Here is a 65164-nt window from a genome sequence, read left to right on the forward strand (position 1 = left end):
TGACTCATGGCTGCTTCTCCGTGTGCCCCAAATCTCTGCTTTTTTCTAAAGGACACTTTTCAGTAGATTAGAGCCCACTCAGATACACCAGGGCGACCTCATTTCCAGATCCTTAACTCAGGACACATCTGCAAAGACCCTTTTTCCAAATAAGGCCACACTCACAGATTTTCCGTGGACCTATCTTTTTTTGGGGGTGGGGGGAACCTTTTCCTTGGGGGGCGGTAACCACTACAGGAGTTAAATGGGGCAAAACTAGGAGCTTAGCAAAGCCCCTGAACACAGCCAGACTTTGATCAATGTTTTTTGTTTCTGAGATGGAGTTTTGCTCTTGTTGCCCAGGCTGGTGTGCAATGGCACAATCTCGGCTCACTGCAACCTCCACCTCCCAGGTTCAAGCGGTTCTCCTGCCTCAGCCTCCCAAGTAGCTGGGATTACAAGCGCCCGCCACCATGCCCGGCTAATTTTTCTATTTTTAGTAGAGACGGGGTTTCACCATGTTGGCCAGGCTTGTCTGGAACTCCTAAACTCAGGTGATCCACCCACCTCGGCCTCCCAAAGTGCTGGGATTACAGGCATGAGCCACCGTGCCCAGCCCATTCTCCCGTTCTCAATCCTGGCTGTATGTTAGGATCACCTGGGTTATTTTTATATTAAACACCTGTGACCAGGCCCCAAGCCACACAAAAGGGAGTTCCCCTTTGCTTAGCGAACCAAGCCTCAGTGTGGCCTTCAAGGCCTTCATTTCTCCCAAGATCTGCGGTTCATTCATTCTTTCCCTCACCCCTCTCCCTCCCCAGTGGCAGCCATGCTAATATGCAAATCAGCCTCCTAACCTTGCAAAATGAGGACCATTGTTTTATATCCATAATTTGCTATTTATACATCCAGCCTTGTATTATTAATATTATTATTGTTTTTCTTACCTGCTGGCTGCACAGGAATTTTGGGGGTGCACCCCTTCTGTTTAGCCACCCACTCCCCTGGGGTGGACATGCCCCCGCCTCCAGCTCCACCCCACAAATAATGCTACAGTGAACGTCCTCATCGACTCTTCCTCAGGTCCAGAGAGTTTCTTTGGGAAGTCACCCAGGTGTGACTATTGGAATCATTGGGAGATACATATGTGCAACACTTGACTAAGCCGGATCTGTTTTTATCAGACTCATGGTGTAAAACGCCACCGCACGGTTTGAATGTGCATGTCTCTGATGACTAACGAGTTTAAGCAGCTGCGAACACCCTTACTGGGCTTTGAGTTCTTCTCTAAATTGCCTGTTCATATCCTTTGCCCATTGTCCTGTTACGGCTGGTCTCTTCTTCTTGTTAAGAAGATATCTTATCAGTGTTAGACTTTGCAAATATTTTCCCCCATTCTGATACCTATTACAAATGACAATTATTATTATTTTTTTGAAATGGAGTTTTGCTCTTGTTGACCAGGCTGGAGTGCAGTGGCATGATCTCAGCTCACTACAACCTCCAACTCCCGGGTTCAAGCAATTCTCCTGCCTCAGCCTCCCAAATAGCTGGGATTACAGGCACCCGCCACCATGTCTGGCTAATTTTTTTGTATTTTTGGCAGAGACAGGGTTTTACCATGGTGGCCAGGCTGGTCCTGAACTCCTGACCTCAGGTGATCTGCCCACCTCGGCCTCACAAAGTGCTGGGATTACAGGTGTAAGCCACCGCACCTGGGTTGTTGTTTTTTTTTTTTTTTTTTGACAGAATCTCACTCTGTCATGCAGGCTGGAGTGCAGTGATGTGATCTCAGCTCACTGAAACCTCCACCTCCTGGGTTCAAGTGATTCTCATGCCTCAGCCTCCATAGTAGCCAGGATTACAGGCGCCCACCACCACGCCCGGCTAATTTTTGTATTTTTAGTAGAGACAGGGTCTCACTTTGTTGCCCACACTGGTCTCGAACTCCTAACCTCAAGTGATCTGCCTGCCTCAGCCCTCCAAAGTGTTTGGGATTACAGGCTTGAGCCACCGCACCCAGCCCCCAGCATGATTATTAAATCTCCTGATCGTATATGAAGCCCCTGTACACATCTGGGTCTGCCTCTGGGTTCTCTGTTCTGTCACTAAATCAGAATGTCCAGGGTGAAGCCCAGCAACTCTAATGAAACAGCAAGGGTGGAGAATCCTGACTGCATGGTAATAGAATTCGTGTTAGACACACACAGACACTACATTTCCCAACCTCCCTTGCCTCTGGGTGAGGCTGCGTGACTAAGCTCTGGCCAATGAAGCAATGGCAAAACCTCTGGGTCAGTCCTTAAAGAGGAGTGCCTTCCTCTCCCTGTGCCCACTTCAGAGCATAAGGAATTCTCTAATACCGCATGGGAGAGGCACGTGTCCCAGGAGGAAGGAAAAAGACGGAAGGACCCCAGGGTGCTGATGACTCGGAGTCCCACAGAGGTGGGCCTTTTACACAGGAGGGCAGTCGTGGATCGCAGGGGTTCCCAAACGTGAGTGGGCACCGGCATCCCCCGGAGGGCGTGTTAAATACAGATCACTGGGCCCCACCAGTGTCTGATGCAGCTGGGGTGGTACACAGGGATTTGCGTGTCTAGTAAGTTCCCAGTGACGCTGCTGGTCTGGGAACCACACTGTGAGAACCGCTGGTCTGACCTGGTTGCATTGTTTATTTTGGGTCTCTGTAAACACACCTCCAGCCCCCAGGCAGATGAATCCATCCCTGGGCCTCCGGGTCTGGCCCTCACCTACGGCACCTGTCCAGTCGCGTGTCATTCATTCCTGTGGAGTGCCTCAGCTGGTCAATTAAACGTGGGCAGAGTGAATCCTCTGGCGCCACCCTTGTCCTAAGCACTCCCCTGTTCCACTCCAGGCGGACACCTGAAACATGGATCTGTAGACCCCCTGGGCCGGTGGGGTCAGGAAGGGGCTGCCAGTAGGAGGCTCCTGGGTGAGAGTCCAGGGTGGGAAGCTGGAAGAAGCCATTCTGCTCTGGCCAGGCAGAGGCAAGAGTGGGGTTTGGGGAATGCCACTGGCCCCTTCTGTTCCTCCAGCCACACAGGTGGCAGCAGCCTCCTGCCTTTAATGATCACTGGGCACTTGGCCCTCTGTGGCTCCTCCAGCCTTCTCAAAGCTTTGTCATGATCCAACCACCGGTACCAAATCCCCACCATTTGAAACAACTCTAGTTGGGGTCTGTTTTCCTGACTGGCTCTGGCAGGAGGCAGCCGCGTGGGGAGGAACGGGGCCTTGGGCAGCTTTCACCCCACGCCACCCAAAGCCATGCCTTCAAACTGCAGTGAGTGGACTGGGCACGGTGGCTCACGCCTGTAATCCCAGCACTTTGGGGGGCCAAGGAGGGAGGATCCCTTGAGGCCAGGAGTTCGAAACCAGCCTAGGCAACATAGCAGCATAGCAACCTCTTGTCTAAAAAAAAAAAAACCACCCAAAACAAAACAAACCTGCAGTGAGTGACTGAAGGCACCAAAACCAGCAGAGCCACCGTGGGGTCACAGATGTGACTGGGCAAGGGAGCTCCCGTCTCTAAGCCCATGGTTTCTTCAGCAGGAGAGTGGGCAGCTCCTAGAGCTAGCTGTTCTCAGTGCCCGTGGTGTCCACCCTGGCTGTGAGCCTTGTTTCTGAGATGCTCTGTTCTTTACCGTCCTTGTCTGGGTCTGGAACCATGGTCACAGAGGCCTCCTGAACTGCTATCCTCTTTTCTGGAACAACTTGTTCACAAGGTAGAAGGAATTACCTGCTCCTTCAAAGTCTGGTAAATCTCATTTGAGGCCAGGCACGGTGGCTCATGCCTGTAATCCCAGCACTTTGGGAGGCTGAGGTGGGTGGATCACGAGGTCAGGAGTTCAAGACCAGCCTGGCCAAGATGGCGAAATCTGGTCTCTACTAAAAATACAAAAAATTAGCTGGGTGTGGTGGCAGGCGCCTGTAATCCCAGCTACTCGGGAGGCTGAGGCAGGAGAATCGCTTGAACCCAGGAGGCAGAGGTTGCAGTGAGCCAAGATCGTGCCACTGCACTCCAGCCTGGGCAACAGAGCGAGACTCCATCTCAAAAAAAAAAAAAAAAAAAATCTCATTTGAAAGTGCATTCAAGCCTGAAACCTTTTATTTACTCTGGAGTACGTGTGCAGTGAGGAGACAGTTATTTTGGTCTTGTTTTCTATTTCTTCTTTTGCCAATGTTAGCATTTTTTTTTTTCCAGAAAGGCATCCACCTCACCTAAGCCTCCAACACATCGCAGAGAGCACAGCTGCTTGCACCGCTGGGTTTCACTCTGTGATGATCCATCTAGGCTGTGTTTGCACTTGGCCTAGGCCCTGCCACACACACAGTGCCCTGATTCTTGGGGTCAGGACCTGTGAAGGGTGGGAGGTGTGGACTAACCTGGAATCTCTGCCCTGGCCACTCACTTCCCAAGAGGACCAGGCTGAGGTCTCTGGTGCTGATGACGCCTGGCTGGCTTTGGGGACGGAGGCTCACTCCTGGCTCTCTCCCCACCCCACTGCCTCCCTGGGTGCTGTGGAGGATGCAGAAAGTGGAGCCCAACGGGGCCTCGGGCGCGAAGTGCCAGGATGCAGCAGCAGCAGTGATGGCGGCATGGCCACCTCCATGCCAGTCAGATTCCCCCCAGCGTGGGCTTGGCTCTGGGCTCCTGCGTGGAGGGACACACTTCACAGGGGGTCTCTCCGAAGCCAGCAGCTCCAGGCCAGTCAACCTCAGTCAATCCCCCAAAAGCCTATCTGCCCACTGACCAATTTGCCAAATGGCCTTAAATTTACTAACTTGGGTAGCTCCTACTCACCAAACGTGCTCAAGACAGCCTTTAAAAGGTTCCAGGAAATTGCAGATTTGGCAAACTGGGATCAGTCTGCACATGGACAGTGGCAAACTGGCTGCTTCCGGGCGTGGTGGGGGGGGGGGGACAATCCTGCCCCATTCCAGGGAGTGGCGGGTTGGGGGAGCTTACTGGCTGCTACGATCTGAACTCCCCACTCCCCACCCCACCCTCGCGCTGCCTTGGCTGGAATCGTGGTTTGCTCCCAGATCCAGACCCTCTCCCTGCAAATTCCCACCCAAGACAGTGGGGCAGGGCCCCCCCACCACCACATCACACACACACACAAAACAAGACAATGTTTTAATTGTAAAACTAACTCGAGGCAGGGGTGGGCGGGCCGGGGCTGTGCTGACCGGGCAGGAACCTGGTTCTTCAGGCAGTGGTTCTGCCAGGGCCACCCCGCAGGACAGGGACCATCTGTCCCCCAATAGAGGCAGGGGCTAGAGTGTTATAAAATGACAATATAAATAGACTTCTAGAAAAGAGGAGGCTGTCCAGGTGCAGTAGTCATTTGCTGCAGGGGCTGGAGAGGGTGAGGGGCCCTGACCTGTCTCCCTAACCAGCCACAGAAAGGGGGCGCAGGGCTATGGGAAAAGGCCACTCTTCGGACATTCATGATCGACCCCCACAATGGCTCAGGGGGAGAGGGGGCTGGGTATCAGGCAAGGCGCCAGACACCCCTTGCAGGCTGGAGGACGGGGTGGCTGGACCTTTGCACACACACACATGCACACTCACACGCGTGCACTCACACACGTTCACCTCTTAGTGTTCTCTCCACCCCCAGCAACCCCCACTGCAGACTTCCAGTGATGGGAGGGCCGCTGTCCTTCCTGGAGACAGAAGAACATGGGGGAGGGCCTGTCCCAGAAGGTGGGGGTCCTGGGAGCCTCGCTTGCTCCCACGAGTCCCTGTGTTTTTCTAAAAGTCACGAGATCAAAACCGGAGTTCAGTAGTAGGGTCCCATCTACCCCCAGCAAGGAGGGCGGTGCCACGCGGAGCATCTCCCGGGCTGGGAGGAGGGGGAGGCCTGGCCCCCTACTGGCCTCGGTGGGGCGGGGGTGACCCGGGGGGGCTCTTTGGTCGAGGGGAAGGGCGCTGGGCCTCATCTGGTGCGGTTCTGGCGCATGAGGGGCACGATGCTGGCGGGTGGCCCTGCCTTGGCCAGGAATGGGTGCTTCAGCAGCTCAGCTGCCGTGGCCCGCTGGGCAGGGTCCCGCACCAGCAGGCGGTCCAGGAAGCCCTTCAGGGATGGCGACACCTGTCGAGAAGGAGGGGAGGGTCAGGGGGCGAGGGTCCCCACTATTCATTTGCTGTGGGGCCGCAGTGTCCGCCTCTGCCAAGTCGGCTGGCAGCATGTACTGTGCAGGAAGGCAGGGGGGGTGTCTAGAGCTTGGGGTGTAGACGGGACAGGGACAGTGATGGCACCTGTGATGGTGCTTACTGTGTGGCCCCAGAGGAAGCGACAAACCCTGGGGGCTCATGTACTCCCTATTTCCATGGTTTAGCCAGGAGCTGGAAGCAACTGGGGCCCAGAGGTGCCCCTTTCCCTCCTGGCGAGTGCTCCACTAGGAAGGTCCGGGCCCTGTCCTTCACTTCCAAATGTGCAAATCTCTCTAGGGCCGGGCGGGGCCCAGGGCAACGGTGAGGGTGCAGGGGGCCGGTGGCTCTGCTGCCTCAGTCGCCCAGGCCCCACAGAGGGGGGTCTGCACAGACACACGAGGCCCGGGGGTGGGGGGCCCAGCGCACAGTAAGCGCCATCCCAGGCGCCATCACTGTCCCCATCCCATCCATACCCCATGCTCCACCTGGCGCCCTGCCACACGCCAGCTGGCGCACAGTTTCCCAGCCAGGGAGGGGCCTACCTTGTGCAGGTTCTTCAGTCGGGGTGGCAGGTTGTCCCGAATCATCTTCATGGCTTTGAGGGGTGGCTCGTTGAAGTAGGGGGGCTCTCCATCTACCATCTCAATCACCATTATCCCCAGTGACCAGATGTCCACCTGGGGCGGGAGAAGGGACAGCAGGGCTGAGCTGTGGGGGGATGGTGGGTCCTGGGGAGGCCGCAGGGAGGGACTGCTCCAGCGTTGTCTCTGCCTCTGGCTCCTGGAGTCCTTGGCCCAGAACTCCCTCTTGGGTGCCCAGCCAGCAGTCCACGGAGCACTAGTCCTCCAGGGAGCCCCTGAAGAGAGCTGCACCCCCAGCACCCACCCCTCTTCTGTCAACTGCCCCCAGATGTCCTCCCTCCCTCAGCCCAGGTAGCATCCACTGGTGGGTTCAGGACCCACACGGCCTCATCACCACAGTGGAGACACAGTGATTGGTTCAGAAACAGGCACAGGACCCAGGCTGAGCCAATCAGAGCCAACCTGGGGACTTTACCCAAAACACCCAGGAAAAGAGGAGAGCCCATAGGTGGGAGACACTTCCCAGAGCTGCCGGGGCCAGCTCTGCTCCCACAAGGGGAAAGCCGGCCTGTGAAGACAATGCTCAGAAATCAGAGCCAAGGCTGGGCGTGGTGGCTCACACCTGTAATCCCAGTACTTTGGGAGGCCAAGGCAGGTAGATCACTTGTGGTCAGGAGTTCAAGACCAACCTGGCCAACATGGTGAAACCCCATCTCTACTAATATAAAAATTAGCCGGGCATGGTGGCGGGCGCCTGTAAAACCAGCTTCTCGGGAGGCTGAGGCAGGAGAATGGCTTGAACCCGGGAGGCGGAGGTTGCAGTGAGCTGAGATTGCACCACTGCACTCCAGCCTGGGCAACAGAGCGAGACTCCATCTCAAAAAAAAAAAAGAATGAATGAATACATGCACGCCTGCAGTACCTCCTTGTCCAGAGCACCATTCCTGGCAACCATTCCCCAGACTGGGCCCCACCTCCCACCAGCGCTGCAGCTGGAAAATGGCAGTGTACGCTGTCCACGGTGGGACAACCAAGCCACCCCAGGGCTCACCTCTGGCCCGTAGGGAAGGCGGGAGATGAGCTCTGGGGCCATCCAGTAGGGCGTGCCGACCAGCGACTTCCTTCGGGGCACTTCCTTGCTCACCTGGGCGCAGAACCCGAAGTCTGACAGCTTCACCTGGGGCAGGGCAGAGGCAGTGGGGTCAGAGGAGCTGGCACAGCTGGAGGGCGAGCAGGGGTGTCTGCCTGCGTCATTCCTTGGCTTCAGACACGATGTGCAGCCCAGAGGTCAGAGCTGGGGTCCAGAGCCAGACCACTGGGGAGCTCCACCACCTCCCGGTGGGGGCCCTCGGGCGAGTCACCTCCCCCAGGATCCCCCCATTTCCCTCCCTGACAGCCTCTGGGGCTTTTGGGGGCAGTGGCCTGAGTACTGCAGATAAACAAAGGCCGGGCTGGAGCTGGGAACAGGGGTGGCCCGGAAAGCCTGTGCCCTGGGGCCCTGCTGCCCTGGAGCAAGTCTTTAGTTCGGGTGGAGCGGAAGGTAGCCCTGCACTAGGGCCGTGAGGGGACACAGCCTGCCTTTACGACAACCAGGCCCCTCACACCTTCTTAGGAACTGTGGGCCCCTTTCCGATTTTTGAGGATTTCTATGGGTCTTCTTCCCTCCAGAAAACATCCCCACAACCGTGTGTGGACAATCTCAGGTGGCCCACAGATATCGCCCCCAAAACACATCTGTAGACATCTGGAGATTTTCACAGACTGTCAGTGACACAGAGCTCTCTCTGCCTCTGCCTGGACTGACTTGTGTGGCTTAATCTTCCTTGGGGGAAGGGATGGAGTCATCCACTTCTGCAAGCATTTCATTCACGTCAAGGGCCCTCTCTCACAGAAAATCATGTCCACCCGACGTTATAATTGCCACAGCCTCAGATTCGGAACTTCAGTCCGAAGTATGGAAGACAGGGCTGGGGTCCACGGCCCCCCCTGGGTGCTGGGCAGGAAGCAGCTTTTCAATGGAGGGAGAAGCCTGTGGCGGGGGCTGCACTGTCTGCCCAGATCCCTGCCCCAGTGTCCTGTGCTGATGGCAGAGCCCCTGCCAGCCTGTGCCCTCCCACTGCACAGAGCCCCCACTGAGCTGGAGCCTGACTCTGGGCTGCTCCAGGAGGGAGGGATGAACTTCCTGGCTCCTCAAGACACAGACCTGGAGGTCAGAGCTCACCTACAGGGGATGGGAAGAGGCAGGGAATCCCTGCAGCCGGAACCCCGCCGCCCCCATACCCTGCCGCCCACCCCCTCACCCTGCCATCATGGGTCAGCAGGATCGAGTCGCTCTTGATGTCCCGGTGGATGACACCCTGGGCGTGGAGCACTGACAGGGCCTGCAGCACTGCCAGGCACACGGCCGCGATCTGCTCCTCGTTCATCCTGTGGGGTGGGGTGGTGGGTGAGCAGCCAGGTGGACAGCACCCCAGGGGGCAGAGGGGGACGCAGCCCTGCCTTGCAGTGGGAGGAATCTGAGACCACTCGACCTCACTCTGGAGTGGGAGGAATGGAAGACATGACCCCATCCCGGGGGCCCGAAGCACAGCTGGTTTGGAGATATGGCTCCACCCCTAGTGGTCTGGAGGGGGCTTGGTCGTGTCACAGGAGGGGTCTGAGGCCCCGGAAATACCTGGTGTGGGTGACGATGTCAGTGAGGGCGCCTCCTTCCAGGAACTCCATGACCACCCAGAGCTCGTCCCCCACCAGGTAGCTGTTGTACATCTCCACCACATTCTCGTGCTGGTAGTCCCTCATGATCACCACCTGTGCAGGGGCTGGGTCAGCGGTGGAGGGAGGCGGGAGGGCTGCCAGGCCCGCCTCAGACCCAGCCACCGCCACCCCCCTGGCTCCCCTGCAGTTCTACATCGAGCTTGTGCTCACCGGGGCCACCTGGACTGCCCTCCCCTACTGCCACAGCCACGTGGGCCTCAGAGCCAGCTTGAAGCCCACGCCTCCCTTCTGGGGGTGCACCCCCCTGGGCACACGCCCATCTCAGGTCAGTCCTGGGCTGGTGCAGAGGAGCAGGTGGGAAGAGGGCATTCAAGCACAGGGCTGAGACCCGGACAAGGGCAAGGATAAGAGAAGAGGCATGTGTGTGGGGAGGATGAGGAACCCAGGCGAGGAGCTCCTGGTGCAGCCGGGTGCTGTGATGGGCAATGGGGTCGAGAGGGGCCTCACACGCCTGGCAAAGGGACCTGGGCTTCCTATCGTCAGGGCGCTGCGGGGCACTGCCAGGGTCTCTAAGGAGGGACGGGGACGGGGTGGGCCTGAACATCAGAAACATCCTCTTGGTTGTTGTGTGGGCTGTGCCGAGGGACGCCCGGAAGCGGAGGCCGGGGCGGGGCACAGGGAACCCAGGAGGGGCAGGTCTGGAGGACACTGTACCCTGGAGCCCAGGTGGGCCTCAGTGGGTGTGAGGGGCCTGGAAGACACTGGGTGGGGGGTCAGTGGGCTGAGGAACCCTGGGTCTGGGGCTCAGGGACAGAGATGTGGGTGAGGGTGCTGAGGACAGAGGCAAGGACCCAGCTGGGGCGGAGGAGACGGCCTGGGGAGGGAGAGGAGTGAGGGGAGGAGGGGAGCCTGGCCCAGCACAGAAGAGTGCAGGGAGAGGAGGGAGGGCAGGGAGAGGAGGGAGGGCAGAGCAGGAGCGGGGGGAGGGAGGGCAGGGCGGGGGGGGGGGGAGGACCGGCAGGGCAGCAGGGCAGCAGCGCCCGCACCTCGTTGAAGAGCAGCTCGCGCCTCTGCTGCTTACGCAGGTCCATCTTCTTGACGGCCACCAGCTTGCCCGAGCTGCGCACGGTGGCGATGCACACGATGCCCGTGGAGCCCTCACCGATCTTGATGAAGTTGTCCAGGTAGGAGCGGGGGTCGCCTGGGTCCACCACCAGCTGCAGGGCAGCCCGGAACTGCTCATGGGATACTCGCTGTGGCTCCCGCTGTGGTGAGCGGGGGCCAGGGGGCCCAGGAACAGCAGGGGCAGCAGGGGCGGCGGGGGTGCGGGCTGGAGGGGCCAGCTGGGGCTCCGAGGCGTGGGGGCCCAGCACTCCAGGGCTGGGGGCACCTCGGGCTCTGGTGGGAGGCCGGGAGGAGGAGGAGGAGGAGGACTGGGGGACAACCAGGCTCCCCGCTGATGGCCCGTTAGGGGCCACGTCATGAGGCTCCCCCTGAAACAGAAGAGAGAGGTAGCTGTCAGTGATGGGTGCCAGGGAGCAGCTCTGCTCCCTAAGCAGGAGAGAGACCCAGCGATCGGACAGACACATGGGTGGTCAGGATGAGATGCACGGTGGTGGGGCGGGGCTGGAAGGTGGAGACAGAGGAGAAACGGGCAGGGGACAGTGGGGGCCCTGGGGCGGGGGATGGGTTACCTGGGCACCCCGGGATGGGTGGTCCGTGTCAGCCCTCGGGTAGGTGTTAAAGGGCCGGCCAGCTGCCAGTTTTGCCCCACTGGCCAGACCAGCAGGCTGGGGGGTGCCGACGTCAGGCCCGGAGAGGGGGCGTTTGTCCCGGGAGGACTCCTGGGGACCCCCTGAGCCCTCCCTGGAAGACTTGGGCCTCTTCTCTGGCCCCGCCCGTCGCCTGTCACCACTGCCGCCACCCGCCTCGCTGTGACCGGCGATCCGGCCTCGGCTGCCTGTCTTCCCCGGGCCCCCTCTGGCCGTGGTGGCCGGCTCCTCCGGCATCCCATTTTCCTGGCGGACACGGGCGGGCGGCGGCGGGCTGTCTCTCCGCAGGGAGTTGGAGCGTGTCACCGACATGTTCTCAAACTCGTCCAGCAGCAGCGTGAGGGCCCCATCCTTGGCACCTTTGCTGCCCCGCACGATGGTCTGGGGTCCCAGTCAATGGTGGGTGGGGGCCCAGCAAGGAGTGGGGCACACAGGATGTGCATCCGACACGCAGGGACAGGACAGCACGACACACACAGAGACAAGACAGAGACGCAATGAAGAGATGCCATGGAGTGACAATGGCATGGGCGGTGCGGCCCCTCCCCTCCCTGGGGACGCAGCTGCAGGGGCTGGAGGAGTGATCGCCATGGCCAGGCTGCTGCCCCCTGGCTCGGTGGGACCCTGGAGAGGCCCCCTTGTTTTTCTCCTGTTCCCCACACTGGTGGAATAGTCCTGCCCTGCGGGGTTGGGGGAGGGAGGGCAGAAGCTGACCCACCCCATAATCAGCCCCGAGGGCTGCAAATGACAGGGCGCTGGGGCCAGGGCCTGGCCTGGCACTTCCTCCCATGTGGGCGCCAGTGTTCTTTAGCCCCAAAACCACACTCTCTGCTCCCATGAACAACAAGGGTGGGGGACAGGGACAGTCAGAAAGGCCTGGTCCCAAAGTAGAGGGCAAGGGGGTCCCAGGAGCCGAGTGGCAAATACAAATGCAGGTGGGGACCAGGCAGAACATCCAGTGCCTCCCGAGTCACCCTGTCCCCACCCTCTGTGGTCTGAGTCGTGTCCTGCAGGCCACCTCTGCCCCCGCTCCATTTCCAGGAACACGGGTGTCTCCGCCACCCCCGCCCCCCTGCGCCCAGGGCCTCTCCGCTGGCTGCTCCCTCTGCCTGGAACATCAGCTCTCACGGTCCCCGTGGCTCCCTCCCTCTACTCCTTCAGGTCTTTGCTCAAAACTCAGCTTCTCAGTGAGGCTTCCGCTGGCCTCCCGTCATCTAAAATGCCAGCCCCTGCCCTCCCCGGCCCCTGCCCTGCCTGCATTCTACCTAGAGCAACTAACAGCAGCTGATACAGAGCACGCAGGCATCTGTCCGCTCCCGGCTCTGCCTAGTGCACGCTCTGGGCAGGGATTGCTTTTTCCTGTCTGCTTCGGGTCCTGCTCCATCTCAGCACCTAGACCCAGCATCTGGCGCACGGCAGGGGCTCAGTGAACTTTTGCTAAACCACGTAGTGAGTGAGTTGTCTGTGCAAAGGCCACAGTGAGCCGAGAACGTGGGCCCTGCTGACAGGGACCCTGCCCGGGGCTGCCAGATGTCCTCCAGCCGGAGGCCTGCCTCTAACGTGCGGAAAACACTGATCCCACAAAACTCGGACCCTGCCTGGGGCTGCCAGGCATCCTCCAGCTGGAGCCCTGCCTGTAACGTGTAGAAAACACTGATCCCACAAAATCCGTGGCCTGACGCTTCCCTGTCTCTCCTGGCCGTGGCTGTCGGCCTGAAGCTGGGCCTTGCCCAGGGGCCCCAGGAAATTAAGGTGGACACAAGGCCAGACTTTGCTATTAGAGCAGAACGTTGAGGCCAAGAGCAGTGGCTCACGCCTATAATCCCAGCACCTTGGGAGGCCAAGGATCACCTGAGGTCAGGAGTTTGAGACCAGCCTGGCCAAAATGGCGAAAACCTATCTCTACTAAAAATACAAAAATTAGCTGGGCATGGTGGTGGGCGCCCGTAATCCCAGCTACTCGGGAGGTTGAGGCAGGAAAATCGCTTGAACCCAGGAGGCAGAGGTTGCAGTGAGATGAGATGGCGCCACTGCACTCCAGCCGGGGAGACAGAGCAGGAATGTGTCTCAAAAAAACAAAAAAAAACAAAAAAAAAACAGGGGGTTGAGATCATCCTGGGAGGCCTGAGGCCTGGCCAAGGGCAGCAAACACAAGTGCCCCCGGGGCCCTAGGACAGTGCTGGCCACAAGGCCCCGTGTGTGAATTCAGGTGCCCTGCCTCCCAGTGGGACAGTCACAGGCAGGCCTCACATCTGGTGAGCCAGGCAGGGTCTGGGTTTTTGGAGACACCTTGGTGGGGGCAAAGCCTACATCCAAGCGGCCACAGAGCCAGGCAGGGCGTGGAGCTGAGGCAGGTCGGGTGCAGCCTGTGGCCCAGAAGAACCAGTGCCCCACCTGTGGAGGCAGCTGCCACTGGGCTCCAGCTGGTCTGTCACCAGATGCCAGAAACGGTTTTGGAAGTGAAGTCTGTCACTTTTTCAGTGGAGGCAAAGAAGTCAAAGCATTCAAAAGCACCCTGCATGGGCCACACGGACCCCTTAGTGGGCCACCACATTGAGGCTGCACTTGTGTCTATGGCCAACTTGTGGGCCTTGGGGCTTCTCCCCGCCAGGCTGGGCTGGGCACCAGGAGGGTGAGTCCCCAGGCACACCCATCTCTACCCGCTGGAAGCAAACCTGGCCGAGCTCCCCTTGGCCTGTGGCCCCTCCCAGTCCCCACTGACCATGGGAGAGAGTCCAGGCTCTGAGGCTGGCTTCCGAGGCCCAGCATGGGCTCAGGCCAGGCCAGCCTCAGGCCAGGCCACACCCAGACACCGGCTCCACAACTCTTATAATTTCACATGGAGGCAGGAGAGGGGTTAAGAGCATGGGCCTTGGAAACAGACATTGGTTCAAATCCCAACCTTGCCATTTTGCTGTAGATGGCAGGAAAAAAAACCCCCAAAACCAAAAAGCCCCCAGTGTTTCACAGGAGTGATTTTCTCCACTAAAGCCCGGCTTCCCCAGCGTCTACTGGAATTCTTCCTCCTCCTCCTCAGCCCTGGGCTCTGCCTCAGTGTCCCCTCCTCCCAGAAGCTTGCCTGGACCCCTGGTCTGTGTCAGGTGCCTCCTCCGGGCTCCCCCACCCAAGCCCTGACCACTTGGGGCTGTCACCCTCTGGGAATGGGTCTGTCCCCCACTGCCAGGAACTCTGGAAAGGCTCAAGGGTGGGTGGGACGGGAGTGTGGTCCGGGGTACAGCAGCATGGCCCTTGGGACATGAGTGTGCGGGAGACAGCAGAGCTTGGAAGCTGGTGTGGGGGCTGTCAGATGGGCCATGGGGGGCTCAGGTTGGGGTGGCATGGGTTCTTAGCACTTGGAGCCAGTGGGTAGAGGGTGAAAGGCCAGCATTGGACCCAGGATCAGGGTGGAAGGCTGGGGTGTGTCTGTTTCCATGTCAGTGAGGAGGTGTCGGTCACAGGGTCGAGTGTGGGGTTGAGCGCTGGGGCCACTCGGGGGTTGGGGTGGGCTGGGGGAGGTGGTGGTGGGTGCCGCATACCTTGGGGGCCCCGGGCTGGATGGAGGTGATGCAGGCGGGGTCGATGAGGGGCTTCGGCCGGCGAGCCGACTCCTCGATCAGGCTCTGCCACTGGCGGGGCAGCCCAGTGAACTTCTGCTCATGCTGGTCGAAGCCCGTGTGCACGCGGTGCTCGAAGTTGGATGGCGCAGAGATCTCCACCCGCTTCTTCCTCTTCCCAAACATGGTGCCGGGGGCTCAGTGCGGTCTTCGGGAGGGAATCACGGTGGGTGGGTGAGAGCCTGCCCATGTCTCTTCCTTCTCTGCCCCTGCTCTGTCCCTTCCATCCTCATCTTACACCAGGACCAACAGGAGGCAGCAGCCTCCTTCCGGGTCTCCCTGCTCACCCCCTGCCCCCATCTGTGCGGCACACACAGCCAGAGGGTACCCGTGAGCACCCGAGCGGTCTCATCCCTCTGCTCAGAACTTTCCTGCCGCTCTGTCTCCTGCGGGCCCACAAGGCCCCATCACCTCTCTGTTCTCATCCCCTGGAGACCTCAGGGCCTTTGCATGGGCTGGCCCCTCTGCCAGGAGCTCACTTCCCAGTGTCTGCACAGGACTCCCCGTCCCCTCCTTCAGTTCTCAGAGCAGCAGTGACTCCTTTCCTGACCACCCCAAGGCAAACAGCCCCGTGTCCCACCGTCCCCACTCTACATCACCGTCACAGCCCGGAACTCATGGAAATCCTGTTTGTTGTTCCTTCTTAGGTTCATGAGTGCAGCATCCACACCGCACCGCTAGAATGTCAGTACTACATTCTGGCCGGGTCCCATCTGCCCTGCTTCCCCACATCCCCTGCTATGCCTGTTACATGGTGTGTACTCAATGGACGGTCACTGATGGCCTGGCCACTGCCACTGGTCCAGCCATGAGTCTGGGCTGGGGACGCACACACCTTTGGATATTGACTCAGCACAGGGTTACTGAGCCCCTGGGGTAAGAGGGAACCCAGGCAGCCTTGCTGCGACACTCCCCTATCTTTAGGATCTGTGGTCTTCAGTCAGGCCCTTGCCACAGTACCAAGCACAGAGCAAATGCTCGACCAAAGCCACTTTAAAAAACAAAGGGGCTGAGGGGGAGACACGCTGATGGCAGCATCCCACGGAGAAAGATGGGAAAGGGAACCAGGTGGCCGTAGTTCGACTCTCCACCACATGCTGCCGCAACTTTGGGCAGGTGACAACCTCTCTGTGCTGTGGATGAACCCCCACAGGGCTGCTGTGAAGGGTAATGGGTGACTGGGAGCAAAGAGCTTGGTGCAGGGCTGGGCAAATACAGGGGGCCTATCGGTGGGGACCACTGTGATGGCCAGGGTGACTCCCACAGCGCCTGTAGGAGGAGCCCAGGTCCTGCTCCCCCGGAAGGCCCCACCCCAGCTGTCCCGGCCCGGGCCCTGGAGTCGCACACACCTGGTCTGATGCTGGTGGGACAGAAGTGCCCTCAGGCAGGTGACCACTCCTCTAGGGGCTTCGGGTTACTCATCTGTAAAATGAGAGGAATACATCCGTTCACTCACTCATTCATTCATTCATTCATTCATTCATTTAGGAGTAACTCAGCAATGGGCCTCCTCTGTGGCCACCGCAGTGACCCAGACAGCCTTTGACCTCATGGGAAGTTCGTGTGGGGCAGACAGACCTGTCCCCATGCAGCAGCAGCCCAGGGTGGTCAGGGCTGGGGGACGGGAGCATGGGACCCAGTCTGGAGGGATGCAGGGTGGGCAGCAGGAAGGCTTCCAGGAAGAGGGGAAAAGTTCAGGCCAGAGGATGAGGGGACGCACATGTGGAGTTTCTGTTCTGTCTTGTTCCCAGCGGGCTCCCCAGAGCCTGGCACAGTACGCAGCCCAGAGAGTCCTGTGGCCCTAGTGAGAGGACAGGGGACTCGCAGATGCACGTGGCCCCTCCACATCTACTTCTCCTCCTGGCTCAGGCTGCCTTCCTCGGAGCAGCTGGGAAAGGTGAGGCCCTGGCCCAGAGCTAGGACCATCGATGGGAGCCAGCCAGGGGAACCGGTTTGGCAGCGGGAGCCCTGTGGGAGGTGGGTGGGGGCCCGGCAGCCAACCTGTCTCAACTGGTCCCAAGAGGCCAGCGGGTGGTCAGAGCCGGGCCTGGCCAAGGCTCCCAGGGTTGGCCCAGTTTCCCTGCTTGCCCTGGGGCCTAGGATGGAGGGCAGACGGGGAGCCTCCTCTGTCTCTGCCCAGCCCCTTCTCTGAGCCCAATGCCAGCGCCCTGAGTGTTGCCCATCCCTCCCTCGTGGCCTTCCAGCCTGGCCCACCCCCGTGGCCCTGACCTACTCTCTCGTGGCTTTCTAGGCCCAGCTCCTAGGGTCATCCACATACCCCAACAGTCCCCATCTGCCCACTCTGCCTGCTGTCACTCCAGATCTGCGTCCCATGTCCTCTGGCCTCTCTGTCCTCCCAGATGTCTCTCCACCCCCTTTGGCCCCATGCCCAGCCCAGGCCTCTTCATCGTGAACCTGTTGCCCCGCCCATCCCGCTCCCTCCCCACTGCGGGGCACTAGGCAGTTCCCACAGCCACAGGAAGAGGATCAGCCATGTGACCCCTCACTAAGCCCAGAGGGCGGAGAGCGGGGCAGATCCTGAGGTGGGGAACACCTGGGGATGGGGCAGGAGCAGCCTGCAGGGTGGGCAGCTGGCCCAGCTGGCAGCACGGGGTCTGGGGGATGTCCTCCGAAGCCTGGCCTCCTGCCCTCCCACCCATAAACCCCCAAGGGAAGGGGGCAAGAGGCACACCTCCGGATATTTGCCTGGGGCCACCCCTTCCCTCTGGGCACTGCACAGAGGGCAGGACAAACAGAGGAACTGAACATGTTTATAATGACCAGGCAGGGACCCCACCCTGGACCGTCCTGTGCAGCTCCAAGCCCTGCCGGTTTCCCCAGCAGGCGCTCCCTTCCCAACAGAAGCTCCTGACATGGGGGCCACAGAGGCCGTGCCAGGCCTGGGAAGAGGGAGAAGAGCTAGGCGGAAAGGCTGGGCTTGCCCAGGTGCAGGGAGGGAAGGGTGGGGGCTGGGCTCCCAGGCCAGCTCCAAGCTTGGCAGTCAGGCTGCCCAGGGCTCCAAACCCCAGCAGCGCTGCTACGACCGGCCCTGTGTGACCTCACTTTCTGTGTCTGTGAACTGGGGCTCTAACCCAACCTGGGGACCTCAATATGTGGCCCTGGGTGAGCAACTCAGCCACGCTGTGCCTCAGTTTCCTCCTCTGTTCAAAGACGGCGATGATAGTAGCTGCTTCCTGGAGTATTTATTTATTTATTTATTTATTTTAATTTTTTTTTTTTAAACGGAGTCTGGCTCTGTCAAACAGGCTGGAGTGCAGTGGTGCAATCTCGGCTCACTGCAACCTCCGCCTCCCGGCTTCAAGCAATTCTCCTGCCTCAGCCTCCCGAGTAGCTGGGATTACAGGCGCCCGCCACCATGCCCAGCTAATTTTTGTATTTTCAGTAGAGACGGGGTTTCACCATGTTGGCCAGGCTGGTCTCAATCTCCTGACCTCTAGTGATCTGCCCGCCTCGGCCTCCCAAAGTGCTGGGATTACAGGTGTGAGCCACCGTGCCTGGCCTTCCTGGAGTTTTTATACGGAATTACGCAGAACACAGGGCATGGAGGGCCTGGCCCAGAGACAGCGGTTGGGATCAGAGCCAAGGCAGATCACACACAGTAAGTGCTCGGTAAGTGCCGGTCACCATTCCAATAGCAGCCAGCACTTACTGGGTACCTACTGTGTACCAGCCCTCTTCCAGGCACTTTACCCAGAGTCCCACATCTGACCCTGGAGGGAGGGGCCATTATGAGCTCCAGATTACACACAGGGAAAACAAGGCACAGAGGGGGACCTCATTAACCCAGGTGACCCAGCTAGGGTGGCAGAGTGGACACCAGACTCCAGGCCTGTCTGCAGAGATTCGCGGGTTCCGGCCCTGCTGTGCGTCTAATCCCGTTCCATCCTCACAAGCATCCTCATCCCAGTTCACAAATGGGGAAACTGAGGCCCAGAGAAGGGAAGGCCCTTGTCCAGGGCACGGACAGGAGAAGCAGCCAGTGAGAAGCAGCCAGGATTTGAACCTGGGCAGTTGTGTGTGGAAGGCACTGAAGGCTGGGCTCTTACCTGTCTGTCCTGCTGCCCTGGAGGGCTGAGGTGACGCTGTTGGTTTTGTCTATTATTATTATTACTACTACGACTATCATCCTCCTCCTCTGAAGGTTGGTCCTGGCCTCCCCTCTCCCTCCCCCCCCCCCCATTATTTCTGTCTACACCCAGACCTTGCCTTTTCTCTCCTGGCCTAGCCTCTGCTGAGTGAGGGTCCCTCCCTCCTATGTGACCTCTCCTGGACGCCACGGGTAGTGGGAGGAAGCACAAAGTGGGCCCCCAGGCCCCCACCTCCCCAATGGCTGTTCACCAGCCTTTCCCATGGGCCTGGCAGCAGGAAAGATGCTTAAAACCAACCCCTCCCACCAAATGTGGCCTGAGGCTCAGCTCGGTACTCCCACCACCATCGCCACCACAAGGGACCCATGGCCCAGAGCAGACGCTGACGCTGAGCTCACAGGCGCCCTCAACCGCGGTAGGGTGGCCATTCTGAGCCCCATTTTGCAGCTATGGAAACAGAGACTCACAAAGGTCAAATCTCTCACTAAGCTCACCAAGCAGAGCTGGGCCTGGAAGCCAGAGTCCCACCCACTCCAGAGTCCACAGCCTTAAATCCTTTGCTGGCCCCCAAAATGCCTCCCCGTGGCCTGAGAGTCCCCACAGGATGCGCCCATCACCACGCTGCCCTCCTCTCCTCCCATGCACCCCTGTACTCACTGTGCCCTGGCCACACAGGTCCCCCTGCTGTTTCTCAAATCCTAGACATGGTTCCACCTCAGGGCCTTTGCATGGGCGAGTGCCCTACCTGGAACTCTCCTCTCACTGATCTCCCTCCTCCCCTGACTTCCCAGGCCCGCCTGTGCTCACAAGCCCTGCTCCTGTCCTGTCACCCTCTATGCCCGTCTCTGCTTTATCTTTCCTCAGGGCTCTTACCACATATATGACGTGCGTGCCTGCGTGTGCGTGCGTGCGTGTGTGTGTGTGTGTGTGTGTGTGTGTGTAATTCGTTTTTTTTTTTTTTTTGAGACAGTTTCTTTCACTCTTGTTGCCTAGGCTCGAGTGCAATGGCATGATCTCGGCCCACTGCAACCTCCGCCTAGTGGGTTCATGTGTCTCTCCTGCCTCAGCCTCCCGAGAAGCTGGGATTACAGGCGTCCGCCACCAGGCTCAGCTCATTTTTGCATTCTTAGTAGAGACGGGGTTTCACCATGTTGGCCAGGCTGGTCTTGAACTCCTTATCTCAGGTGATCCACCTGCCTCAGCCTCCCAAAGTGCTGGGATTGCAGGCGTGAGCCACCGGGCCCAGCCACGTGTGTAATTCTTTAGCATCTGCCTCTCCCCTAGAATGTGTCAGCTTCACAAGGCAGGGACTGTCCTCTGTCTTGCCCCCTTGTAGCCCAGGGCAGCACACGGTAGGGACTCCGTGGAATGATCGTCCCTGTCCGCTGCACTATTCCCCTGCTCAGAGGCCTTGGACAAGGCCCGGCAGCACCCAGGAAATCTTTCAGATGAGCAGCTGGGACCTGGGGGCAGTAGTCCCAGAGCAGCAGGAAGGTGCAGCCTTCTGCCCCAGCCGGGGCACAGATGCCTCTGAAGTCCAGTATTTGATCCCAAAAATGCAGGCACATTTTGTATCCCACTCTAAAATGTTTATTTCAAATTTTAAAAAATCTTTTGAATTCTTTAACATGTGGGACAGGCAGCGTTGACCTGGCCTAGCAGACACTTCAGATTTTCCAGTCACCCCCTGCATCCTCTGACCTTTTATGGGAGGAAAAGGGTCCCACCACCCCAATTGTCCCCCACAAGGTTAACTGGCCCAAATGGAAAAGCAAGATCCACCGTGCGACAAAGCTGTGGGTGTGAGCAGACACGCACGCGCAAAAACCCTTACCTCCTGCCCCGCCCCCTCCAGGCTCTGATCAAAGCTGCTGCCCCTGGAAGGGAGGGGGCTGGCCCAGCCGGAACGCAGGGACCTGGGGGCAGGGCAGGGGAGGTGGCCAGGACCACAGGCATCCTTTCATCATCACCAAAATGAAACTCGAATCAGGAAGGGGACCCAGACCGCTCACTGCCTCCAGCCTGCACTCAGCCTTCCACCATTGGGTCCCACTCACCACCCTGCCACAATCTTCACCTACCAGCTCTGGGAGGGACCCTCCCTGCCTCAGTTTACCCCCTACCTTCTGGGCATGTGCTCTGATAGTGGAGGCACTGGGAGTTTGGCTTCCCGTCCCGGCACAGCAGGCTCCTCACTGTCCCAAGTCCCCCACGCCATTCCTGCCTCCAAACCTTGGCTCAGCTCTTGCCCCCATCCTGCACGGCCCCCAACCCTCCTCTATCCACATCTCTCTTCAGGCCTCCCACACTGAGCCTTGTGCCTCCAAGGAGTCCTCAAGTTTGGGACTGACACATCCCCAGGGTCCTCCTTAGCAAACACCTACTCCACCCACAAGTGACCCGATCACACCCACCCATGCATCGACCCATGCACCCATCCATATCTACCGAGGGCTGACTCTGCTGGGCCTGGGGCCCATAGCAGTGCACCCAACAGTCAGAAACATCCCTGTCCTTGCAGCACTCACATTCTAGAAGGAAAGAGGCAGTCGATGTATGAGATAAATCAGAACAATATCTACTAAGTCGGGTGAAAAATGCTGACATAGAAAATAACGCAGCAATCAGAAAGGAGCGGAGGGGAGGCTGGAATTCTCAATAAAGTGGTCAAGGCTGGGCACGGTGGTTCATGCCCATAATCCCAGCACTTCAGGAGGCCAAGGACGGAGGATCGCTTGAGGCCAGGAGTTCAAGATCAGCTTGGGCAACCTAGTGAGACCCTGTCTCTACCCCCAAAAGTAAAAAATAAATAAAAAATTAGCCGGGCGTGGTGGTGTGCGCCTGTGGTCCCAGCTACTGAGGAGGCTGAGGCTAGAGAATCACCTGAGCCTGAGAGGTCGAGGCTGCAGTGAGTGATTGTGCCACTGCACTCCAGCCTAGGTGACAGGGCGAGACCTTGTCTCAAAAATAAGAATAACAAGCTGGGCGCAGTGGCTTATGCCTGTAATCCCAGCACTTTTGGAGGCCAAGGCAGGCAAATCACTTGAGGTCAGAAGTCGGAGACCAGCCTGGCCAACATGGTGAAATCCCATCTCCACTAAAAATACAAAAAATTAGCCTGGCGTGGTGGCAGGCACCTGTAGTTCCAGCTACTTGGGAAGGTGAGGCAGGAGAATCGCTTGAACCTGGGAGGTGGAAGTTGCAGCGAGCCAAGATTGTGCCACTGCACTCCAGCCTGGGCGACAGAGTGTGAGACTCCATCTCAAAATAGTAATAATAATAATTATAAAATAAAGGGGTCAGGTAGGCCTTGCTGAGAAGGGGACACGTGAGCAGGGACCTGCGTGAGGAGGGGAGAGGGAGCCATGTAGGGCCCGGGAGGAAGGAACAGCCAGGGCGGTGGGAATTTGCTTGATATGGTCAAGGGGCAGCGAGGAGGCCGCGGGGCTGCAGCAGGGTGGGTGAGGGGGCGAGTGGAAGGACAGGCCAGGGAGGTAATGGGGAAGATCGTGGGGGGCTCTGGGGGCCGCAGGGAGGGCCTGGTCCTCTCCCGAGTGAGATGGGAGTTGCAGGGGTCTCTGAGCCCAGGAGGGCCACCGCCTGACTCAGGAGTTCACAGGCTCCCACTGGCTGGGAACAGTCTGTGGGAGCAGAACGGAAAGGGGAACCAGGGAGGAGGAGGCTGTGATGGTCCAGGGGAAATTAAGGGGACAGGACCCTGTGGGGGCTGCAGAGGGGGTGGCATGAGCAGGTTCTGGGCATGCTGTAAAGGTGGAGGTGGCAGGACTGGCCGAGGGCTGCAGCGCGAGCTCACAGGCAGGGGCTCGGCCTGGTCTTGCTCCATGTGGCACCCCCAGCACCTGGCGCAGAGCCTGGCGCAGTCAGCCTAGGTCCATTCCCTCCAGGGCCCTCAGCGTTGCCTTGCATATTACAGTTGTTCGCCTGTCTTGGCCATCTTCCTCACTAAGTCAGTGGCTCATATGGACAGGGACCGCGTATTGGTTCATGATGGCTGCATTTCAGTGCCTAGAGCAGGGCGTGGACTCACAAGGGCCCCCCTTCGTGGCTGTGGACTCGCCCAGGCTGTGCCAGGCACACAGACCAGGCCACGAGGAGCCCTCTAAACAGTTCCGGGTGCTGGGTGGGGAGTCCTCTTCCTTCCTGTTCCCCAAACCAGGAAACTGAGGCCCAGAGAGGGGAAGTCACTGCCCAGGGCTATCCAGTGCCAGGTTACAAAAGCAGCCACTCTGTCCCACAGAGAAGGCAAGTCAACATCCCCCATTCCCCAGTGGTCCTGGCTCCAGCCAAGGCCTCCACTCTACAGAAAGGACCTTGGAGGTTTATGGGACAAAAACAGGGAGGGACAATGTCCCTGACAATGACCAGACCAAGACCAGAAAAGCCACCGTGGTTAGAAGGGAATCTGAAGACATGACACAAATGCACACACACCGTTCTACAGGGCTTCCCACTTTGGCTCAAACACTGATTCAACACGGCCCTGACTGGGAGGGCCCTGCCACCCTCGCAAACCTCGTCTCCTCCCCTCACTCCTCTCCAGCCGAGCTGGCTGCCTCCGGGTATGTCTTGGACTCATCACAGCTGTTCCAGCCTCCGGGCCTCTGCACCTATCTTCCCTCTGCCAGAACTGCACTGCTCAGCCTTTCTTGATATTCAGGTCTTAGCGCAAATAAAACCTCCTCCGAGAGGCTGCCTGACCCCTGAACAAAATGTGCACCCCGCTTTTTATGTCCCTGTGGCACTTACCACCCCCTGGCATCCTACACCTACTGACTGGCGGTGCCCCCAGCGGAATGTCAGCGCCCTGAGGGCAGGGACCCGTCTGTCTGGTTCTTGCTGGCATCTAGAGCAGTGGCTGGAACCCAGTAGGTGCTCGAGACATATCTGTGGAACAAATGGGTGATGCCATTACCAAAGTAATGAGCCTGGTCCCTGAGGCGGCGCAGGGCACGGGGATGGGGCCGAGACAGACACAAGTCCCTGGGCCTCGTATACTCACTCCCTGGAAGTCTGACCTTGACGCCTGGGGAGAAAATGGGTCTTCAGAGACTGAATCTGGCTGTTCCACAAGTAAGCTGGTGTGTGTCCCAACACCACAAAAGGTACCCCACTGTGAACGCCCAGACCCTCCCCACTGCAGGGGGGCCCACCCAGCCACGTGGCCTACGCTGGGAATCTCAGGAAGTGGCAGTGTATCCTGGCAAGAGCCAAATCACATGGGGGGTGCCTCTGGAAATCCATGAGTCCCCACAATGGGTAAAAGCCCATAAAGACATAGATCCGGCCGGGGGGCGCCTTTGGAAGCGGGGCCTGGATTCAGCAGCGTCTGTGGAGGGTGGAGGGGGCAGCCCTGCTCTCCTTCATTCCTCCAGGTATAGCGCCGTCCCCACCACCAGGCCTCTGCATGGACTGTGCCCTTAGCCTGGGTCCCGAAGAGCCCCCTGCCCCCTCAACCTTCACCCTGTTATCCCTTCCTCTTCCTTCAAACTGCAGGTCCATGGCCGGGCGCGGTGGCTCATGCCTGTAATCCTAGCACTTTGGGAGGCTGAGGCGGGTGGATCACCTGATGTCAGGAGTTCGACACCAGCCTGGCCAACATGGCAAAACCCCATCCCTACTAAAAAAATACAAAAATTAGCTGGGTGTGGTGGCATGTGCTTCTAGTCCCAGCTACTTGGGAGGCTGAGGCACAAGAATCACTTGAACCCAGGAGGCGGAGGTTGCAGTGAGTCAGGATCACACCATTGCACTCCAGCCTGGGCGACAGAGTGAGACTGTCTAAAACCCTGCATGTCCCGTGCCTTCCCCTTGACAGCATCTGTCACAGCTGTAATTTTACCTTTGTCCGTATGGTCCTTAATTAGCATGTCTCCTGCAACGAACAGGCAGTCCCACGAGGACAGAGCCTGTCCCTCCTGGCCACTGCTTTGTCCTCAGCAAAGGCCTGGTGCAGTACAGGGGATCAGCAGGCCTGTACTGGTGGTTAAGAGCCGACTGCCCAGTCCCAGATACTGGCTCTACTACTCCAAGCTGTATGCCTCTGGACGAGTGACTCAACCCCTCTGGGCCTCAGTCTGCAAACTGGGGGTAGCGATAGTCCCTACCTCCTGGGCATGTTGGACGAGCGAATAAGATGACACATGTAAAACATTTACAACAGTGACTGGTGCCGAGTGGGGCCTCACTGCAGGCTTGCTGCTGTTATCATTACTGCCATTCTTGCTGCTGAATGATGAATGAATGAATGAATGAACAAATACACTACAGAGGATGCCGGGCATGGTCCCTTCAGCAGAGCAAATGTATGCTACTCTTACTTTCTCCAGGGTTGGGAGGGAGGAGCCTGACGGGCTGTTACTGTCTGATAAGAGGTCTGCCTCTCCCACTGGACTGGGAGACCCAGGAGGGCAGGGCCTGGGGCCATCTCTGTGTCCCCAGGCTTGCCCAGCACAAGGTAAGGTATGGCGCAGAGAGTGTGGCTCAACGAAGAGATGGTGCTTCCTTTACCCAGCCAGGCCCAGGCTGGTGCTCAGAGCCCCCAGTGATGCCAGGGCCAAGCCCTCCTGCCCCGAATCTGGCCCAGCACAAAAGGGCACAGACACAAAGGGCTCTGCTGGTGCCCTTCACCCCCCAGAGGTACTCAGGGTGGGGACGCACACCACAATAGAGAGTGTGTGGGAGCCCACACGGCCTGGGAAATCAGAGCAGACGTCATTTATTCCTCGCCTGAGGCTGGGCAGGGGGAAGGGGGTGATGTGGCAGGAAAGAGGCCCTGCCCCTCTCAGGCTCCAGCACCCAGGCCCTCTCACTGTCTACCTCCCCTGCCATGCAACACACAAGGCCACGCACAGACGCCAGGACACATACTAGGCAGCAACTATGGCCTCTCATCACAGACCCAACACACGGCAGCGAGCAAAGCCATCCTGCAACACATGCATGCTCACACATGCACACACACATGCACACTCACACATGCATGCTCACATACGCATGTTCACACAGACATGCACACACATGCACACTCACAAACATGCACACACGCATGGGCACACACGCTCACACATGCACACACATACACACACGCTCACACACATGCTCACACAGGCATGCACACACATGTACACTCAAACATGCACACACATGCACACACATGCATGCACACATACATATACACGCATGCTCACACGCTCACAAATACATGCTCACATACATGCACACACATGCACACTCACACACATGCATGATCCCTAGACATAGATGCATGTGAGGACATGCCAGAGCACGTAGGACGTCCACAGCTGACACCCCACAGAGCCGAGTCCTAAGACCATCACACAGACATGCAGATACACACCCAGCCACACAAACCACAGGCCTCCAGCCACATGCACTGGTCACATGGAAAGCTCCCTGGCCATTCTTCTCCAATATTTATCTTAGGCGAAAAAAAGAAAACTTCCCGGCTAGCCGGCAACAGCAGCAATTCACCCTCAACCCTACAACATCCTGAGCACCCGGCGGCGGCCCGCACAGGAGCATGGGCTCAGGAGGCTGGTGGCCAGGGGTCAGTGCCTTGCTTGCCGCGGGGCAGGGGAAAAGGACATTTACCAAGAGCCTCCGTTCCTGTCTCTAGAATATGCGGCACCAGCAGAGCGTGCCCCAGAGGGAGCTTCTGAGGCTTCAGTGGGAGAACGTGGGGGAGCGGCTCTTAAAGCCAGCCTGGCTCAGAGTACACACGCAGCGAATGGGAAGGCCGCGGCTCAGCCAGCCTGCACGTAGGCCCCAGAAGAGCCAGGGATGGACCGTGGACTGGGACCCTTTCATACACACTGCAAAGACTTGTGCACCCAGAGATGCAGAGACTCCCAAAGAGATCCACACATAGAAACACAGGGACACGTGTGTACACACACAATGCCGCAGACACTCCATGACTTCGAGGGAAAGCCGTGCCGCACCCCAGGACACACACACACCTAGGAATAACCCCCAAGATACAAAGCTACACTGGGAGGCCCCCCCGACCCCAAAACCACACACAGTAGGCAAGGAGACCTCCATGGACCTAAGCACACCCAGTCAACTCCAGGGTCACCCAGAGTGACTGAGTGAGGCACAGTCTCACAGAAACGTCTGCCCCCATGCAAGCCAGACCCCAGGAGTGTGCTCCCACAGAGAGGCTCAGGGACCTATGCTCAGATGCCTGCAAGTCCCCAGCAGACAGGCACATGCCATCTCGCACACATGGAAACACGGTGACCCCGCCCCATCCCCAAGAAAGGTGCGGCCTTCGCACATGCTCATGCTGGCTCCAGTGGCCAGGGGCAGACCCTCCTTCCCCGGCAGCCAGTCTAGCCCTCCCCTCTCCCCTCCCTCCTGAGGCCTGGCCAGCTCACCTCCACCACGCTCCTTCCCACTTCCTGGGCCACCCTCAATGGGGCGGGCCTGTGGACAGACAGGCTTCCAGCTGGGAAAGCAGAGTAGATCCAGGACTCCCCAGGCCCTCGACGTGGGCACCCACTGACGAGGGCTGCCTGGGCTCTATGCTCCAGCCTCCAGGGCAGCGGTGGTGACGCGGCCAGGAGTTGAGCCTCGGCTGTGGCTTCCACCCACGGAGGGCGGGAGGGAGGCGGGGCTGGGCCTGGAGCTGGGGTGGGTGGGCCTGGGCCATGTGGCCCATAGCTGCCTGGACACAGGGCACGGCTGGGCGGGGACCCCAACCACAGCCTTTGCTTCAGCAGGGTCAGCCTCCCACACCCCGCCTCACCCCCCTATGCCAGGCTAGGTGCCAGGGGCTGGAGGGGGTGACTACACAGCAAGGCTGAGTGCCTGCAAGCGGCTGGCCGGGCGGCTAAGGGGCAGCCAGGTTTGAAACAAGTGACCGGGGTATGTACGTGGGGGCGGCTGGGGAGTGACAGGGGCCACTAGGTGCAGGATAGAGCCCCGGGGAGAGGGGTGGGTGGGCTCTCTGATATGGAGGCAAAACTGGAGAGCTGGAACTTGCTTCTCCTCCACCCCGACCAAGGCTGGGATTCTAGCAAGTGCCCAGCGTGGGCCAGAGGAAAGGGGCCACTCTGCCCCCCTCACCCATGAGGAGGAATCTGAGACTTAGCCTGACCAGGGGAGGGGCGAGGTCAGGGGAGACCACAGTGAAGCCCCCATATCAAGAGGTGTGAGAACAGGGCTGGGAGGTGTGGATGGCAGGAAAGGGAGGAGGGAGAGGAGGTCAGGAGGTGGAACACCATGCTGGCGCCGCCTCACCAGGATGAAACTAACCCTGCTGAAAATAGGCAGCTCAACATGACAAGGCCTTATTCTGGGCCAGGCCCTGCTCCTGGCACAGGCGTGGGCTCCGGGGCTTTGCCTCACTGCTGCCCTAAATGGGACAGGTCCTTCAGCAGACCCCTTTCATCATGGAGGAAACTGAGGCCCGGAGAGGCGGACTGACTTGATGCCCGAGGGGAGGTCAGGCACTGGGACTCCCAGGCTGGGTGTCTGTCCCGGTGTCTGTGCCCTTAACCAGCTGCTCCAAGCATGAGGCTGACGTGATCAGAACCCCCATTCAGGAACAGAAGAAAAAGATGCTCCGCTGCATCCCTCCCTCCCCTTCAAATCCCACCTCCAGCGCAAAGGCTGGCCCGAGGCAGAGCTCGCAGGTGTAACTATTTCTCCTGTGAACATTGTCTGTTCCCCTCGAGGCCTCCGGAGGGCTGCTTGGTTCATCCCTTCTCACCCTCTGGCCCCACCTGAGGCACCTGCTCCTCCACGAAGCCCTCCCTGCCACCCCAGGCTGGGTCAGGTATCCTCCGGGCTCCAGCCCTGCACACTCCACCCTGAACCTCCCCATGCCAGCCCTGACCACCCAGGCTGTCGCTGTCTGCAGCCTGCCCACCTCTCATTCATTCACTGAGCTCCAGGCACATACCAGGCACGCCTGTGGGAGGCCCTGAGAATTCAGCACTGCAAACTCCACAAAACTTCCTGCCCAGGGGAGCTGACATCCTAGAGGGGCTCCACCAGGGACTCCAGTCTGGTAGGCGGTAGGGACCAAGGCTGCTGGGTGCCCGGGCCCAGGATGGGCGCCCAGGCCATGGTGAATCCACGGACAACAGTGAGCAAGTGCCCCGGCACATGGCAGACAGAGGCGCCTGGGTCCTCCCCACTGCCCTGCTCTGGCACACCCCTGCCCCCGCAGCCAACTCCTCGAGGGCAGATGTTATCTCCACACACAGAACGTGGGCAGGGAGGCCAGCGCTTGCTCTCAGGGCCTGGAACTCCCATCTCCACCTCTGTCTACCCCCTGCCCACAGTGAGGAGGAAGTCCAAGGAGGGGCTGGGCCAGGCTCTGGACCACAGCAGGGCAGGTCCAGGGGACTAGATCCAGAAGTCCCAGATCTCAGGCCACCGCCTCCCCATGGGGTGGGGGGTGGGGCATCTGTCGAGTAACCACCCGGGGAGGAGCCAGGTGGGGCAGCTCTGCAAACCAGACGGGCAGGTTTGGGCTCTGGCGGGGAATGGGTGGGGATTGGACAGCTCTGGACAGCCGCAGGAAACAGGTCCCCAAGCGATGGAGAGGGAGCTGCACTGGGCGATTCTCAGATTCCCACTTTACCACATTTACGCTCATCTACCCCTTTTCCTTCTTTTCCTTCTCTCTGTCTTTGTAATACAGGCACACGGTTCAAAAGCCAAAAGGCACCAAAGGGTAAACTGACAGGATGTCCTCCTCCCTCCCGGCCCAGATCAGCCCTGGAGGCAACCCCTACTAGACTTTCGGGTTTTTTTTTTTCCTTTCTGAGAGATCCTACATGTGCGTATGGGTACACACATGATTACCTGCTTTTTAAAAAAACAACAGAAATGGCAGCCACACGACACACAATATTGTGTACTTTGCTCTTCTTGAAAACATTCCGTGGCTTTCCCACGCTGCTGGCGTTTGGCTGGAGCTTGGCAGCATCCAGCGGAAGTGGGGACATACGCTTGACCTAGCAGGAGCTGTCCTGGGTACACACTCCAGCATAACACAGGCCCATGGGGCAGGCAGCATGCGCGAGGAGACCAGAAAGAAGACAAATGCTCGCCCCCAGGAGGTGTCAAATGAAGTCTCCATGGCACCGCAAGTGATAGGGAAAATGAATGAATGACTACAGCTACATGCGGATGAGCATCAAAGAAGACGCCACACAGAAGAGGCAAAAACATCAAACAATACTCCATCCTCGGACTTTAAGGTTCAAAACCAGGCAAAAGGAAACTGCTTCAGGCTGCATACAGAGGTGGCAAACAGAGAGAAAAGCAAGCACATGATGGCCTCAAAAGTCGGGAGAGTTGGACTGGGCGCGGTGGCTCATGCCTGTAATCCCAGCACTTTGGGAGGCCGAGGCGGATTATTTGAGGCCAGGAGTTCGAGACCAGCCTGGCCAACATTGTGAAACCCCATCTCTACGTTTTTAGAGAATTAAGGCCAGGTGGGGTGGTTCACACTTGTAATCCCTGCACTTTGAGAGGCCAAGGCGAGTGGATCGCCTGAGGTCAGGAGATCAAGACCAGCCTGACCAACATGGTGAAGCCCCGTCTCCACTAAAAATACAAAAATTGGCATGGCGTGGCGGTGGGTGCCTGTAATCCCAGCTACTCGGGAGGCTAAGTCAGGAGAATCATTTGAACCTGGGAGGCGAAGGTTGCAGTGAGCCGAGATGGTGCCACTGCACTCCAGCCTGGGTGACAGAGTGAGACTCTGTTTCAAAAAAATAAAACAACAACAACAAAATACAAAAATTAGCCAGGTGTGGTGGCATATGCCTGTAATTCCAGCTACTCGGGAGGCTGAGGTACGAGAACTGCTTGAACCCAGAAGGTGGAGGTTGCAGTGAGCCGAGATTGCACCACTGTACTTCAGCCTGGGTGATGGAGTGAGAGTCTGTCTCAAAAAAAATTAAAATTAAAAAGAGTGGATGCTTGTGGGGGAAGGGAGGGACTGGGAGCTTTTGGGGGTTGGGGGAGGCTGGCACCATCTGTTTCTTCACCTGGAGGGGTGGCTACATAGATTTTTCCCTTTATAGTAACTGGTTTTGCTATACATTTATGTTTTATGCAATTTCCACTGTGTATCCTAACAATTTATAATTATGATTTGAAAAAAAAAAATTTATATATTTATACAATTCTTCCTCGGTAGCTGAGGGAGATTGGCTTCAGAACAACCGCAGGGGGCACCACATCCAGGGATGCTCACGTCCCTCAGTCAGCCCTCCATAACCGCGGGTGGAAAAGCTGGCCCTCCATCGTAAATTTTCAGTCCTTGGTTGGTTGAATGGGTGGGTGCAGAACCCGTGATCCTGAGGGCCCATGATACTGAGGGCCGACTATATATACAGTAGTTCCCCTCATCTGCAGGGCGTATGTTCCAAGACCCCCATTGGATGCCTGAAACTGTGGATAACATTGAACCCGACTGCCATCAGTTGGAACACATTTCTGGTCCTGTCTTCCACCCCCCAAACGTAATGCCTTTTCCATCTTAACCAAGCACTTATGCTCTGTGGCTGTAACTTTCGCAGTCTGAGGTGTGACAGTAAACCTAGCACAAATTCTTTCTCTTCTTCACAATTTCATGGACAGAAGGTTTGCTCTTACTGTAAAGCTTAGTAACCTTAGCATCCAATTTTTTTTCTTTTCCTTATGAGGTTCAATACATTCCCCTTTTTCACTTAAAGGAAGCACTTTATGGCTTCTCTTTGGCGTATCCAAATTGCCAGCATCGCTACTCTTGCACTTTGGGGACAATGTTAAGTGAAATAAGGGCTACCTGAACATAAGCACTGTGATACCGCAACAGTAGATGTGAGAACCGAGAAAGCTATTGAGTAGCCACAGATGGGTAGCACATATACCATGGATATGTGGGGTAAGAAAGGTGATTCATGTCCCGGGCGGGACAGAGTGGGATGGCTCAAGATTTCATCACAAGGCTGTGCGGTGGCTCCTGCCTGTAATCTCAGCACTTTGGGAGGCTGAAGCAGGAGGATCGTTTGAAAGCCCAGGAGTTCGAGACCAGCTGAGCAATATAGGGAGACCTCGTCTCTACAAAAAAAAAAAATAATAAAATCATAATAACTCAGCATGGTGTGCAATTTAAAATATATGAGCTGTTGGGCCGGTGCAGTGGCTCACGCCTGTAATCCCAGCACTTTGGGCGGATTCCTTGAGGTCAGGAGTTTGAGACCAACCTGGCCAACATGGTGAAACCCCGTCTCTACTAAAAATACAAAAATTAGCTGGGCGTGGTGGTGCACGCCTGTAATCCCAGCTACTCGGGAGGCTGAGGTGGGAGAATTGCTTGAAACCAGGAGGCGGAGGTTGCAGTGAACTGAGATAGTGCCACTGCACTCCAGCCTGGGTGACAGAGTGAGAGTCCATCTCAAAAAAGTAAATAAATCAAACAAATGAATTGGTTATTTCTGGAATTTTCCATGTACTTTTGGGCCATGGTTGGTCACGGGTAACTGAAACCACAGACACGCTGCATATATATGTGTGTCTTGGTGATCTTTCCCTGCCTTGATCTTGGCAGAGCACTGCCTTGCTGCTTTGGCAGCTACGTGGAAGGACTGTGATGTCTGGAGCTAGCCCCCATGGGGCCAGAGTAGTGGTTTCCTGTCTTTTGCTCTTATAAATGATGCAGCAACACTCACTGTGTGCAGCTCTCACTTCACAGGTGTGCAAGTTTGTCTGTGGGTAAATGTCCAGTAAAGTTCACCACTGCCAAGCGACCCTGCGTGAGGCCTGTCCCCACTCACAGCCCCTCGGCGGTGCCAGGGCCTATCTTCCCTCGGCCTCGCAGCACGGGGCATGGCCAGTATCTCTGATCTTTGCTGATATGTGAGGTCTGGCCCCCCTCAGCCTAGTTTTCATTTGTATTTTTCTATTTAGTAGGGTTGAGCATTTATCATATTTATAAAAGCCATCAGAATGTCCTCTTCCGCTAAGTGTCTATTCAAAGCCTTTGCCTTTTTCTGCTAGGTCAGGGAGACCTTTGTAAATCTAATCTGATTGTATCCTCTCCTGCTAAAAACCTACTCAGGCCCACAGAGCTAAAGCCGTCTCCTCACCAAGGTCACGCCCACCTCTCTGTCCTCATTTTTGCACACTCTCCGCCCCCAATCACCTGCTCTGGCCACACGCAACCTCCTTCCCACGTTCACGGAGTCCACCGACAGAAATCTAATGCATGTCTATCACGTGCCGCCTGTGCGGGGGCAGAAGTGCAGTGTGGGCCCTACCCCATCAGGCTTATAGTCAAGCACCACACACAAAAAATGTGAAAGTCCAGCTGACACACACTGGCTGGAGGGATGGGGGGGCAGCAGGCCTGAACGGGGATGGTGTGGTGGAGGCAGATCATGAGAGAGCAAGGGGAGACAACGTGGGTGCCAAGGACAGGCCTGGGTTTTTGTATTTTTTAAATTTTTGTTTATTTATTTTTTTAGAGACAAGGTCTCACTACGTTGTCCATGCTGGTCTCGAACTCCTGAGCTCAAGCCATCTGCCCACCTCGGCCTCCCCAAGTGCTGGGATTACAGGTGGGAGCCACTCCACCTGGTCCAGGCCTGGGTTTTACAGATGTAACTTTGGTTGCCCTGTGAAGGACGGGATCAAGGGGCCTCAGTAGGCGTGAGGATGAGTGACAAGGAGGTAGCGCTGTTGGGGCAACTGTGAGGCAGCCAGGACAGCGGCAGTGGAGAGAGGGGTACAGACCTGGGCTATGTCTACCAAGAAAAGGCAATACTCGCTGATGAGTCAGACACAGGCTGAGGATGAGGTGGTGTCAAGGATGACTCTGAACCTAGGCCCAACACAGTGCCATCTTCTACACGCGGAACCCTAGAGAAGCTCCAAAATGCCAGGTCCCAGAGCTCTTTTTTCAAGAGCTCAATCTTGAAAAAGAGAAAAGAGAGAGAGAGAAAGCCAGAGGAATCCCTCTCCCAACGCTGCAGCAAGTAACCCAGATGGGGTGGGACAGTCACAGTGACACAGCAGCAGAACAGGACAGTGAACCCAGAAACAGATCTACACCAACATACCTACCGGGTTTCAAAATTTTATTTTTATTATGGTAAAATATACAGCATATTTATCATTATTAACCATATGTAAGTATACAATTCAGTGGCATTAAATACATCCACAATGTTTTATAACCATCACCACTATCTATATCCAAACGTTTATCATTCCAACAAAAACTATGTACCCATTAAACAACAGCTCCCTGTTCCCCTCAACCCCTGATAACCTCTGTTCTACTTTCTTTCTCTCTATATATACATAAACATATATTTTATTATTTATTTATTTAGAGACAGAGTCTCTCTCTGTTGCCTGGGCTGGAGTGCAATGGCACGATCTCAGCTCACTGCAACCTCCACCTCCCAGGTTCTAGCCATTCTTATGCCTCAGCCTCCCATGTAGCTGGGACTACAGGCACCCGCCACCACGCCCAGCTAATTTTTTATATTTTTAATAGAGATGGGGTTTCACCGTGTTAGCCAGGATGGTCTTGATCTCCTGACCTCATGATCTGCCTGCCTGGGCCTCCCAAAGTGCTGGGATTACAGGCGTAAGCCACTGTGCCTGGCCTATATACATATATTTTAAGAGACCGGGTCTCACTATGTTGTCCAGGCTGGACTCAACCTCTTGGGCTCAGGTGATCCTCCTGCCCCCCAGAATAGCTGGGACTCTATGCATGCTTTCTGTCTCTTTGTATTTGCCTACTCTAGGTCCCTCGTACAAGTGGAATCATAGAGGATTTCTCCTTCTGTGTCTGGTTGATTTCACTAAGCATAATGTTTTCAAGACCATCCACATGATAGCTTTCTACCCAAAATTTCATTCCTTTTTATGGCTGAATAATATTCCATCGTGTATACCATCTTTTGTTCCTCCATTCATCCACTGATGGACATGGGGCTGTTTCCACCTTTTAGCTCTTGTGAATAATGCTGTGATGAGCCTGGGTGTACAAATATCTGTTCAAGTCCCTGCTTTCAATTCTTTTGGACGAACAGCTGGGAGCGGAATTGCTGGGTCATGAGGTAATTCTATGCCGAACAGCGGCAGCACCATTTTACATTCTCACAAGTAATGCACGGGGCTCCAATTTCCCCACATCCTCCCAACACTTGTTATTTTTGTTTTTTTGACAGCAGCCATCCTAGTAGGTGTGATGTAGTATCTCATCGTGGTAACTGATTCTTGTGAAAGAAGCCTAAGCAATACAACAGAGGAAAGACAGGATTTTCAACAAATGCTGCTGGAACAACTGGATATCCATATGCTAAAGGGGGAAAAAAAAAGAACTTTAATCCAAAACTTATACTTTGTACAAAAATTAACTTATAATGGATCACAGACTTAATATAAAACTGTGAAACTTTTATGGAGGAAAAAAAAAAGGCAGGCCAGCTGTGGTGGCTCATGCCTGTAATCCTAGCACTTTGGGAGGCCAAGGCAGGTGGATCACGAGGTCAGGAGTTCAAGACCAGCTTGGCCAATATGGTGAAATCCTGTGCCTACTAAAAATACAAAAATTAGCCAGGCGTGGTGGTGGGCACCTGTAGTCCCAGCTACTTGGGAGGCCGAGGCAGACGAATCGCTTGAACCCAGGAGGCAGAGGCTGCAGTGAGCCCACTCCAGCCTGGGCAACAGAGCGAGACTCTCTCTCAAAAAAATAAAATAACAATAAAAATAAAAATAATAAAAAATAAAAAAGAAGAAGAAAATTATTTGGTACCTAAGACAGGGCACAGGGTTCTGAGACTTGACAGCAAATGCATAGTCCATAAAAGAAAAAAATTAACACAAAATCAAAAACTTTTGCTCTGCAAAAGTTCATATGAAAAGTATTAAAAGACATGCTACAAACTGGGAGAGAATATTTGCTAACCACATGTCTGACAAAAGACTAGTATGTAGAATAAAGATCTCGCCAGGCATGGTGGCTCACGCCTCTGGCCAACATGGTGAGGCGGAAAAACACACAATGCTGAGTGGTGGACATGCCTGTAATCCAGTATCGGAGGTGAGAAAAAAAAAAAAAAAAAAGAGAGAATAGATAAAGATCTCATATGAGAACCTGGTGGGGCTAAGAAAAAGAACAACAGCGAAAACTCAAAACTCAACAGCCAAAAAAAAAAAAAAAAACCCCGAAAACAATCCAATAAGAAAATGAGTAGAAGACATGAAGAGACCTTTGACTGAAGAGGATACACAGATGGCAGATAAGCACAGGAAAAGCTAATCAACATCATTACCATTAGAGAAATGCAAATTAAAGCCACAATGAGTTATCACTGCACACTTATTAGAAGAGCTAAAATAAAAAATAGTGACAACACCAAATGCTGGTGAGGACGCGGGGAACCTGCTGCTGGTGATAATATAACATGGTACAGCAACTCTAGAAAACGGTTTGATGGTTTCCTTAAAACATGCAACCAGCACGCTGCCCAGCAGTTGTACCTCTGGGTATTGGCCCCAGAGAAACAAAAGTTGACATTCACACAAAACCCTGTTAGTCAAGGTTTATAGCGGCTTTGTTTGTAATAGCCAAAAAATTAGAAAAACCCAGATGTCCTCCAATGGGAAATGGTTAAACGGTGGCGCATCCAGACCACAGAATACTACTCAGTAGTCACTATCAGCACAACAATGTGGACGCACCTCCAGAGAATCATGCTGAGGGGATAAGTCAATGCAAAAAGGGTGCATACTGGGTGGCTCCACTTACGTAACATTCTTGAATTGACAAAATCCTAACAATGGGGGAACAGACAGATGAGTGGTTGCCAGAGGTTAGGGATGGGCAGGGGAAGGGTGTAGCTATGAGAAGGTATTACGAGGGATCCTTGTGATTGAATGGATGCTCTATACCTTCACTGTATCAATGTCAGTCGACACTCTGGTATCTGGTACTACAGTTTTGCAAGGTGTGTTACCATTGGGGAAAACTGGGTAAAGGCGCGCCAGACCTCCTCTCTGTATTATTTCTTTTCTTTCCTTTTCTCCTTCTCTCCTTCTTCTCTCCTTCTCTCCTTCCTTCCTTCCCCTCTCTCTGTCTCTCCCTCCCTCCCTCTCTCCCTTTCTCCCTCTCTCTCTTTCTCTCTTTCTTTTCCAACAGAGCCTTATTCTGTCACCCAGGCTGGAGTGCAGTGGTGCCATTAACAGCTCACAGCAGCTTCAACCTCCCAGGCTCAAGTGATCCACCTCAGCCTCCCAAGTAGCTGGGACTCCAGGTGCACAGCATCACAGCCAAATAAGTTTTTCTATTTTGTGAAGAGATGGTGTCTCCCCAGGTTGCCCAGTCTGATCTCGAACTCCTAGGCGCAAACGATCCTCCTGCCTTGGCCTCCCCAAATGGGGTGGAATTACAGGCATGAGCCACCGCGCCTGGCCATTCTGAGTTACTTCTTACAACTGTAGGAGAATCTACAATGATCTCAAAATTTCAAGTTTTCTGAAAAATAGTAATGGTTTATTTAAAATGCCAGACCCTTTCCCATCTTTTAGCCTTTGAACATGCTATTTGCTCTCCTTGGGACAATGTTCTGCAAACTAACCCTGCTCCTCTTTCAGGCCTCAGCTCTGAAGTCTCCTCCTCTAGGAGGCCTTCCTTGATTTCCTAGGCTGGAGCCAGAGCCTCCCACAGTCCTCTGGGTCTTCTCCCATCACAGCTGTCACACTCTGGCTTGTGCTTTCCAAGGTCACTCTGGTTTGTCACTGCCTAGTACCATGTCTGTCTCCCTCACTGTATTATAAGCTCCATGAAGACAGGACCTCAGCCTGACAGGGCTGGACTCAGAGGAGGCAAAAAGTGACTATCAACAGAAATGAGTGAATGAATGGCAGGCATGAGAAAGATACTAACAGCTAAGGCTCATTAAGAGGCTTCCACACACTAGCTTCTACGAGTGCTTTGCACGGATGAAATAACCCTTACACAATTCCATTTTACAAATGGGGAAACTGAGGCCAACAGAGGTGGGGCAGGGGTCAACACATGCCCAGGGCCATCCAGCTAGAAGGTGGCAGAGCTGGGTGGCAATCCCAGGCCAGCCAGATACAGAGCCTTTGAGAGTAATCTCCCCGCCAGAGGGCCTCCCCAAGAAAGGCTGTGTGAGCCTGGCTAACAGGGCGGGTGAGGGTGGGGAGTGGGCGGGCGCGGGGGGAGGGCGGTACGGGAAGAGAAGAGGCCCTCCTGTCCCCAGCTGCTGATCCATGCCCTCCTCCAGAGAAGGCCCCTCCGTGGTGCACACAGGCCCCAGGCGGCACCAGCGCCCCATGACACCTTACATAAGCTCAGGAAGGGCCCCTTCACATCACGGCTGTAACTGAGTCCCATGTGGTGCCCTAGGAAGCCAACGGCACTCTACCACTTCCACTGGAGGTGGCCGCCTCAAACCCACGTGGAGCAGGGGGCTGCGGGCCTGGGTGAGAGGAGCCCAGAGCGTCCTCCTGGGGCCCCCCCCCCAGGGCACAGCTGCTTTCCTCTGGCCAGGGGTGGTGGTGCCCTGACCCTCGTTGGGAACCATTCCTCCTGGCACAGAGCTTCATTACTCCACCCAGAGAAATCTCAAGAACAAAATATTGAGAGAGTTGCAGCCAAGTGCCGCCGGCCTCGTACCATTTACACGCAGTTTGAAATCCTGCAGAACAATGCCGGACACTGTTTAAGGAAGCAGACGCAGGGCCAGCGAGGCCTGGGGCCCTGGGGGAGGCACCTGGGGGCTGCACCCACAGCAAGCGTTTCGTCTTTTAGCTGGGCAGCGCGCCTGAGGGTGGTCAGCAGGTGATTCTCTGTTCTCTTGGGGGTGTCTGAAATCTTTCACAATTCACCAAAAAAGAGGTAACAATGAAAAGAAAGGGAGGAGAATGTTTTTGTTAGCACTGGGAAGGGCAGGTGGAGGAGAGGGCTTTCAGGGAGGTGGTGATGCCTGTCTTCCTGATCTGGGTGGTAGTTTCATGGCTGTTTGCTTTGTAATTATTCATTAAACTGAACATGGAGGTTTTACGCACTTTTCTGTACACATGTCAGATTTTACACCACCACGCAGGAAAAACCGGGAGAGCGATCCTGACAACTGAAAGCTTTCTCTGTATCTGCATGTGTCTGCAAACAGTCTCTCTTTACAATGCGTACAAGTGCACACACACACACTCACACACACATGCACACTTCCCAAAGCTGTAACTTCCACCATAACCACAGCAGCATCCTCCGGCCCCTTGTAACTCCTGGCCTGTTTCCTGCAAGGAAGACAAAGGCCGGGAAGCAGCTGGCCCTTGAGCCCTCGGACTCAGGCCACAATAGCCAGGTCTCTCCACATACCAGGCACTCTCAATCCTGCTCCAATCCCAGTCCTCAGGAAGCCCTTCTGGTCTCCGGAACAAACCCAGATCAACAAGTCCCTGCCCTGGGGCACCACAGCTGGTCACCCAGAGTGGAAGGAGTTATTACTGAAGATTGGGTCAAGCATCCCCCTGGCAGGGACGGCTTCTGGCTGGCTCATGAGCCCCGTGCTGGAGACAGGACAGCAGCGAGACCACTACAAAGTGTTACGTGCAGGCTCCATCCTGGTGCAAAACAAGGCAGCGAGGAGGGTGCTGTTCACACCCTATTTTGCAGACGAGGAGAGTGAAGCTCAGAGAGAAGACGTGTCAGCCCTCAGTCACACGGCGAGTGTATCAGAACTGGGATTCCATGGCAGGTCTGACCAGGACCAAAGTCGACTGGCTTAACCCTATCTATCTATCTTATCTATCTATCATCTATCTATCTATCTAATCTATCTATCTATCTTATCTATCTAATCTATCTATCTATCTATCTATCTATCTATCTATCTATCTATCTATCTATCTATCTATCTATCTATCTATCTATCTATCTATCTATCTATCTTGAGATAGGGTCTTGCTCTGTCACCCAGGCTGGAGTGTAGTGGTGCAATCAGAGCTCACTGCAGCCTCCAACTCCTGGACTCAAGCAATCCTCCCACCTCAGCCTCCTGAGTAGCTAGAACCCCATCATAGTTCACTGCAACCTCCAACTCCTGGGCTCAAGCAATCCTCCCACCTCAGCCTCCAACTCCTGGGCTCAAGCAATCCTCCCACCTCAGTCTCCTGAGTAGCTAGGACCACAGGCACATGCCACCACGCCCTTTTAAATTTTAAATAATTTTTAAATTATTTTAAAACAATAATTTAAAAAATGTTTTGTAGAGCGGAGGTCTCACTATAGCCCAAGCTGGTCTCAAACTCCTGGGCTCAAGTGATCTGCCCACCTCAGCCTCCCAGAGTGCTGGGATGTGAGCCACTGTGCCCAGTCATTTTCTTTCTTTTATTCATTCATGTACTCAACAATTCTTTTTTTTTTTTTTTTTTTGAGACAGAGTCTTGCTCTGTCGCACAGGCTGGAGCGCGTTGGTGCGATCTTGGCTCACTGCAACCTCCGCCTCCTGCGTTCCAGCGATTCTCCTGCCTCAGCCTCCCAAGTAGCTGGGATTACAGGCACCTGCCACCTCGCCCAGCTAATTTTTTTGTATTTTTAGTAGAGATGGGGTTTCACCGTGTTGGCCAGGCTCGTCTCAAACTCCCGACCTCAGGTGATCCACCCACCTTTGCCTCCCAAAGTGCTGGGATTACAGGCGTGAGCCACCGCGCCCAGGCTTTTTGTTTTTTTAATGCTTCTATCCAATGAGCAACGACTCCTTAATATGCACTTAGCAGGTGCCAGGCACTGTTCTAGGCACCGGGGACACAGCAGTGAATAAGACAAGAGTCTCTGCTCTCCTGGAGTTGACATTCTAGTGGGAACACAATATGTAAGTAAACAAGTGGGAGAAGGGACAGAGTGACAAGGTGCTCTTTCAGAGGGCACAGTCGGGGAGGTCTCTAAGGGGGTGGCGTCTGAGCAAAGACGGGGTACAGGCGAGGAAGCCATGCGGAGTGCCAGGGAACAGCACTAAAGGTGGAGGGCACGGTCAGTGAGGAGGCCCCCAGGACTGGAATCCGAGTGGCTGGAAGGGAGCGGAGAATGGAGCAGCTGAGGTCAAAGAGGTTTATATTAAAATGCAGAAGTGGAAGGGCAGCTCCCAGAGGCCCAGTCACCACAGCCCAAGGGACGTACGGCCACCATCAGGCTGTGGAGAAGGAAGCAGGTAGAGAGGCTGGGAAAGCCACCCAGGGTGACACAGGCAGCCAAGGGTAGAGCTGGGGTGGGAGACCACTCTGTTCTGAAGGTGTCACCACCACGCGATGCAGAAGGGGTTGCCAGGGTGGGTGGCAGCAGCTCTCAGCTGGAGGCCTGCGGCCCTAGCAAAGCAGGAACCAGAGGCCCACATGTTAATGCCACTGGTTTACTTGAAGCTGGGGCACCCAGCCCATTGCTCCCAGGCTCCGGGGGGTGGGGAGTGGGGGACCCGAGCCTCAGTCCTTTGGTCCCTCCCACCCTACTTCTGCTGGATCTGGGTACCAGCCTTACTAGGAGTGACTTCAGAGTGTTCTTCTCAACCTACTCGCTTTTTAAAAAAAAAACTTAATTTTTACTTGAAAAGTGAACTTGACAGTCATGCAGACATTTAAGTAATTCTGATGCTCATCCAAGCACCACCTAAGAAAGCGTGCTTGCCAGAAGAAACTGAACCTGCATCAGATCGAGCCTCTAGACCTAAGACCTAACTTACAGGAAGCACAGAGACAGAGAACACGTGCAATGACACCACAAGGATCTATCAGCTGGCTCCAGACTGCAAAACTCCAGGACAAACGGCCTAGGTCGCCTGTAGAAAAACTACCACAACAAGCAAGCCAAAGAGCTGACGCCAGTATCTGAGCATGACGGCGCACACCTGTGGTCCCGGCTACTCAGGAGGCCGAGGCGGGTGGATCACTTGAGGTCAGGAGTTCGAGACCAGCCTAGGAAACTCCGTCGCTACTAAAAAATACAAAGCTTGTGCCTGTAATCCCAGCTACTCGGGAGGCTGAGGCAGGGAGAAGTGCTTGAACCTGGGAGGCGGAGGTTGCAGTAAGCCGAGATTGTGCCACTGCACTCCAGCCTGGGAGACAGAGTGAGACTCTGTCTCAAACAACAACAACAAAAAACAAATGAAAAAGGATTATGGCAGGGTACGGTGGCTCACGCCTGTAATCCCAGCACTTTGGGAGGCCGAGGTGGGTGTATCACTTGAGGTCAGGAGTTCAAGACCAGCCTGGTCAATATGGTGAGACCCCATCTCTACTAAAAATACAAAAATTAGCCGGGCATAATGGTACCTGCCTGTAATCCCAGCTACTCGGGAGGCTGAGGCAGGAGAATCACTTGAACCCAGGAGGCGGAGGTTGCAGTGAGCCAAGATCGCACCACTGCACTCCAGCCTGGGTGACAGAGTGAGACTCTGCCTCAAAAAAAAGAAAAAGGATTATAAGACAACTGGGGAAGTATGAGGAGACTGAGGCAGGCTTGTTTTAGGAAAGTGTGGAATATTTCTGGATATATGACGTTTGGGATTTGCTCTGAAATAATCAGGGAGGTGAGGAGTACAGGCACAGGCGACAAGGCCTAGTCACAGCTGCTATCTGCTGAGCTGCTGACAGGGACCCCAGGGGGGCACGAGACCATTCTTCTGAGTATGTGTGAACATTTCCATGATACAAAGGTGTTCAAAGGAAATGTGACCTCATCGTAAAGGCAAAGAATTATGGATCACTCACCCTGTGAATCCTAACTACTAAATCCAAGCATGGATCCTGCCTCTCTAATAAGTGTAATGGTAATAAGAGTACTAGTAACCAGAATGGCATAATGACAGTGGCCCTGTTCTGAGCATCACACAGCGGACTCACTTCATCCTCCCAGCAGCCCTGGGAGGCAGCAGGAATCATTATCCTCCTGCTCCAGATGTGGGAACTCAGAAACATCTGAGGCTCAGGGCCTCGCCCAAGGTCAGAGGATGCTGTGCTGGAGCAGGGAGAGGCTGGAGGTGGAGCTGGACTCCTGAGCCCTTCCCTGGAGAGGGGTAGGGGGAGAGGAGGCAAGGGGAGCCCTCAGCCCTCAGTGAGTGGGGACATACGCGACCACCGGCTATCAGTCCCCCCTAGTCCCATCAAATAATAAACGCTCTTGCAATGTAATATTTGCCTTTTTAGTACAAACTTTTGTTGCAATAAACTACTGACCGACAGGCAGTCCTACCCGCAGGAGCTGAAACGTTAACTGGCAGTAGAGGACTTCCGGGACCGTAGAGGCGGCTGGTGTCACAGGGCGTGTCAGAGTCAACCCGTGGGGACAGTCCCCCCTGCAAGCTTGCAGAGCCAGCTCTAGCCACCCTTGGACTGTCAGTCAGATGGCGGGTTGCCCCCAGCCCCAGACTCCAGGTGTCAGGAGCTGTAAGGGAGGTGAGCGTGGTGACATCAGCATCTTTCCCCTCAGAAGGATGTCCTGGGCCTGCAGAACCCATCTCCCCTCTGTGGCTTCAGCCAGATCCTGCCTCAAAACATAGAAATCTGGGAAGTTTCTGCCAGGGCAGGAGGGAAGCTGAAATGCAGGGGGTGGAGTGGCGAAGGGAGATAAGAGGCAGAGAAACAGGGAGAGAGACAGAGGTGAAACGGAGAGGGCCCAGACAGACATCTGGACAGACCAGAAATGGGAAGATAAGACAGTGACAGAGGCTGCATCGCCAAGCTCGAGGCCTCTGGGCCTCAGTTGCCTTGTCTGGAACACAGGAATCACAGTCACATGTCCCCATTGCGTGCCGTGACTTAACCCCTCCATGTCAGAAGCCTAGAAAAGCACCCAGAACATGCCAAAAGCTAAAACACGTTTGTTGCCATTCCTGCAGGCCAGCAGCTCTCACCCCAGCTCAGAAGCATGTCAGAGTTGCCAGGGGAGCATTAAAAAACCCCAAGGCCCAGACCCCACAGCTGTAGAGTCAGCTTCAAATGGTCCGGCTTGGGCCCCTGCAGTGACCCCCACCCCGGGTGACCCTAAGGCACAGCCAAAGGGTGAGGAGATTGGGGAGTGGGCAGGAGGACGGATCCAGCCCTGAGACCTGGATGGTGGAGGGTGCAAAGAGACACTGAGACAGACTGATGGAGTGGGGGGAGGGCAGTACCCAGAAGGCCCTCTCTGGCTCACCCTCCCCCACTTAGGACCATCAGGAGTCTGGGGCCTGCTGAGGAATGCAAGGAATGAAGCCAGGCCTGGCACAGCCATCTCCAGAGTCCCCTCCCCCTTTGCAAACTCCCAGGAGGTGTTCCTGGTCCAGCCGCCTCCAAGCCATCACTCAGTCCTCCCTGAACACCCCTTCCCAGCCCCCTTCTTGGGGCCCAGGTCTCGAACCCTTTATCCTGCTGGGTACCCTGACACTGGCCCAACTCAGGCATCCCCCTCAGTGTACTTCTCAGTGTCTGCAGGAGGAGCAGTGGATGAACAACCGTGATCCCGAGAGCTGCCAAGCGGCTGTGAGGCTGATCACCAGCTCCAACAGGAGGGAGGCCTGAGGAGGCTTCCCAGAGGTGCTGACCTTTAAGCCAAGACCCACAGAATAAATGAAGTCCGGGCACTCCACAAAGACCAGCGAGGCTGGGGTGCTGCAGGAAAGTGGGCAGGGGCGGGCCCTGCCAAAGCTGCTGGAGGGACAGGGCCAGCCCCTCCCCAGCCGGCCATGGGCTTTGGGGGACGATGTGAATCAGGGGAGGAATTGGCTGTAATCTCCATCACACCTGTCACAGCGCAGAGGGGGATGGAGAACCCTCCACTGACCCACTGGAGGGTGCTGGGGTATCCCCGTATCCTGCCACCCCCACAGAGTAGGGCTGGGTCCTGGCTCCTTCCTGTCACGCTGTGGGGAGACCCCAGCTGAGCTGCTTCCCGCATCCCAGAGCCTGTTCCCTAATAATTAAACCGTAAGCTGATTAGTCAAGGCAAACCTTTAATTAGCCCTTGAAATCGTTCAGGAAAATTACAGCCTCCTTTCTGGGCGCCCTGCCCACCTTCCGCCAGGGTCCAGGGGCGGTGCCAGGGAAGAAGCAGAGAATGGGAGAAGTGGCCTCCTGCCACAGCCATGAGGTCCTCAGCCAGCAAGGCTAAACCTAGGGTACAAGGCATCTTGTGGGAGTGGAGGGCACAGATTCCCTGCCACATCATGAACTACCCCAGGAAAAACCCCACAAGAGGCGGGCAAGGCCTCGGCTGGAAAAGTATGAATGAGAAGACATAAACAAATGGAGAGACATACCACGTTCATGGATTGGGAGACTCAGTGTCGGGTGTGTGCGCACGAGCACACATACATACACTGACAATATGCTTGTCTAATATTTAAAGGAAATTACAAAAAGTCAAGAATGGGCTGGACGCCCATTAAAGTGGCTCACGTCTGTAATCCCAGCACTTTGGGAGGCTGAGGCAGGCAGCTGGCTTGAGCTCAGGAGTTTGAGACCAATCTGGGCAACATGGTGAAATCCCATCTCTACAAAAATACAAAAAAAAAAAAAGTTTGAGAACAGGATGGCCAACATGGTGAAACCCCATCTCTACTAAAAATAAAAAAAATTAGCCCATTAGCCCAGCGTGGTGGCGTGCACCTGCAGTCCCAGCTACTGAGGCTGAGGCAAGAGAATTGCTTGAATCCAGGAGGCGGAGGCTGCAGTGAGCCAATCTTGCACCACTGCACTCCAGCCTGGGTGACAGAGCAAGACTCTTGTCTCAAAACAAAAACAAAAACAAAAACAAAAGTCGGGAATGGCTAAGACACCAGGCACAGTGGCTCACGCCTGTAATCCCAGCACTTTGGGAGGCCAAGGTGGGTGGATCACAAAGTCAGGAGATTGAGACCATCCTGGCTAACACGGTGAAGCCCCGTCTCTATTAAAAATACAAAAAATTAGCCAGGCATGGTGGCGTACAACTGTAGTCCCAGCTACTCGGGAGGCTGAGGCAGGAGAATCGCTTGAACCCGGCAGGCAGAGGTTGTAGTGAGCCAAGATCGCGCCACTGCACTCCAGCCTGGGCGACAGAGCGAGACTCTCTCTCAAAAAAAATAAAAAAAAGGAAAGTGACCTGAACTGGCCCTTCCTTCAAAGGAGTCTAGAAGAACAAACTGAAAGCTGCCCCACTTGACTGGCTACCAGAAAAACACATCAGACCACAGAGGAGACACCACCAGATCTACTCTAGTTTGCAAAATGGGTGAAGGACTTAGCATTGGTGCCCCTCTCACCTCCTAATCTGTGAAATGGGTCACACGGGTGCAGCTACCTCCTGGGATTTCAGGGAGGCCCAGGCAGCAGCGTGGGAGCATTGGCCGGGGCACAGGGCCGGCACGCACAAACCCTCCATTCGTCTTTCCTATTCATCACCCTGAAGAGCTTCCTGGATCTAGAATAAGGACTCTCCGGGCCCAAGGTCACACTAGGCCTTCTGCCTCCAAGCAGGGGTGCCCCAGATGGCTCCAGAGGCCAGGCTCCAAACGGGTGGCAACTGGGTCTGTTTATCCACCACCGCATCCCTGGAGGCCACACGGGTCAGCACTCCACCAAATTTGTTGGAAAAAAATAAACAACCACCTTTATATTTATGTGTCAGGCACCAGGATAAGTGTGTTAGGAGCATAACTTCAGGAATGTCCAGGAACACCTGAAGCAGCCACCTTCTAGAGAGGAAGACGCTGAGGCAGAGAGAGGCCCAAACGGCTGTCAAGACTGGAATCCAGACCAACCCAAGAACCAACCTACCTGTCTTCCTTCAATTCCTCAAAGGCCCCCTGCACTCCCCCGCCCGGAGACCTTTGCAATGGCAGCTGCCTCAGCCTCCTCCCTTAGTCCAGGCCAAGTTCATCCTTCAAGTGGCATTTCCTCCTCAGGAAAACCTTCCCGGTGTGCCCCACCCAGTGCAGGTCCCCATTAGACGCTCTGGCAGCCCAGCTTACTACAGTTCAGCCAGTCAGTCAACCAGCATTTACTGAGAGACCACCACACCCCAATCCCTGAGAACACAGCAAGGGGCAGAGCAAGGCCCTGTGGTTCTACCCCTACCCCCATACCCTGAGGCTACGTTATGCCAGGAGACAAACCAACAGACCCACACATCATAATGTAAGTAACCACCATGAGTGTTACCGGGAGAAGGTGCTAGAGGGAGGGTGACAGGGGCTGCTCTTGGGGACCCATGGTCAGGGAAGAAACATCTCCCCAAGGGGGCCACTGTCACCAGAGGCTGCCTGAACGGAGGGAAGGAGGGTGCTGCCTGCCCAGGGGGCAGCAAGAACAAAGGCCCTGGGGTAGGACCCACCTGGAATGTTCCAGGAATGGCGGCAGGAGAGGAGGGAAGCGGGGCAGGCAGGAAAGTGGCCAGGTCGCCTGGGACCTTGCAAGCTTCTCTCCTGGGAGAGGTGGAGCCAAGGGAGGGTTCCTGCCCTGACCAGGTGTGCACGGCTACCTCTGGCTGTGTGGGGACAACTGTGGGGACAGTGGGGGAGGAGGGAGCAGGGAGCACGCCTCAATGGTCCAGGAGGGAGATGAGGGTGGCTTGAACTAGGGGGCGTCGAGGAAGGAGGGTAACAAGGAAGGGGGGTAATGAGGAAGGGGGATGATGAGGAAGAGGGGTGACGAGGAAGAGGAGCCCGCAGCACCAGGTTACATTCTCGTGTAGAGTGACAGGTTTTTCCAGACACTTTGGATGTGGCGGGGGGGGGGGGGGGGGGGGCAAGACAGGAGTCAAGGTGACAGGGTGCCAGATTTGGAGAAGCCTAATCCTGAAACAAGACAAGGGATGGGGGTTCCTGTTCCCAAAATGGGGTCACTGTGGGAAGATGGGGGCTGGGAGCCTCCAGCCCGGCTTATCTTTCTGTTGCTCTGTGGTGGAGGTCTGTGTTCCCACCGGACTGAGCTCGGGGAGGGCTGCCTGTTGTTTGGGTTCACCCTTCGGTCGCTGGGCCCCAGCACAAAGCTGGTCAAAGAATACATGCTTGGGCAGGGCGCGGTGGCTCACGCCTGTAATCCCAGCACTTTGGGAGGCTGAGGCAGGTGGATCCCTTGAAGTCAGGAGTTTGAGACCCGCCTGGCCAACATGGTAAAACCCTGTCTCTACTAAAAACACAAAATTAGCCAGGCGTGGTGGCACATGCCTGTAATCCCAGCTACTTGAGGGGTTGAGGGAGGAGAATCGCTTGGATCTGGGAGGTGGAGGTTGCCGTGAGTCAACATTGTGCTGCTGCACTCCAGCCTTGGTGACAGAGCAAGGCTCCATCTCAAAAAAAAAAAAAGGAATAAGCACTTGACTCCTGTCCACAGAATAGGTGAGAGTCGGAATGGACAGGAGCAAGGGGAGGAGAAAATAACACAAGGGGCTCAGCCCGATGATAACCAGTGGTGTTACTTTTGCAGGAAAAAAGAATAAAAATGTTCCAAGGTCAACCAAAAAGTCTGACAGTACCAAATGTTGGCGAGGAGGTGGGGCAACTAAGATCCTCAGTCACCACGGCTAGGAGGATACACAGATTGGACCACCTTGGGAGGCTGTGTCACAGCGCCCACTAAATCCGAAGCTACCTTACCCTCTGCCCTGGGCTATGCACTCCTGAGTATATTCCCTGAAGAAACGCAGGCACTGGCACCCCAGGAGATGCTACAAAGAGATGGCTTGCACCAGCACAGCAGGAGATGGAGAAACAGAGTATTATATGGGCTGGGCACGGTGGCTCACGCCTGTAATCCCGGCACTTTGGGAAGCTGAGGTGGGTGGATCACCTAAGGTCAGGAGTTCAAGAGTCGCCTGGCCAACATGGTGAAACCCCCTCTCTACTAAAAATTAAAAAAAAAAAATTAGCCAGGCATAGCGGTGTACGCCTGTAATCCCAGTTACTCGGGAGGCTGAGGCAGGTGACTCGCTTGAACCCAGGAGGCAGAGGCTGCAGTGAGCCAAGACTGCACCACTGTCCTCCAGCCTGGGAGACAGAGCGAGACTCTGTGTCAAAGAAAAAAAAAGAATATTATACAGCAACAAAGATGAATGACTACAGATACACTCAGCACACAGATGGATCTCACAGGCCTAAGGGCGAAAGAAAGCACAGACAATGACTACTGGAAGATTCCATTTATGTCAAGTTCAAAAGCAGACAAGATGACATTCTGTAATTCAAGGATGCATACCTCATGGTAAAAACTATCAGGGAAAGCAAGGACACAGTGACCACCAAGGTCAGGAGAGCGCTCACGACTGTGGTCATGATGGACAGGGGTTATGGGTGCGCGGCTTTTGGGAGGTTGTGTTCTGTCTTTACCGAGGTGGTGGGGAAGCGCTGTTCACTTTGTAATTCTTTGCTAAACTTACCTGTGCATTTTATGCACTTTTCTGTGGGCGTATTATAATTGACAATTCTTAAAGGTTTTTTAAAAGAAGTGGTGTTAGAAGCACTGTGTATATATACAGCATTTCAGAGTCAAATAACGTGGGGCCGGGCTGTGGTGGAAGATTTGCGGGGAAGGGACGACAGAACTGTGGAGGACCCTGTGGGTGGCAGGGAAGGAGGGTTCCTCGGGAGAGAACGACAGGGGCCTCCTGTGGGGAGGGCAGGGAGGGGTCTTCACCTGGGGACGGGTCAGTGGAGGGGCCAGTGGCCTGCAGGGTCCTACTTTCTCTCCACGCCCAGTGCTGACCTCTGACTGTGGGTGAAGTGAGGGAGGGAAGGGAAGGGGAGGGGGGCTGGCACCTCACTCAGCCCAGGAAGGCCGGCAGCCTTCCGCCTCTGGGAGTGAAGCGTGGGAGTGGCAAAACCAGGCTGGGAAGTGAACTCAAAACCGCTGCACAATGCCACTTTATCAGGAGTTCCCAGGACAGGTGGCAGGAGCAGGGAAGGCCCGGGACGGGAGGTCTCTAGGTAAGGACCCTGCCCACACGGTGCTCCCACTCCTCAAGGTGTCTGCTCGAATGCTCCTGGGCAGCCTGCCTGGAATGGAGACAGCAGAAGGGGGTCGGGGGAAGCAGGAGGGAGAGCTTTGTAACCCTCGGGCTTAGCCCCGGGTGGCAAGGGAAGCGGCCACAGTGATTAGGAGCCAGGGCTCCAGCATCCAAATCCCAGTTCCTCTTGCTCTGTGACCGGGGGCAGGTCCCCCAGGCTCTCAGTCTCCTCCCTAGAAAAGGGAGATCATAAGAACACGTGTGTCTTGGAGTTGATGGGAGGGTCCAGTAGGTTAGTTCACAGAAAGCACTCAAAGAGTGCCTGCTCATATTAATAGCACGGCTATTGGTGACATAGCTATAATAGTAATAATACAGCTATTAGTAATGCAGCTAACAGTCTGTGAGCACTTAACTATACATTTTGCCTGCCGAATATACATTTATATCCTCAAAACAACTCTAAGAGTAGGTATCATTAGCACCCTCATTTTACAGATGAGGACACCCGGGCACAGAGAGGTGATGTGACTTGTCTGGGGTCACGTAGCTAGTAAGAGACAAAGCTGGCTCTGGAGGCCAAGCCCTTGACCTCTTCTGTGTCAGATGGGTTAGGAGCTCCAGAATGGAGCCAAGGTTTGAGTGCCACGTCTGCCACGTATTTGCTGTGGGATTGCTGGCCTGTGCCTCAGTTTCCCCTTCTCAGAGAAAGTAAAATGATCAGGAATAGACAGCTCCAAGAAAAGGAAGCTCAAGATGGCTTTCAACAACACAAAGCTGTCCCACTTTGCTCTGATTAACATCAGAACCACGATGGGACTGTTTGTCACCTATCTGACTGGCAAAGGTGAGAATGTCAGGTGACACCCGTCTATTCCAGCAAGGGAGTGAGGAAATCCTGGTGTCATCAGACACTGGGGGGTGGGAGTGTGAGCCGGACAACCTCCCCAGCAGGGTGAAACACTACCGGCAAAGCTAACGGGGCGCCTTCTCAGACCACGAGGCCACAAGCTCAGACTCCCATCTAGAGACGTGCGCACAGCCACACTCAGGCAGGCACAGCTCTGTTCACAGCACAGAAAGACAGGAACGGCCTGACGGCCATCAGCACAGAACAGCTGTGCTGTCCGTGGGGGCACGCGTGTGCGTGGGACACTTCAGGCGGCACTCTGTCCTGACAGCGAGCTTCGGAGTGGGAAACGCAAAGCACAGGACAGAATATAAACATGGGAAGTCCGCTCCATTTGAGTAAAAACAAACGGGAGGGGCGGGCACTTGGGGGAACAAATATTTCAAGAAAGAAAGAAAAGAAACCGGGGGTGATGATGCTATCTCTGGGAAGGGCCTGGCAGGCGGGTGGGAAAGAGATTTGCTCGTCCCTGTACCTCCTTTTGTGCTGTGTGCAGTTTTTCAGTGATTATTTAGGGGAATAGGTAATGCATGTGCATGGAGGAAAAACGTGCTTTCTGAAAATTACAACACGGGAGAAGAGCAATGAGGTTAATAACACCTCCTCATCAGGGGCTCTGGGTACAGCCACATGACCATGCTCACAGACTCACAGCACACGCGTGCCTGGCACGCGGAGCTGGGACCCCGGGGGCTGGGGTTATTAGAGCTCACTACGGGATGAGAACCCAGAGGGGGACAGGGTGCAAGGGATGGAAACCGTCAAAAGCACCAAGTTCAACATTTACCAAGCGCTTACTGCGTGCCGAGCATCAGGCTAAGCACGACGCACACACATGACCTTCCGCCCTCCCACAGCCCTGAGAGGTGGCCACCAATACCCCCTGTAACAGGTGAGGAATCAGAGGCCCAGGAAAGTTCTGTCTCTTCCCCAGGGGCTCCCAGCTAGTGGGAAAGGCTAAGGGATGTGTGTGGACTGAGCAGCCCTGGCAGGGAAGTTCCACTGCCCCTCGGGAAGGCAGCAGATGGCCTCCCAGCCTGGGGAAGGTCAGGGCAGGACCGGAGGGCCCCAGGAGACAGGCTTCAGTGAGCGGTGGCTTCTGTCGCATCCGCCAGAGCTGGCTCCCCTGGGATGAGAGAGTGTTCCCCTTCTCACCCTCCTTGGCCCCCCCAACCTTCCTGTGGGCCCAGGCGTCTGGCAGACAAGAAGCCTTGGCCCCAGATGGGTGACTAGGCGGGAAGGGTCCCACTTGCCTGGCCGTGACTTGGAAGGAGGCTGCTTCCTGCTGGCAGCATGCGCGGGGCTGGGCTGGGTGATGGGAGAAACAGCTGCTGGGGACACCCCGACCGGTGTCTGGCCAGGAAGTCTGGCTCACCATGAGCCAGTGGGACGAGGAGTAGATGAGAAAGGAAAGGGAGGCCCTGAGGGAGGTAGGGGCCCAGCGCCCAGAAACTACCCAGGGGGAACAGGTCTCCACGGAGCTTCTGTCAGCAAAGGAGCCTGGGTTAAGAACCAACCGAACAGGAATCAGGCCCGTCTTGTCCAAGCCAGTTCCAAATCACCGGAGGGAAGCCCCAGTAAGCAGTGACACTGAAGCCCCAAGGCCTGGGGTTCAATCCTACCTCTGTCACTGCCTGCTGTGTGACCTTAGGCAAGTCCCGTACCTCTCTGGGCCTCCTTTCTCATCTCTAGAGTGAGGATGATACTAGCACCTACTTCACAGGTTGCTGTGAAGATGAAGTGAGGAAACAGGGGTAAAGCGCTGATGACCTCGGCTGGCACGAGGACGCTCCTCCATCACTGTCCCCTCGTCCTCTCCACCCTCTTCTGCTTGGACTCTCACAGCAGCCTCCCCACAGCCTCCCTGTCGCCACCCCCTGCAATCCGTCCCCCACACAGCAGCCTGAGCAATCTTTATAAAAGGAAAACCAGATGTCGCTAAAGCCTCTGATGACTTCCCATTATGCACAGAATGGAATCCACACACCCCACCTGGCTCTGCTAGGCCCTGCTGTATCCGACACAGCCTCCAAGCCTCTGACCCCACCCCCTGCTCAGCCACACCGGCTCCTTTTTTTTGCTTTTTTATTTATTTATTTTGTATTTTATGTATTTCTTTAACTGCTCTTTGCAGAGCAAGGCTACCACATAGTCAGGGTGCACGGGGTAGCCTACACCGGCCTATCTGATGATCCTCGACCATCCCGAGGTCATTCCAACCTCAGGGCCTTGGCACTTCTGTACCCACGACCTGTTACATTCTTTCCACCTCCTTCCAGCTTCGCTCATATTTTCTCATCAGTCAGATGTCATCTTATCCAGAAAGCCCTCCTCAACTCCCCACGCTGGGTCACACGCCTCCTCCGGCTTCCAACGGTCCCTGCGCCTCCATCCCAGTCCCAATCCCTCTCTGTGCCCCTCCGCACCATCAGCCCCAACCCCTCTGCCTGGGTTTCCCCATCCCGCCCTGACCCCTCTGCCTGGGTTCCCCATCCTTCTCTGACCACTCTGCCTGGGTCCCCCCTAATCCCACCCTGACCCCTCTGCCTGGGTCCCCACCCCCATCCCGCCATGACCCCTCTGCCTGGGTCCCCCCGCCATCCCGCCCTGACCCTTCTGTCTGGGCCCCCCCACATCCCACGCTGACCCTTCTGCCTGGGTCCCCGCCCCCATCCCACCATGACCCCTCTGCCTGGGTCCCACCACCCCACCCTGACCCCTCTGCCTGGATCTCCCTGCCATCCCGCCCTGACTCTTCCGCCTGGGTGCCCCCCACATCCTGCCCTGACCCTCGCCTAGGCCTCTCCTTCACAGCCCTGGCCTCTCTGGCCTGTCACTGTCTGGGGACAGCAGGTCTGTCTCCTTCGTTGTACTATAATCTACAGGGGTACAGCTAGGCTGTGTTGGTTACCACTGGGACCAACAGTCAGATACACAGAAAGAATGTTACACGGCCTCACCCATCCTCCAACTTTGACCTCCGTTCTCCCTGCCTCCCTCCTGAGAGTTTCGAATCATTATAGTTCTCTTTCCCAGCTGTCACCCCTGACACCTGTCCCCAAGGGCAGTTGGGGCAAAGCTGCAGTCACCGTCCTGGATGCCCAAGGGGGTAAAGGTGAAAGCCCTTCCATCCTGCCTTCTCCTCTGGGTGTAGGGACTCAATGGGGATGAGGTCCCAGCTAAGGCAGTTGTGTGAACCATCTCCCCATCTGTTTCCAACCAGCCTGTTGGGTGGGTGGGCCCATAAACCTCCCATCTCACAGCCGAGGAAATCATTTCAGCGAGGGCCACAAAGCTGCCCAAAGCAGGACTTGGAATGAAGGGAGCCCCGGAGCCTGCTGGGGAGCACAGTGGTCCAGCCACTGGGGGCGCGACTTGGCAACCGCTAGGAAAGTGGGGAGCTCCAGCTTTACCACTACTAGGCATATGCCAGAGAGACTCTGGCCATGGTCTACAGGAACACGCGTTCCAGAAGGCCCATCACCGCACTGTTACAGCCCCAACAGACCACCTCAGTGGCCATCAATAGGTGAACAGGCAACTCCTGTGTGACATGATCACAAAAAGAAATACCAACAGGAAAAACAAATGGCCTGTCCCAGACCTACATACACCCCCACGGAGAGAGATCCAGACTCCAACACTCAGCTGAAAGCGGGGTGCAGGTGTGTGCGCCTGTAATCCCAACTACTCCAGAGGCTGAGGTGGGAGGATAGCTTGAGCCCAGGAGTTAGAGTCCAGTCTAGGCAACATAGCAAGATCCCATCTCAAATATACCTATAATGTTGAACAAAAACAGCAACTTGCAGAAAGGCATGTTTATGGTGACACCATTTAGCTGAACTGTGAAACAACGGTGGTCAGCCCCTGCTGGCCATAAGAACTGCCTAGCGAGCTTCCAAAAGCCTGAGGCAAGCCCCAGCCCAGACCAAGTAAGTTGGAAGCAGAATTTCCATGGCGGGCCTGAGCCAAAGCATCTTTTCAAAGCTCCCCAGGGGGTTCCAACGTGCAGCCAGGGGCAAGAGCTGTTGCTCTACTGTTGGTGAATACATCCAAGGGCAGTAAAAGTATGAAAGGCTGCAGAGGAACGGTGACTGCCACACCCAGGACAGAGGCTGCCCCTGGAAGGGAGGGAGGAAGTGGGGTGAGGAGGAGACCCTTGGCCTCTAACTGCATCATGGTGTGTTCTGTCCCAGGCCAGACGATGGCTGGATGCATGAGTGTTTCATTATACTGAAAGCCCTGCTTTTTCCCCTAGCCGAACGTGTGTTGAAGGAATAAAAGTGGCAAATACATCATTTGTCCAAGGTCCCATGGCTGGTAAGTGACAAGGGAGGGACCTGAATATGGGTCTCCAATACCCAAACCCTATCCTTCTTTATCTGTGCCAAACCCTGAGACACTGAGTGAGCTGGCACTGCAAGGCTGGGAGGCTGGGCCAGCCTCAGAGGGCTGCCTGGCAGTGTGCCGGCTCCCTGACCCTGCCAGAGCCAGGTGTGGATGGGGTGGCTGCCAGAGAAAGCCAGGAGGCAGGTGCAGCGAGGGCCTCCACCGTCTCTGAGGCCCCCCCCCCCCCCCAGGCAGCGGTGGGGTGGCAGCAGCAGCAGCAGCAGCAGCAGCAGCAAGACTAATGCTTACACAGCAACTACTGTATGCGGGGCCTTGCGCCAAGGCTCTCTAGCCTGCATCCTCACGGCAATCCTATGAGGCAGCGCTAACGCTATGCCCATCTTGCAGAAGTGGAAACGGAGGTCCTCACATGCTCTGTGAGTGATGGAGAGGGGTGTGTACCAGGCATCCCTGGCCCAGCACTGCTTTCTGAACCACGCTCCATCACGGCCTCACACAGCTCCACACATACAGGTACTCCTCAGCCCTCCCCTGCTCCCACCGTCCCTCCCAGGCTGAGTCCCCTCAGGGTCTCACCCTGAACCTGCACAGGCTATGTGTTGCCCCAGATCCCCAACTGTGCACCCGAGTCCTGACCTCCACTCATGCCAGGGCTTCTGCACTCCACTCACGCCAGAGCCTCCTGCCTGGTGAGCCCATTCCCGGCCCTCCTCCCCATCCTTCAGAGCCTTCCCAGGGGAAAGAGACTCAGGTTTCAGCCCAGGGTAGGGGCACTCTCCCGGCTCTCTGAAGATGCCCTCGCAAGCCACATCACCGTTTGTAGAGACGCAGCCTTGTGTCACTGGCTTGGGGGCTGGTTCCACTCTGCTCCCACCAGGGAACTGAGTGCCCTCTGAGGCTAGGGGCTCTGTGGATCTCGTCCCCTGCCACACTCCCAGCACCCGGCATAGTGCCCAACAGTCAACCCCCAGCAATATCACATCCTCTGCAGGCCAGGCAGAGCTTCAGTGGGGACCGAGGCAAGGAACCCCACAGAGCAATTCCGCCATGCACCCTAATAATTAAGGTAAGGAGGGAGGTAAGGGCTGGGCAGATGAGGTAACAAGAGCCTGCAGCAAGTGCGAGCCAGGGTGGTCCCGGGCCAGCTGAGAGTGAGCGACCTGTCAGTGAGAGAGGGCAGGGTGGGGAAAGCATTCCCAGCAGAAGGAACAGGAAGGTCAAAGACTGGGCGGGAGACATGGGCCTGGAGTTGGAGAACAGCAAACGAGCTGGGGAGAAATGGGCAGAGCCATAGGAAGTGAGGTGGGAGTGACTGAGGACCACAGTGAGAGTTTAGGGTTTTAAGAACAGTGAACACCCCACTCTGCACGGGGTACCACTCAGAGACACTCTCCCCAGTCAGAAGCCCCGTCGGACTCCCTTGCTCGGACTCCAGACCACCCACAAACACCCTACTCCCATAGGCTCACAGGAATCTTCCCTGCCAGATCACACCCTTCCAAGGAAACCAAGCAGACAATCCGATCCGCCCAGGGAGTGGCCCAGCCCTGCCCAGCCCCCTGCTTCCAGGAAAGACCTAATGGCTGGCACCAGACAATGTGGCGACCAGGGGCAGGAGCCCTGGAATCACCCAGGCCCAGCTTCGATTCTAACTCTGCCTTCAGCAGAAGCTTCTGAGCCTCATTTTTCCCGTCTGTAAAGTAGGTTCATCTTAAGCACTCAATTCACAAGATTGCAGCAGGAGTGAAATACGACCGGGCACACAGGGAGTGGAGCACAGTGTGAGCCCTCATTAAACATTAACCGACATTATGATGATTTGAGAGGCGGTCGGCCAGAGCAGGGCTCTGGGCCAGAACTCCAGAGTTAGAATCCCAGCGCACAACTTATGCATCGGGTGACCTTGTGCAAATGACTTAACCTCTTAATACCAGGTTAAGACCCCCTAAGACTATAGTGAGGACTGAACAAGCTAATACAAGTAAAGCGTTAAAAAGAGAGTCTAGCCCATAATGTTTCATGAGTGTTTGCCATTATTATTATTAGTGGGAGGGTTCCCCCTTCTCCTGTCACCAGGAAGCATCTCTGACCCCGCCCCTGGATGCCCCGCCCCCCCGTCCCCTGCAATACGCCCTCCTTGGGTTTTAATTTTTGACTCTGGGAAACAGCTGCCCCGCCGTCAGATTCTCACCTTTGCACCTTCTAGGCACGCCCCAGCTTTGAACCCCTAAAAGACGCCCCCGAACGTAAAGCTCATTCATCTGCTCCGCTGGGGGCAGCTTTAAACCTCCAACCTGGCGCCCCTGGGGCTGTGACCTCTGATCCTCATGGGGGCAGCCTTCCCTCAAATTATTAACTTTGACCCTGCCTTTTTTGAGACTCGCCCAGATCCCCTCGAACGCGCCCCCACTTCGAACTTCAAACTTTGCACTCCCCTTCGCCACGCCCCCTTCGCTGGTTTGATCTCCGACCTCCACTACACCTCCCTCCAGTCTGCGTTAACCCCCGACCCCTCGGACGCGACCCTGCTCTCCACCAGTGACCTTTGACCCTGGCGGCCCCGCCCCCCTCCTCGCGGAAACGCCGTCCCGCCGCCAGCGCCCGGCCCACTGCAAGCCCCTGGCCGGACCCCTTATCCTACCGGCTCGGCGCCGCAGTCGCTCGCAGCCTAGCTGCTCGGCCTGGAACTCCGCGCCCTCGCGCCTCTCTCAGCTCTCTTGCACTGCCGCCACCGCGGCTATTGCCGCCGCCATGTTGAATCCCCAACGAACATCCGGGGCTTTCCCCCCCTCACCGCCCACCAGTCCCCATAGCAACGAGGCTGACCGGGCAGTGGGCAGGGCCAGCGCGGGGGCGGAGTCGGGCGCCTCTCAGGGCCCCGCTCCAGCCTCCGATTGGTACAGAGCGTCCAATCGGAGACCTTCGGGCAGAAAATGCCAAGCGGGGATTGGAAATTTTGGAAAAGGTGCGGGAAGGCTGGCTCCCGGCCCACTGAAGTCCTTAAAGGTGAAATGACTGTTTTCGTGTGATACCGATTTTCCAACTTCCCCCCAGAAGGAGTTAGGGGCTGGGAGAGAGTAATGAGTTAATGAGCAGAAACAGTTCTTAAGCACTTACTAGGAGCCAGGCACCTGGATAAGTGCTTTACTTGCATTTTTTCGCTGCATATACAACCCTGTGGTATAATATCATTAATACCCATTTTACAGATAAAGAAACTGAGATTCAGAGGGTGAAATAGCTGGCTTAGCATCATAGAAAGAAGATAATGAGTTTTGAACGCTGGTCTGTCTGAGCCCGGGAACCTGAGACCGTTTGATCTTCAATTTTTAAATAAGTTTTTACAAAGTAATCAGTCAAAACATTGGAAACAAACAGCAGACATCCTCTTTTTAAAATTATTTCATTTTATTTTTACTTATTTATTTGTCTTGAGACGGAGTTTCGCTCTTGTTGCCCAGGTTGGAGTGCAATGGCGTGATCTCAGCTCACTGCAACCTCTGCCTCCCAGGTTCAAGAGATTCTCCTGCCTCAGCCTCCTGAGTAGCTGGAATTACAGGTGTCCACCACCACACCCAGCTAATTTTTTGTATTTTTAGTAGAGACAGCGTTTCACCGTGTTGGCCAGGCTGGTCTCGAACTCCTGACCTCAGGTGATCTACCCGCCTCGGCCTCCCAGAGTGCTGGGATTACACGCGTGAGCCACCAAGCTGGCCTTTTTCTTTTATTTTTTAAAGAGAGAGTTTTGCTGTGTTGGCCAGGCTGGTCTCAAACTCCTGGGCTCAAGCTATACTCCCGCCTCTCCCTCCCAAAGTGCTGGGATTGCAGGCGTGAGCCACCGCGCCCAGCCAGACATCTCTCCCCCTCGATCTTATTCACTGGACTCCAGCCTTCACGCTGTTCCTGAACTCTGTCAGGTGCACTCTCACCTCACAGTCTTTGCATTGGCTGTTCCTCTGCCTGGAACATACTCTTCCCCCAAGTATCCTTATCTCTCCCTCCCTTTTTTCAGGGCTTTACACAGATGTCACTTTCTCTGTGAACTAATTCCCTCGCTCAACCTAAGGAAAGCAGCAAACATCCCTCTCACATACTACCAAACTCTGCTTTGTTCTTATTTCTCATTGCTAATTGTAGTTATTGCTTGTTGGTTGTCTCCTCTGCTGGAATGTCAACCCCATGACAACATGGATTTCTGTCTTTGTTCACTGCTGCATTCCCAGCGCCCTGGCACTGTTAGCATGTAGGTGCTCAGTAAACATTGGTGGAAGGGATGTTTGAATGAGTGGTAATTCCACCCCTTCAGAGATACTCTTAAATGTTTGGTGCTTCTCCTCTGCCCCGGAACAGCCACGTAGTAGGCATTTAATTATTTAATTAATTTCTATTAATGTCGGTGGCAACAATGAATGAATGATTGAATGATAAGTTAATTTTTCTTTATGTTTACCTACCTTTTTTCTTTTTATTTGTTCGTTCGTTCTTTTTTTTTTTAGATAGGGGTCTTACTCCGTCGCCCAGGCGGAGTTGCAGTCTGAAACTCCTGGGCTCAAGTGATCCTTCCAACCTAGCCTCTCAAGTAGCTGGGACTACAGGCATAAGCCACCACACCGGCTAATTTATTTTCTTTCTTTCTTTCTTCCTTTTTCTTTCTTTCTTTCTTTCTTTTTTTTTTTTTTAGACAGTCTCGCTCTGTCGCCCAGGCTGGAGTGCAGTGGCGCAATCTCGGCTCACTGCAAGCTCCGCCTCCCAGGTTCACGCCATTCTCCTGCCTCAGCCTCCCGAGTAGCTGGGACTACAGGTGCCTGCCACTGCGCCTGGCTAATTTTTTGTATTTTTAGTAGAGACGGGGTTTCACCATGTTAGCCAGGATGGTCTCGATCTCCTGACCTCATGATCCGCCCACCTCGGCCTCCCAAAGTGCTGGGATTACAGGCGTGAGCCACCGTGCCCGGCCTTTCTTTCTTTCTTTCTTTCTTCCTTTCTTTTTCTTTCTTTCTCTCTCTTTCTTTCTTTCTTTCTTTCTTTCTTTCTTTCTTTCTTTCTTTCCTTCCTTCCTTCCTTCCTTCCTTCCTTCCTTCCTTTTTTCTTTCTTTCTTTCCTCTTCCTTTCGACAGAATCTCACTTTGTCACCCAGGCTGGAGTGCAGTAGCATGATCTTGGCTCACTGCAACCTCTGCCTCTGGAGTTCAAACGACTCCTGGGCGCCTGCCACCATGCCCGGCTAATTTTTGTATTTTTAGTAGAGACGGGGCTTCCCCATGTTGGCCAGGATGATCTCGAACTCCTGGCCTCAAGTGATCCACCCACCTTGGCCTTCCAAAGTGTTGGATTACAGGCATGAGCCACTGCACCCGGCTTGGCTAATTTTCTTAATTTTTAGTAGAGACGGGGTCTCGCTGTGTTGCCCAGGCTGGTCTTGAACTCCTGGCCTCAAACTGTCCTCTCACCTTGGCCTCCCAAAGTGCTGGAATTGCAGGTGTGAGCCACTATGACCAACCCCTTTTTTCTTTTGACAGAATTGGAAACATATATTTGTAAAGAATATTGTGTCTTTTTTTTTTGAGACGGAGTTTTGCTCTCATTGCCCAGGCTGGAGTGCAATGGCATGATCTCAGCTCACCGCAAATTTTGCCTCCCGGGTTCAAGCGATACTCCCTCCTCAGCCTCCCCAGTAGCTGAGATTACAGGCATGTGCCACCACACCCAGCTAATTTTGTATTTTCAGTTGAGACGGAGTTTCTCCATGTTGGTCAGGCTGGTCTCGAACTCCTGACCTCAGGTGATCTGCCCCCCCCCCACTTGGCCTCCCAAAGTGTTTGAATTATAGGCGTGAGCCACCACACCCAGCCTAGAATGTTGTCTTTTAAACCACAAGATTGTAAATATCACCAGTATCTTTCCATGTCATTAAATATTCTTCAAGAAGATTAGTTTTAATGGCTGCATAAGATGCCATCCTATCAATGAACTCGAATTTGTTTAATCACTGTCCTTTTGAACATCTATGCTGTAGTACCTTGCCATTTTAAATGATCCCCCTCCCTGTCATGCAAAATCCAAGCAGCTAAATATTTGTGTCCATCTCTAATTATTTCCTTGTGCCCGTCTCTAATTATTGTTCCTACTACAAATGAAACTTCTGGGTCAAGGAGAAGGTGTATCTTTAAGAATTAAGAGTAGTAACAGTGGCCGGGTGTGGTGGCTCCCGCCTGGAATCTCAGCACTTTGGGAGGCTGAGGCAGGCGGATCACTTGAGGTCAGGATTTCGAGACCAGCCTGGTCAACGTGGTGAAACCCCTGTCTCTACTAAAAATACAAAAAATTAGCCGGGCGTGGTGGTGCACATCTGTAAACCCAGCTACTCAGGAGGCTGAGGCAGGAAAATCGCTTGAACCTGGGAGTTGGAGGTTGCAGGTGGCAGAGATGGCATCACTGCACTCCAGCCTGGGTGACAGAGTGAGTGAGACTCTCTCGAAAAAAGAAAGAATAGTAACAGTTCCCATGTTTCAAGCATTTCTGTGCATCAGGAGGCATGGTGCTAAGCCATGTAACAACTAAAGCTGTGAATATTCATCCCTTTTCCAGAGCAGGAAACAGGCTCAGAGAAGTAACTTCACTTGCTGAAACTCAAGGACCAATGGGGCAAACCCAGCTTTGACTCCCAGGCACTGTTCTCATTGACTGCCCTCTGCTGCCTCCTCATGGCCTGGGACACACACTGCCAAATTGTGCTGTAGGGATCCAACTCACACTCCCACCAGCCTTCAGAGAGAACGTGCCCTTTAAAGAATCCTTGTCAGCATTGGGTGCCGGGCGTGGTGGCTCACGCCTGTAATCCCAGCACTTTGGGAGGCCGAGGCGGGCGGATCATGAGGTCAAGAGATCGAGACCATTCTGGCCAACTTGGTGAAACCCTGTCTCTACTAAAAATACAAAAATGAGCCAGGCGTGGTGGTGGGCGTCTGTAATCCCAGCTACTTAGGAGTCTGAGGCAGGAGAATCGCTGGAATCCGGAGGGGGAGGTTGCAGTGAGCCAAGATTGCACCACTGCACTCCAGCCTGGTGACAGAGCAAGACCCTGTCTCAAAAATAAATAAATAAATAAATAAATAAATAAATAAATAAATAAATAAATAAATAAAAATAATCCTTGTCAGCATTAAACATTCTTGTTTTTGCACTCTTTTGAAATGCTTATGTGTCTTGCAGAATCTTCATTAAAAAAACAAAAAACAACAACAACAAAAAACCCAAGACCAGAAGCTGAGATGACAACACCTTATTCAGGTCATACTTGGGAGGAGGGGCAGGTGCAGCCTTTGCCTCTTTAACGCCCTGCACAAACTTCAGAGCCTTAGGTTCTAGAACTCATTTTTGGGGAAGTCCCCTTGTAACTTAGTTGGGGATTGCATCAATAGTCAGACCCCTGGAACAATCCCAGGGACAGATCCACCCCAAGGGCTTACTCAGGGTGAGCAATCAGGCCCTGCTACTCCAGGACCCTGGGAGAGGAAAATCAGACTCCAAAGAGCCTCCTACAGAAGGCTTCCCAGTGGGGGTGTTGAGGAGGTGACCCTTGAGGGATGGAAAAAGGCGAGGAGGGTGAAGAGGATTTGGCTTCATAAAAATGATACATTTCAGTACAACAAGGAAAAAGATAAGTTGCAACATATGGATGGCAAGCAAAGCTTCCTGTCATTCATATGTAAAGAACATCTGCAGATCAATAAGAGAAAAAGGTAAACATACAACAGAAAAAAATAAGCAAAGGACCTAAAATAAATAAATAAATACATAAATAAATAACAGTGAATACAAAAAATTGAATTGGTGAACAAGCAATTAATGAAATAAATATTAAACTGAGATTTGCTTTTGGTCTCTCAGAAAAATGTTTTTAAATATTACTTATATTATAATACATAATCAGTGCTGATGAGAGTAGATGCTATCAGCACTCTCATACCCCACTGTGGACTGGATCTGGGCAGCTTTTTGGTGATCTTTATCAAGAGACTTAATATTCCTATCTACCCCTTGATACAGCAATTCTACTTCTAGGAACTGATCTTAAAGGAAACGAAAGACTAGTGTTGCTTTCTTTAGGAAAAAAACATAGATAAAGGTGTATATATGCAAATATTCATCATTAGTAAGTACTATTTTAATGTTTATTATAACTATTGCTTTTTATATGCAATATTATTGATGTATCATAATGTACTTGGGCCGGGCACAGTGCCTCATGCCTATAATTCCAGCATTTTGGGAGGCCAAGGCAGGCAGATCATTTGAGATGAGGAGTTCAAGACCAGCCTGGCCAACATAGCGAAACCCCAGCTCTACTAAAATACAAAAATTAGCTCAGCGTGGTGGCACATGCCTGTAATCCCAGCTACTCTGGGCACTCAGTTAGGCTGGGCATGGTGGTTCATGCCTATAGTCCAGCACTTTGGGAGGCTGAGGTGGGAGGATCACTTGAGCCAGTTGGGGAGGGGGTGTGTGTGGAGGTTGCAGTGAGCTGAGATCGGCCACTGCCCTCCAGCCTGGGTGACAGAGCAAAACCCTGTCTCAAAAAAAAAAAAAAAAAGTACTTGAACCCCCTATTATTGGACATTTGGTTTGCTTCCAAGTTTTTCCCTGCCCTCTTTGCCAGACCCTCTCTAAATCCACTTTACCTACGTATTTTTTTGTTTGTTTGTTTGTTTGTTTTTTGAGACGGAGTCTTGCTCTGTTGCCCAGGCTGGAGTGCAGTGGCGCGATCTCGGCTCACTGCAAGCTCCGCCTCCCGGGTTCACGCCATTCTCCTGCCTCAGCCTCTCCGAGTAGCTGGGACTACAGGCGCCCACCACCATGCCCGGCTGATTTTTTGTATTTTTTAGTAGAGACGGGGTTTCACCGTGTTAGCCAGGATGGTCTCGATCTCCTGACCTCGTGATCCGCCCGCCTCGGCCTCCCAAAGTGCTGGGATTACAGGCTTGAGCCACCGCGCCCGGCCTTTTGTTTTGTTTTAAAAACAGGGTCTCTGTGTCACCCAGGCTGGAGTACAACGGCTGGATCATAAAGCTCACTATAACCTCTTATTCCTGGGTTCAAGTGATTCTTCTGCCTCAGCCTCCTGAGTATCTGGGACTACAGGCATGTGCCACCAGACCCAGCTCATTTTAAAATTTTGTGTAGAGACAGGGTCTCAATATGTTGGCCAGGCTGGTCTCCAACTCCTGGCTTCAAGTGATCCTCCCACTTTCACCTCCCAAAGTGCTGGGCTATAGGCATGAACCAGCGTGCCCAGCCTAACTACTGGATCTTATCTAATTGTCACTATTTATATTTAAAGTGGGATCTTTAGCCCCACTTAACAGATAAGGAAATTGAGGCATAGGAGTAGAGTGGAAAGTAGAACAAAGTCCCACCACCTGGAAGCAACTCTGCTGGGCTTGCAACCAGGAAATCTTGATTTCAAAACTGATGCTTATGCCGGGCGTGGTGGTCACGCCGATAATCCCAGCACTTTGGGAGGCTAAGGCAGGTGAATCACTTGAGGCCAGGAGCTCAAGACCAGCCTGGTCAACACAGTGAAACCCCATCTCTACTAAAAATACAAAAAATTGACCAGGCACGGTGGCTCATGCCTGTAATCCCAGCACTTTAGGAGGCCGAGGCGGGCTGATCACAAGGTCAGGAGATTGAGACCATCCTGGCTAACACAGTGAAACTCTGTCTCTACTAAAAATACAAAAAATTAGTCGGGCGTGGTGGCGGGCACCTGTAGTCCCAGCTACTAGGGAGGCTGAGGCAGGAGAATCGCTTGAACCTGGGAGGCAGAGGTTACAGTGAGCCGAGATTGCACCACTGCTCTCCAGCCTGGGAGACAGAGCGAGATTCCATCTCAAAAAAAAAAAAAAAAAAAAAATTAGCCAGGCGTGGTGGCACACTCCTGTAATCCCAGCTACTCGGGAGAC

The 65164-nt window shown here is 55.0% G+C and overlaps 1 protein-coding gene across 8 annotated transcripts; it reads right to left on the reverse strand.

Moving 5' to 3' along the window:
- Positions 1-5123: 5123 nt before the first annotated feature.
- Positions 5124-57980, reverse strand: PAK4 (p21 (RAC1) activated kinase 4). 8 transcript variants are annotated; one of them, XM_058426873.1, is made up of 11 exons: positions 57841-57958; positions 23719-23856; positions 16192-16264; positions 14765-14990; positions 11151-11609; positions 10503-10949; positions 9416-9549; positions 9042-9168; positions 7793-7918; positions 6703-6837; positions 5124-6098 (listed from the first exon to the last, which is right to left on the reverse strand). In XM_058426873.1, exons 4-11 carry the CDS (start codon positions 14966-14968, stop codon positions 5943-5945), a joined length of 1788 nt encoding a protein of 595 aa, XP_058282856.1. In that variant the 5' UTR covers positions 14969-14990; positions 16192-16264; positions 23719-23856; positions 57841-57958; the 3' UTR covers positions 5124-5942. The 8 variants fall into 8 exon arrangements, with proteins under 8 accessions (XP_058282856.1, XP_032028872.1, XP_058282857.1 ...); XM_032172981.2 differs by lacking the exon at positions 23719-23856 and having other exon boundaries at positions 57841-57980; XM_058426874.1 differs by lacking the exons at positions 23719-23856; positions 57841-57958 and adding an exon at positions 28901-28978.
- Between the last annotated feature and the right edge of the window lie 7184 nt (positions 57981-65164).

This window comes from Hylobates moloch, unplaced genomic scaffold (assembly GCF_009828535.3).
Source record: "Hylobates moloch isolate HMO894 unplaced genomic scaffold, HMol_V3 SCAFFOLD_13, whole genome shotgun sequence".
Classification (NCBI taxonomy): Eukaryota; Metazoa; Chordata; class Mammalia; order Primates; family Hylobatidae; genus Hylobates; species Hylobates moloch.

Bases quoted from the DNA above. Each gene is read 5' to 3' on its own strand.
- PAK4 (XM_032172981.2), bottom strand. From the start codon at position 14,968: ATGTTTGGGAAGAGGAAGAAGCGGGTGGAGATCTCTGCGCCATCCAAC. The intron at 6,838-7,792 runs GTGAGCCCTGGG...CTCCCGCCCCAG, and splicing joins GCCTTCCCTACGGGCCAGAG to GTGGACATCTGGTCACTGGG. The intron at 6,099-6,702 runs GTAGGCCCCTCC...CCTTCTCGACAG, and splicing joins GACTGAAGAACCTGCACAAG to GTGTCGCCATCCCTGAAGGG.